At 46.5% G+C, this 72089-nt stretch overlaps 2 protein-coding genes and 1 non-coding gene across 3 annotated transcripts; 1 reads left to right on the top strand and 2 right to left on the bottom strand.

Moving 5' to 3' along the window:
- The first annotated feature begins 20527 nt into the window (after nucleotides 1–20527).
- Nucleotides 20528–21903, top strand: LOC123066980 (uncharacterized). The gene is made up of 2 exons (XM_044489950.1): nucleotides 20528–21549; nucleotides 21709–21903. The coding sequence occupies exons 1-2, from the start codon at nucleotides 20597–20599 to the stop codon at nucleotides 21851–21853; spliced, it is 1098 nt and encodes a 365-aa protein (XP_044345885.1). The 5' UTR covers nucleotides 20528–20596; the 3' UTR covers nucleotides 21854–21903.
- A 29977-nt stretch (nucleotides 21904–51880) lies between these two features.
- Nucleotides 51881–51954, bottom strand: TRNAR-UCG (transfer RNA arginine (anticodon UCG)). The gene has a single exon. It is a non-coding gene; the product is annotated as a tRNA-Arg (tRNA).
- Nucleotides 51955–54066: 2112 nt separating this feature from the next.
- On the bottom strand, nucleotides 54067–56467 carry LOC123066981 (uncharacterized). The gene is made up of 5 exons (XM_044489951.1): nucleotides 56334–56467; nucleotides 56117–56226; nucleotides 55067–55250; nucleotides 54488–54707; nucleotides 54067–54372 (listed from the first exon to the last, which is right to left on the bottom strand). Exons 1-5 carry the CDS (start codon nucleotides 56394–56396, stop codon nucleotides 54227–54229), a joined length of 723 nt encoding a protein of 240 aa, XP_044345886.1. The 5' UTR covers nucleotides 56397–56467; the 3' UTR covers nucleotides 54067–54226.
- Between the last annotated feature and the right edge of the window lie 15622 nt (nucleotides 56468–72089).

Raw genomic sequence — 72089 nt, forward strand, 5'->3', positions numbered from 1 at the left:
GAGAGACCAGCAACGAGTAGAAAGGGAGTGGAGAGTTTGCATCTACATACCCTTGTAGATCGCTAAGCGGAAGCGTTCAAGTGAACGGGGTTGATGGAGTCGTACTCGTCGTGATTCAGATCACCGATGATCAAGTGCCGAACGGACGGCACCTCCGCGTTCAACACACGTACAGCCCGGTGACGTCTCCCACGCCTTGATCCAGCAAGGAGAGAGGGAGAGGTTGAGGAAGACTCCATCCAGCAGCAGCACAACGGCGTGGTGGTGATGGAGGAGCGTGGCAATCCTGCAGGGCTTCGCCAAGCACCTACGGGAGAGGAGGAGGTGTCACGGGAGGGAGGGAGGCGCCAAGGGCTCAGGTATGGATGCCCTCCCTCCCCTCCACTATATATAGGGGCAGGGGAGAGGGGGGAGGCGCAGCCTTGCCCCTTCCTCCAAGAAAGGGGTGCGGCTAAGAGGGGGGAGGAGTCCATCCTCCCCAAGGCACGTCGGAGGTGCCTTCCCCCTTTAGGACTCTCCCATTTTTCCTATATCTTGGCGCATGGGCCTCTAGGGGCTGGTGCCCTTGGCCCATGTAGGCCAAGGCGCACCCCCTACAGCCCATGTGGCCCCCCGGGGCAGGTGGCCCCACCCGGTGGGCCCCCGGGACCCTTCCGGTGGTCCCGGTACAATACCGATGACCCCGAAACTTGTCCCGATGGCCGAAACAGGACTTCCTATATATAAATATTTACCTCCGGACCATTCCGGAACTCCTCGTGACGTCCAAGATCTCATCCGGGACTCCGAACAACATTCGGTAACCACATACAAACTTCCTTTATAACCCTAGCGTCATCGAACCTTAAGTGTGTAGACCCTACGGGTTCGGGAGACATGCAGACATGACCGAGACGTTCTCCGGTCAATAACCAACAGCGGGATCTGGATACCCATGTTGGCTCCCACATGTTCCACGATGATCTCATCGGATGAACCACGATGTCAAGGACTCAATCGATCCCGTATACAATTCCCTTTGTCTATCGGTATGTTACTTGCCCGAGATTCGATCGTCGGTATCCAATACCTTGTTCAATCTCGTTACCGGCAAGTCACTTTACTCGTTCCGTAACACATCATCCCGTGATCAACTCCTTGGTCACATTGCGCATATGATGATGTCCTACCGAGTGGGCCCAGAGATACCTCTCCGTTTACACGGAGTGACAAATCCCAGTCTCGATCCGCATAAAACAATAGATACTTTCGGAGATACCTGTAGTGCACCTTTATAGTCACCCAGTTACGTTGTGACGTTTGATACACCCAAAGCACTCCTACGGTATCCAGGAGTTACACGATCTCATGGTCGAAGGAAGAGATACTTGACATTGGCAAAGCTCTAGCAAACGAACTACACGATCTTTGTGCTAGTCTTAGGATTGGGTCTTGTCCATCACATCATTCTCCTAATGATGTGATCCCGTTATCAACGACATCCAATGTCCATAGCCAGGAAACCATGACTATCTGTTGATCACAACGAGCTAGTCAACTAGAGGCTCACTAGGGACATATTGTGGTCTATGTATTCACACGTGTATTACGATTTCCGGATAATACAGTTATAGCATGAATAAAAGACTATTATCATGAACAGAGAAATATAATAATAACACTTTTATTATTGCCTCTAGGGCATATTTCCAACAGTCTCCCACTTGCACTAGAGTCAATAATCTAGTTCACATCGCCATGTGATTAACACTCACAGGTCACATCGCCATGTGACTAATACCCAAGAGTTTACTAGAATCAGTAGTCTAGTTCACATCACTATGTGATTAATACTCAATGAGTTTTAGGTTTGCTCATGTTGCTTGTGAGAGAGGTTTTAGTCAACGGGTCTGAACCTTTCAGATCCGTGTGTGCTTTACAAATCTCTATGTCATCTCCTAGATGCAGCTACCACGCTCTATTTGGAGCTATTCCAAATAACTGTTCTACTTGGAGCTATTCTAAATTATTGCTCCATTATATGTATCCAGTCTCTCTACTCAGAGCTATCCGGATAGGTGTCAAGCTTGCATCGACATAACCCTTTATGACGAACTCTTTTACCACCTCCATAATCGAGAAAATTCCTTAGTCCACTAGTTACTAAGGATAACTTTGACCGCTGTCCTGTGAGCCATTCATGGATCACTCTTTGTACCCCTTGACTGACTCATGGCAAGGCACACTTCAGGTGCGGTACACAGCATAGCATACTGAAGAGCCTACGTCTTAAGCATAGGGGACGACCTTCGTCCTTTCTCTCTATTCTGCCGTGGTCGAGCTTTAAGTCTTAACTTCGTACCTTACAACTCAGGCAAGAACTCCTTCTTTGACTGGTCCATCTTGAACACCTTCAAGATCATGTCAAGGTATGTGCTCATTTTGAAAGTACCATTAAGCGTTTTGATCTATCCTTATAGATCTTGATGCTTAATGCTCAAGTAGCTTAATCCAGGTTTTCTATTGAAAAACACCTTTCAAATAACCCTATATGCTTTCTAGAAATTCTACATCATTTCTGATCATCAATATGTCAACAACATATACTCATCAGAAATTCTATAGTGCTCCCACTCACTTCTTTGGAAATACAAGTTTCTCATAAACTTTGTACAAACCCAAAATCTTTGATCATCATCAAAGCATACATTCCAACTCCGAGATGCTCACTCCAGTCCTTAGAAGGATTGCTGGAGCTTTGCATACTTATTAGCATCTTTCGGGATTGACAAAACCTTCCGGTTGTATCACATACAACCTTTCCTCAATAAAATCGTCGAGGAAACAATGTTTTGACATCCTATCTACAAGATTTCATAAATAATGCAGTAATCGCTAATATAATTCCAACAGACTCTTAGCATCGCTACGAGTGAGAAAATCTCATCGTAGTCAACTCCTTGAACTTGTCGGAAAACATCTTAACGACAAGTCGAGCTTTCTTAATGGTGACATTTACCATCATTGTCCGTCTTCCTTTTGAAATCCATCTGTACTCATTAGCCTTACGACCATCGAGCCGTTCTGCCAAAGTCTACACTTTGTTTTCATACATGGATCCTCTCTCGGATTTTATGGCCTCAAGCCATTTATCGGAATCCGGGCCCACCATCGCTTCTCCATAGCTCGTAGGTTCATTGTTGTCTAGCAACATGACCTTCAAGACAGGATTACGTACCACTCCGAAGTAGTACGTGTCCTTGTCGTCCTACGAGGTTTGGTAGTGACTTGATCCGAAGTTTCATGATCAATATCATAAGCTTCCACTTCAATTGGTGTAGGTGCCACAGGAACAACTTCCTGTGCCCTGCCACACACTAGTTGAAGAGACGGTTCAATAACCTCATCAAGTCTCCACCATCCTCCCACTCAACTCTTTCGAGAGAAACCTTTCCTCGAGAAAGGACCCGATTCAAGAAACAATCCATATTGCTTTCGGATCTGAATTAGGAGGTATACCCAACTGTTTTGGGTGTCCTATGAAGATGCATTTTATCCGCTTTGGGTTCGAGCTTAATCCTGAAACTTTTTCACATAAGCGTCGCAGCCCCAAACCTTTAAGAAACGACAACTTAGGTTTCTCTAAACCATAATTCATACGGTGTCATCTCAACGGAGTTACGTGGTGCCCTATTTAAAGTGAATGTGGTTGTCTCTAATGCCTAACCCATGAACGATAGTGGTAATTCGATAAGAGACATCATGGTACGCACCATATCCAATAGGGTGCAACTATGATGTTCGGACACACCATCACACTATGGTGTTCCAGGCGGTATTAATTGCGAAACAATTTCCACAATGTCTTAATTGTGTGCCAAAACTCGTAACTCAGATACTCATCTCTATGATCATATCATAGACATTTTATCCTCTTGTCACAATGATCTTCTACTTCACTCTGAATTTATTTGAACCATTCAATAATTCAGACTTGTGTTTCATCAAGTAAATATTCTCAACATCTACTCGAATCATCTGTGAAGTAAGAACATAACGACATTCACTGCATGCCTCAGCATTCATTGGACTGCACACATCAAAATGTGTTACTTCCAACAAGTTGCTATCTTGTTCCATCTTACTGAAACCGAGGCTTTTCAGTCATCTTGCCCATGTGGTATGATTTGCATATCTCAAGTGATTCAAAATCAAGTGACTTCAAACGGTCCATTTGCATGGAGTTTCTTCATGCATATATACCAATAGACATGGTTCGCATGTCTCACACTTTTCAAAAACGAGTGAGTCCAAAGATCCATCAACATGGAGCTTCTTCATGCGTTTTATACCAATATGACTTACATGGCAGTGCCACATGCAAATGGTACTATCATTACTATCTTATATCTTTTGGCATGAAAAATGTGTATCACTACGATCGAGATTCAATAAACCATTCAGGTTTAATACTAATCTTGATGGTAGAGGGAGCGTGCGATGTTTGATTATATCAAACTTGGAAACACTTCCAACACATATCGTCAGCTCTCCTTTAGCTAGTCTCCGTTTATTCCGTAGCTTTTATTTCGAGTTACTAACACTTAGCAACCGAACCGGTATTTTATACCCTGGTGCTACTAGGAGTACTAGTAAAGTACACATCAACACAATGTATATCCAATATACTTCTATCGACTTTGCCAGCCTTCTCATCTACCAAGTATCTAGGGTAATTCTGCTCCAGTGGTTGTTCCCTTTATTACAGAAGCACTTAGTCTCGGGTTTGGGTTCAACCTTGGGTTTCTTCACTAGAGCAGCAGCTGATTTGCCGTTTCATGAAGTATCCCTTCTTTCCCTTGCCCTTCTTGAAACTAGTGGTTTCATCAACCATCAACAATTGATGCTCCTTCTTGATTTCTACTTTCGCGATGTTAAACAACACGAATACCTCAAGGATCATCATCTCTATCCTTGATATGTTATAGTTCATCACGAAGCTCTAGCAGCTTGGTGGCAATGACTTTGGGGAAACATCACTATCTCATCTGGAAGATCAACTCCCACTCGATTCAAGTGATTGTTGTACTCAGACAATCTGAGCACAAGCTCAACAATTGAGCTTTTCTCCCTTAGTTTGCAGGCTAAGAAAATCGTCGGAGGTCTCATACCTCTAGACGTGAGCACGAGCCTGAAATCCCAATTTCAGCCCTCGAAACATCTCATATGTTCCGCGATGTTTCGAAAACGTCTTTGGTGCCTCTACTTAAACCATTTAACTGAACTATCACGTAGTTATCAAAACGTGTATGTTCGATGTTCACAACATCCACAAACGACGTTTGGGGTTCAGCACACTGAGCGGTGCATTAAGGACATAAGCTTTCTACTGATCGCATAATCGCTACTATCAACTTTCAACTATATTTTCTCTAGGAACATATCTAAAACAGTAGAACTATAGCGTGAGCTACGACATAATTTGCAAAAGGTCTTTTGACTATGTTCAAGATAATTAAGTTCATCTTATGAACTCCCACTCAGATAGACATCCCTCTAGTCATCTAAGTGATTACATGATCCGAGTCAACTAGGCCGTGTCCGATCATCACGTGAGACGGACTAGTCATCATCGGTGAACATCTTCATGTTGATCGTATCTGCTATACGACTCATGCTCGACCTTTCGGTCTCCGTGTTCCGAGGCCATGTCTGCACATGCTAGGCTCGTCAAGTTAACCCTAAGTGTTTTCGCTGTGTAAAACTGTCTTACACCCGTTGTATGTGAACGTAAGAATCCCTCACACCCGATCATCACGTGGTGCTTAGAAGCGACGAACTGTAGCAACGGTGCACAGTTAGGGGAGAACACTTCTTGAAATTTTGTAAGGGATCATCTTATTTACTACCGTCGTCCTAAGTAAACAAGATGCATAAACATGATAAACATCACATGCAATCAAATAGTGACATGATATGGCCAATATCATTTTGCTCCTTTTGATCTTCATCTTCGGGGCTCCATGATCATCATCGTCACCGGCATGACACCATGATCTCCATCATCATGATCTCCATCATCGTGTCTTCATGAAGTTGTCACGCCAACGACTACTTCTACTTCTATGACTAACACGTTTAGCAATAAAGTAAAGTAGTTTACATGGCGTTTCTTCAATGACACGCAGGTCATACAAAAAAATAAAGACAACTCCTATGGCTCCTGCCGGTTGTCATACTCATCGACATGCAAGTCATGAATCCTATTACAAGAACATGATCAATCTCATACATCACATATCATTCATCACATTCTTCTTGGCCATATCACATCACATAGCATACCCTGCAAAAACAAGTTAGACGTCCTCTAATTGTTGTTTGCATGTTTTACGTGGCTGCTATGGGTTCTAGCAAGAACGTTTCTTACCTACGCAAAACCACAACGTGATATGCCAATTGCTATTTACCCTTCATAAGGACCCTTTTCATCGAATCCGTTCCGACTAAAGTGGGAGAGACTGGCACCCGCTAGCCACCTTATGCACCAAGTGCATGTCAATCGGTGGAACCTGTCTCACGTAAGAGTACGTGTAAGGTCGGTCCGGGCCGCTTCATCCCACAATACCGTCGAAACAAGATTGGACTAGTAACGGTAAGCATATTGAACAACATCAACGCCCACAACTACTTTGTGTTCTACAAGTGCAAAGAATCTACGCAATAGACCTAGCTCTGATACCACTGTTGGGGAACGTAGCAGAAATTCAAAAATTTTCCTACGTATCACCAAGATCTATCTATGGAGAGACCAGCAACGAGTAGAAAGGGAGTGGAGAGTTTGCATCTACATACCCTTGTAGATCGCTAAGCGGAAGCGTTCAAGTGAACGGGGTTGATGGAGTCGTACTCGTCGTGATTCAGATCACCGATGATCAAGTGCCGAACGGACGGCACCTCCGCGTTCAACACACGTACAGCCCGGTGACGTCTCCCACGCCTTGATCCAGCAAGGAGAGAGGGAGAGGTTGAGGAAGACTCCATCCAGCAGCAGCACAACGGCGTGGTGGTGATGGAGGAGCGTGGCAATCCTGCAGGGCTTCGCCAAGCACCTACGGGAGAGGAGGAGGTGTCACGGGAGGGAGGGAGGCGCCAAGGGCTCAGGTATGGATGCCCTCCCTCCCCTCCACTATATATAGGGGCAGGGGAGAGGGGGAGGCGCAGCCTTGCCCCTTCCTCCAAGAAAGGGGTGCGGCTAAGAGGGGGGAGGAGTCCATCCTCCCCAAGGCACCTCGGAGGTGCCTTCCCCCTTTAGGACTCTCCCCTTTTTCCTATATCTTGGCGCATGGGCCTCTAGGGGCTGGTGCCCTTGGCCCATGTAGGCCAAGGCGCACCCCCTACAGCCCATGTGGCCCCCCGGGGCAGGTGGCCCCACCCGGTGGGCCCCCGGGACCCTTCCGGTGGTCCCGGTACAATACCGATGACCCCGAAACTTGTCCCGATGGCCGAAACAGGACTTCCTATATATAAATCTTTACCTCCGGACCATTCCGGAACTCCTCGTGACGTCCGGGATCTCATCCGGGACTCCGAACAACATTCGGTAACCACATACAAACTTCCTTTATAACCCTAGCGTCATCGAACCTTAAGTGTGTAGACCCTACGGGTTCGGGAGACATGCAGACATGACCGAGACGTTCTCCGGTCAATAACCAACAGCGGGATCTGGATACCCATGTTGGCTCCCACATGTTCCACGATGATCTCATCGGATGAACCACGATGTCAAGGACTCAATCGATCCCGTATACAATTCCCTTTGTCTATCGGTATGTTACTTGCCCGAGATTCAATCGTCGGTATCCAATACCTTGTTCAATCTCGTTACCGGCAAGTCACTTTACTCGTTCCGTAACACATCATCCCGTGATCAACTCCTTGGTCACATTGCGCATATGATGATGTCCTACCGAGTGGGCCCAGAGATACCTCTCCGTTTACACGGAGTGACAAATCCCAGTCTCGATCCGCATAAAACAATAGATACTTTCGGAGATACCTGTAGTGCACCTTTATAGTCACCCAGTTACGTTGTGACGTTTGATACACCCAAAGCACTCCTACGGTATCCAGGAGTTACACGATCTCATGGTCGAAGGAAGAGATACTTGACATTGGCAAAGCTCTAGCAAACGAACTACACGATCTTTGTGCTAGTCTTAGGATTGGGTCTTGTCCATCACATCATTCTCCTAATGATGTGATCCCGTTATCAACGACATCCAATGTCCATAGCCAGGAAACCATGACTATCTGTTGATCACAACGAGCTAGTCAACTAGAGGCTCACTAGGGACATATTGTGGTCTATGTATTCACACGTGTATTACGATTTCCGGATAATACAGTTATAGCATGAATAAAAGACTATTATCATGAACAGAGAAATATAATAATAACACTTTTATTATTGCCTCTAGGGCATATTTCCAACATCATGTTCTTGTACCGGCATTAATGGGCCGAAGCCATCATGAACATAGCCCTCTTCTTCACCCCGTTCTTCCAGCTGACCAACGGTGTCGAGGAGAAATGACGCAACTTCATCCCTTCCATTTGCGATTATGTCCCTCAATATCGCTTCTGTTTCTTCGTCTCGGCAGTGCTCCATAGTTTCTGCAAATATTTACAACATGTTTACATATGGTACAGATGGCAAACGTAGAACTAGCCAGCTAATCACAATAAGGAATCATGTTAGTGGCCTCGACGCTGCTTCTCTAGGGTTTGGGGTCGCCTCGACACAACAACGCTTCGAGAGAGTTAATTTGTCGGGTAGGGGCGCGGCGGGAGGGGGTAGGAGACCAACATCATTTTCTCTCTAGGGTTTGGGTGTCCTCGAGGGTTTTGGTCGAGCGAGAGGGTCGGGGGGGGTATTTATATCGACCGCCCCTCATGTCGAAGTTATCTCGCGGGTATTATATCGACAACGACGCGACAACGACGAGAAAGGAAAATAATTAAGGAAAAGGAAGAAAAGAGGGAGAAGGAAGAAGGAAGAAGAAGAAAAAAGAGAGGAGAAGAAGAAAGGAATAGAGGAGAAGAAGAAAAAAATAGAATAAAAATTCTATTTTTTCTTCTTCTCCTCTATTCCTTTCTTCTTCTCCTCTTCTTTTTCTTCTTTTTTCCTCTTCTTATTTATTTCTCCTCTTCTTCCTCTCCTCTTCTTCATCTTCTTATTTTCCTTTTTCCTCTCATTCTTTTTCTTCTTCTTTCTTCCTTCTTCCTCTTTTCTTCCTTCGACCCTCCCGATCCCTCGACCCTAGAAACCTCGAACCCTCGACCCTGAAACCCTCGACCCTTGACCCCTTAACGACCCTCGACCCTCTACCCTAGTTCCCGACCCTCGACCCCTCGGCGATCCTCGACACCCTCGTTCCCGATAAAAATTAAGAAGAAGAAGAAAAAAAAGAGGAGAAAAAAAGGAGAAGAAGCTCCTCTATTCCTTCTTCTTCTCCTCTTTTTTTTTCTTCTTTCTCTTCTTCCTCTCCTCGTCTTCTCCTTCTTCTTCTCCTTCTTTCTCTACTTATTTTCCTTTTCCTTATTTTACTTTTTCCTCTCCACTAACATAAAATGCACTATTCTAAAATGCAACAAACATAAAATGCACTAAATTGATCAACTAACCTAAAATCAGTGATAAAATGCACTAACCTAAAATCGATATCTACTAACAACTTAAAAAAATAATACATATATGAAAAAATGCATATATGAAAAAAAACATCATCATATCATCAACAGAAAAAATAGTATTTTTTCTAAAAATCTATCTTTTGCATATATACATCAACATATATATACACTAACCTAAAATGCACAAAAATGCTATCGGAGAGGGGGTATATCGACCCCCCTCATGTATCCACATACATACATTTATACATACATATATACTTACATATATGTATAAATTTTTGCAGATATAAACTTTTGCATATATAAATTTTTTCTAAAATCTAACTTTTGCATATATGAACATATATACACAGAGAACATATACATATATACACAGAGAACATATACATAAAATGCACAAAAAATAAGAGGAAAGGGCACCGGCGGCCGGACCGAAGGCGGCGGCGTGTGGTCGGGGCGATGGCGGCGGGGTCGGGGAACGGGTGGCGCGCGCGGCGACGGCGACGGGGTCGGGGCAGGGGCGGCGCGCGCGGCGACGGTGTCGGGGCAGTGGCTCGGCGGCGGCGACGGCGAGGTGGACCAGCCTGATGGCGTCGGGGCAGGGCTAGGCGGCGACGGCGACGAGGAGCAGAAGGCGTCGGGGCGAGAAGAAACAGATGGATTTTGGCGAAAACTGCTAAGTGCTCTATATATAGCAAGAGCATTGGTCCCGGTTTGTGGCACAAACCAGGACTAATGCCCCCTTTAGTCCCGGTTGGTGCCACCAACTGGGACCAAAGGCCTCTTTTTCGGCAGACCAAAGGGCGGGAACCGGCGGCCTTTGGTCCCAGTTGGTGGCACCAACCGGGACTAATGCCCCCCCTTTAGTCCCGGTTGGTGCCACCAACCGGGACCAAAGGCCTCTTTTTCGGCAGCCCAAAGGGCGGGAACCGGCGGCCTTTGGTCCCGGTTGGTGGCACCAACCGGGACTAATGCCCCCCCCTTTAGTCCAGCTTGGTGCCACCAACCGGGACCAAAGGCCCCTGTGCTGCCCGCCTCGGGGCCAAAGTTTAGTCCCACCTCGCTAGTTGAGAGGGGCGCGCAGTGGTTTATAAGCCCCACTGCCGCACCCCTCTCGAGCTCCTCTCTACCGCAGGCTTTCGGGCCTACTTGCTTTGCCTGATGGGCCTTCTGGGCCTACTGCGGGCCTGAATCCTGGCCCATAGTAGTGTTTCTAGTCGTATTTAGGCCGTGGAGGCCCAGTAGGAGGCATTTTTTTGTTTTTTTGTTTTCTTTACTTATTGTTGCTATATTTATTTATTTTTCCAGTTTTTTTTCTTTTTTTTCTGCATTATTTATTTTCTTTTGTTTTTTGCTTTATTTTTTAATTGTTTTTGCTTTTAGTTTTAGGAAAATTATAAATTTTTTGTTAGTGCCATTAGTTTTCAAATTTGAAAACACTTTTTTTGTTTTTTTGTTTTGTTTCTTGCTTTATTTATTTTATTTTGTTTCTACTTACAACAAAATACTTATTGTTGCTATTTTTAATTATTACGAGGGCCGAACCATAAGACACTAAAGCATTTCAAATGAACCCTGAAAAAGTTGAAAGTTGGCATGGTATCATAATTTCACGCACATAGCATGTGCATGTACAAAACGGACAATGGTATCATACTCGTCAGTTACAAAGTTGGCATGGTATCATCATAATAGTTGCGGGAGAAAGTCTTCACTTTTTCTTCGCTTGTGTCATTTGCTTATTGCGCCGTAACCATGGATAATCTTCATCGTTTATGAGGATGTTGGGGTCAGCCTTGACTTTGAAGGGAGGAATTTCATGAAACTTTTCATAATCTTCAGACATGTCTGTCTTGTCCTCCACTCCCACGATGTCCCTTTTTCCTGAAAGAACTATGTGGCGCTTTGGCTCATCGTATGATGTATTCGCTTCCTTATCTTTTCTCTTTCTCGGTCTGGTAGACATGTCCTTCACATAGATAACCTGTGCCACATCATTGGCTAGGACGAACGGTTCGTCAGTGTACCCAAGATTTTTCAGATCCACTGTTGTCATTCCGTACTGTGAGTCTACATGTACCCCGCCTCCTGACAGATTGACCCATTTGCACCTAAACAAAGGGACCTTAAAATCTACTCCGTAGTCAAGTTCCCATATGTCCACTATGTAACCATAATATGTGTCTTTTCCCCTCTCGGTTGTTGCATCAAAGAGGACACCGCTGTTTTGGTTGGTGCTCTTTTGATCTTGGTCAATCGTGTAAAATGTATTCCTATTTATCTCGTATCCTTTCCAAATCAATACAGTCAAAGATGGTCCCCTGGACAACAAGTACAGCTCATCACAAACAGTGTTGTCACCTCTGATACGTGCTTCCAACCAACTGCTGAAAGTCCTGATGTGTTCACATGTAATCCAGTCGTCGCACTGCTCCGGGTGTTTGGAGCGCAGACTGTTCTTGTGTTCATCGACATACGGGGTCACCAAGGTAGAGTTCTATAGAACTGTGTAGTGTGCTTGAGACCAAGAATATCCATCCCTGCATATTATTGAGTCCCTTCCAAGTGTGCCTTTTCCAGTCAGTCTCCCCTCATACTGCGATTTAGGGAGACCTATCTTCTTAAGGCCAGGAATGAAGTCAACACAAAACCCGATGACATCCTCTGTTTGATGGCCCATGGAGATGCTTCCTTCTGGCCTAGCGCGGTTACGGACATATTTCTTTAGGACTCCCATGAACCTCTCAATGGGGTACATATTGTGTAGAAATACGGGGCCCAGAATGACAATCTCGTCAACTAGATGAACTAGGACGTGCGTCATGATATTGAAGAAGGATGGTGGGAACACCAACTCGAAACTGACAAGACATTGCACCACATCACTCCTTAGCCTTGGTATGATTTCTGGATCGATCACCTTCTGAGAGATTGCATTGAGGAATGCACATAGCTTCACAATGGCTAATCGGACGTTTTCCGGTAGAAGCCCCCTCAATGCAACCGGAAGCAGTTGCGTCATAATCACGTGGCAGTCATGAGACTTTAGGTTCTGAAACTTTTTCTTTGCCATATTTATCATTCCTTTTATATTAGACGAGAAGCCAGTCGGGACCTTCATACTAAGCAGGCATTCAAAGAAGATTTCCTTCTCTTCTTTGGTAAGAGCATAGCTGGCAGGACCTTCATACTGCTTTGGAGGCATGCCGTCTTTTTCGTGCAAACGTTGTAGGTCCTCCCGTGCCTCAGCTGTATCTTTTGTCTTCCCATACACACCCAAGAAGCCTAGAAGATTCACGCAAAGGTTCTTCGTCACGTGCATCACGTCGATCGAAGAGCGGACCTCTAGGTCTTTCCAGTAGGGTAGGTCCCAAAATATAGATTTCTTCTTCCACATGGGTGCGTGTCCCCAGCGTCACTCGGAACAGCTAGTGCGTCGGGACCCTTTCCAAAGATTACGTGTAAATCATTGACCATAGCAAGTACGTGATCACCGGTACGCATGGCGGGCTTCTTCCGGTGATCTGCCTCGCCTTTGAAATGCTTGCCTTTCTTTCGACATTGATGGTTGGTCAGAAGAAATCGACGATGGCCCAGGTACACATTCTTCCTGCAGCTTGCCAGGTATATACTATCGGTGTCAAGTAAACAGTGCGTGCATGCGTGGTATCCCTTGTTTGTCTGTCCTGAAAGGTTACTGAGAGCGGGCCAATCGTTGATGGTCACGAACAGTAACGCCTTTAGGTTAAATTCCTCCTGTTTGTGCTCATCCCACGTACGTACACCGTTTCCATTCCACAGCTGTAAAAGTTCTTCAACTAATGGCCTTAGGTACACATCAATGTCGTTGCCGGGTTGCTTAGGGCCTTAGATGAGAACTGGCATCATAATGAACTTCCGCTTCATGCACATCCAAGGAGGAAGGTTATACATACATAGAGTCACGGGCCAGGTGCTGTGATTGCTGCTCTGCTCCCCGAAAGGATTAATGCCATCCGCGCTTAAAGCAAACCATACGTTCCTTGGCTCACTTGCAAACTCATCCCAGTACTTTCTCTCAGTTTTTCTTCACTGCGACCCGTCAGCGGGTGCTCTCAACTTCCCATCTTTCTTACGGTCCTCACTGTGCCATCGCATCAACTTGGCATGATCTCTGTTTCTGAACAGACGTTTCAACCGTGGTATTATAGGAGCATACCACATCACCTTCGCAGGAACCCTCTTCCTGGGGGGGCTCGCCGTCAACATCACCAGGGTCATCTCGTCTGATCTTATACCGTAATGCACCGCATACCGGGCATGCGTTCAGATCCTTGTACGCACCGCGGAAGAGGATGCAGTCATTAGGGCATGCATGTATCTTCTGCACCTCCAATCCTAGAGGGCATACGACCTTCTTTGCTACGTATGTACTGTCGGGCAATTCGTTATCCTTTGGAAGCTTCTTCTTTAATATTTTTAGTAGCTTCTCAAATCCTTTGTCAGGCACAGCGTTCTCTGCCTTCCACTGCAGCAATTTCAGTACGGTACCGAGCTTTGTGTTGCCATCTTCGCAATTGGGGTACAACCCTTTTTTGTCGTCCTCTAACATGCGATCGAACTTCAGCTTCTCCTTTTGACTTTCGCATTGCGTCCTTGCATCGACAATGACTCGGCGAAGATCATCATCATCGGGCACATCGTCTGGTTCCTCTTGATCTTCAGCAGCTTCGCGCGTTGCAGCATCATCGTGCACATCGTCTGGTTCATCTTGATCTTCAGTAGCATCACCGTATTCAGGGGGCACATAGTTGTCATCGTACTCTTCTTCTTCGCCGTCTTCCATCATAACCCCTATTTCTCCGTGCCTCGTCCAAACATTATAGTGTGGCATGAAACCCTTGTAAAGCAGGTGGGTGTGGAGGATTTTCCGGTCAGAGTAAGACTTCGTATTCCCACATATAGGGCATGGACAACACATAAAACCATTCTGCTTGTTTGCCTCAGCCACTTCGAGAAAATCATGCACGCCCTTAATGTACTCGGAGGTGTGTCTTGAACCGTACATTCATTGCCGGTTCATCTGCGTTCATTATATATAATTAAGTGTGTCAAAAATCATTACAGAACATCATGAATAGATAATTAAGTGACCAAATTAATAGAAGTTCATCATCACATTAAAACCAAAGTACATACATAGTTCTCATCTAACAACATAAAGCTCTGCAGAGCATCTAAATTAATTAAACCATACACTGAAATTATGTAAAACATTTCAATGCGAAAACAAATGCGATCATAATCGCAACCAATGTAACAACTGATCCAACGGCATAATGATACCAAGCCTCGGTATGAATGACATATTTTCTAATCTTTCTAATCTTCAAGCGCATTGCATCCATCTTGATCTTGTGATCATCGACGACATCCGCAACATGCAACTCCAATATCATCTTCTCCTCCTCAATTTTTCTAATTTTTTCCTTCAACAAATTGTTTTCTTCTTCAACTAAATTTAACATCTCGACAATAGGGTCGGTTGGAATTTCCGGTTCAACAACCTCCTAGATAAATAAAATCTATGTCACGTTGGTCGGCATAATTGTCATAAACAATAAATAAACCAATAGTTATGAAAAGATAATATATACGACATCTAAATCATAGACAGAACGAGGGCCGACGGGGGCGGATACCAAAACCATCGCACTATATAAGATGCAATAATAAAAGTAAGAAAATTTAGATTTTTTTCCTTTCAGAAAGAAGATAAGAACAAGAGGCTCACCACGGTGGTGCCGGTGACGAGATCGGCGCGGGCGATCGACGGCGGTGAAGACGGAGACGCGACGTGACGGACCGCTAAACCTAGACAAATATTGAGGAAAATGGAGCTTGGAGGTCGAGCTTGGAGAGGAGAAAGCTTAAGTAGTGTGGCTCGGGCATTCCATCGAACACCTCGTATGCATAGGAGGTGAGCTAGAGCACCACAAAGCTCCCTCCTCGCATGCCTCGAAAAACAGATCAGTGAGAGTGCTCTGCTCGCGGGGTATATATAGGCAACTAATTGATCCCGGTTCGTGGCTTGAACCGGGACTAAAGGGAAGCCTTTGGTCCCGGTTCAGACGACCAACCGGGTCCAATGGTGATGGGCCAGGAGCAAGGCACATTGGTCCCGGTTCGTCCCACCAACCGGGACCAAAAGGTCCAGACGAACCGGGACCAATGGCTCACGTGGCCCGGCCGGCCCCCGGAGCTCACGAACCGGGTCCAATGCCCTCATTGGTCCCGGTTCTGGATTGAACCGGAACTAATGGGCTGACCCGGCCTGGACCATTGCCCCCTTTTCTACTAGTGTTACCTAGGGCGAAGTCTCAGGTGAAAACGAGGTTTCAGTGAAAATCTGGAAATTTTCCACATGGGCCGTCAGATCCACATAGAACGGCACATATCTGAGAGGGGATCCCACCAGCTACTTAAACGCGCTTTTATAAATAACCCCTCCTTTTACCCACAAAGTCCTTGACGCTTCGACCACTATCGATTCGTCTTCAATCTCGTGGCCGTGATGGATACTTGCCCCACGCCGGCCACTATGCGTAGTCCGACGGTGATGACGCGCCCTCCGCCGGCTGTGATTTCTCCCCCTCCGCCGTCCATGAACAGCCTCCGTCCGCCATGTTCCTTGTGCCTCCGCTGGTTTTGACTCGCCCTTCGGAAGAGATGTTGGCGCCGCCTCTCCACGATCTCATCGCTCCTCCATCCCCTGCCATGTCTCAACCTCCTCGTAGCCAAGCAACAGAGTACAACATATGATTCAGGTACTAATTGTACTACTCTGACATCATAGTTTTATTGCCTCAACCTTCTCATAGCCCTGGTAGTACAGTCAGCAGGTGAATCATGGTAACCTCTAACTGTTTTTTCCTGCAAAAGAAAAAAACCCTCTAACTGTTTCTTTAATCTCTATCTGTAGGCTGGGAGCTTGAAGTTCATACATTACAGGCTTTGTGCTGATATTTTTGCTTGGACTATTATTTTTCTACGTTTCTGAATTTTGTATTTCTGAAAGTTATCTTGTTATGTAGCCTGAACCTTGTAGTTGATTAAGTTAATGTTGTACCAAGTATTATCATTGTCTTTCCAATACATTGCTTTGCATTCTCAAGTGGTTTGGCTGCTGATTGCTGCTGCATCTGGCTAGATAGCTGGTTGTACTCTCATTTGTTTGTTGTCCCTTTTTTTCTCCAGAGTTTGCATTGAATCACAATGGCAATCTGAACCCAAGTGCAGATTCCTGACCATGTGAAAGCCCACAGCTAAATGCTGAAGTTTCTTGGCTTTTATGGCTATGGAAATAATTATACAGAAATAATTCTGCCAATTCATGAAAACCCATGGTTCGTGTCAAAAATCATGGCAAGATGAACTTCTGCCCATGTGCACATTGCTGTCAGTTATGCAGCATGAACCAAATAATCCTACAACTGATTCATTCCATGAGTCAAATAAACAATACCCAAAATTCACAATGGATCTTGAGTGATATCAATATATAGAAACACGCTTGGACAGATTACATAGAAGGACTATATCAGATCACACTAAATCAGTGTACATCACAACTTTCGGTACAACTTCACATTGAGCAACTACAAAACAAGCTTTGATGAATTACATGTGTGCAACGATTCACAACATCAAACATCAGAAAAGAGAGGCTGCAGAATCGAAGGAGGTCGCCACCGGATGTGTGCAGCCGGATGTGACTCAACTTCAGGTCATGGCCACCGGTTCTTCCATCTTTGTGAATGGTGCCATGCAGAGCGGGGTAGCTGGCTAGCTGGCCGTGGTGTGGAGCACGCACGCTCTGGTGTCGCCGGCCAGACTGCCGTCGCCTGCGTAGCCCTGCTCCACCGCAACACGGTAGTCGTCGCCCGTGACTCTGTGAGGCTACCTGGGTCGACGCCGCAGGTACCCTCGCTTGTTCCAAGGGTGGCTTCCTACGGCACGGCTCCCCGGGAGCCCTCCCAGCCAAGGGGGGTCCAGCGCAGCGCGCGCCGTCCTGGCCGCTGCAGGTTGTGTCCGTGGCGGCGCCGGTTCCGGTGAGATAGGAACGCAAGCAACCTAGATGAGCTGAGAAGGTAAGGGGGTTATCTATAAAATCATGTTTAAGTAGCAGGTGGGATCCCATCTTAGATCTGTGCCCTTCCCTGTGGATCTGATGGCCACGAGGAGAGTTTCCAGATTTTCACTGAAATCTTGTTTTCACCTGATACTTCGCCATTACCTAGAGTGGGATCACCAGCACTGTCGGAAGCTTAGAATCACGAGTCCATATGATTCATCTATGCTTAATGCGGTCTGGGGGGCACTGTGGGACTTAAGGACACCGCAAAGGTGGAAATTCATTGTTGTGGATCACTATATGGGGCGATTCCTTGCTATGGTGTCCTGGCTAATCGGACTTTTTCACTATTCTGACTCTTTCAGCAAACTTTGTCACAAAATAAACTCGGCATGAAAGTATTTCACGATCTGACCCTTTTTAGCAACGCCATAGCCCGCGGCGTTTCTGCCCAACATAGCAACGCCGAGGTAGCTAGCGCTTCTGTCCAACAAAAAAACGCCGAGGTAGCTCGCGTTTTGAACCAGATGAGAAACGCCAAAGGCCTTGGCGTTTCTGACCAAGAAACAAACGCCACAAGTCTTGGCGTTGCGGCCCTGGTTATCGAGTAGTTTCTTACCTTGGCGTTTCTAAGAAGGCCGGAAACGTCGCTAGCCTTGGCGTTTCTGGCCCGGCGTCTCTGGCAGCTGAGGAGGAAGACCCTGACGAGGCAGCGAGTGGGTTGGGTGCTAGCGAAGAAACGCCAAGGCTTTTGGCGTTTCTCATCTGGTCCGAAACGCGAGCTACCTCGGCGTTTCTTTGTTGGATAGAAGCGCTAGCTACCTCGGCGTTGCTATGTTGGGCAGAAACGCCGCGGGCTATGGCGTTTCTAAAAGGGTTAGATCGTGAAATACTTTCATGTCGAGTTCACTTTGTGACAAAGTTTGCTGAAAGGGTCAAAATAGTGATTTCGGCCTAGCTAATCGCCATATCTAGAGTTGGAGCCAATTCCCTATATAATTCATTGATTGTGGAAGTATAAACCATATGTTCTTCTCATGTCCAAGGGTAAAGAAATCTGGTCGCGCCTGAGGATCATAGAAATCATCGACGAGGCTTGCTTTGCGGTGGTCGACGGGATCGGTCCCCTAGAGAGGCTACTGTTAGATAATAACAATGCTCCTTTGTTGGTAGGAGTCCGAAGGTACGACCTGGTGGCTTTCCTGATACACATGGTAAGAACGATGAAAATTTATTCGGGGCGAGTCTTTGCAAGCATCCGTTAGATCTGCTCAAGCAATTTCGGTGTTGGCATTGATTTACTCCAGAGTGAAAAAATCAAAGACGATGCAAGTCATCAGGCATGGTTGGAAGAAGCCACAAGAGGGTTTTGTCAAACTGAACATGGATGCAACATTTGATGTGGACACGGGCTCAGGGAGCACGGGTGCTATTATACATGATGGAGCTCAAATTGCCGGTGGTAGATGGAGCATCCGTACAATTGATACACCGTCAACTGCTGAAGCGTGTGCACTTCGTGATGGTCTGATTATTGTAGGAAACGCCGGATGTAACAAGATTCTAGTCGAATGTGATTGCATGGAAGTGGTGGAAATCATGCAGAATGGCGGAAATTCTCTAGGTGTGGCGGTAGCCATCTATGAGGAATACTTTCCTTTGTCACAATTTACTCGTGTAATCTTTTCGCACTGTCCTAGAGAGGCTAATAGAGCAGCTCATAATGTAGCTCAGTTTAGTGTGAGGAAACATATGTGGCAAGAATCCCTAGATTTTATTCGAGCTTCTGGCAGATGACGTAACTCTTATTCCTGATCAATAAAAACAGCCATGATGGCTTTCCTCAAAAATAAAGTAGGAGAGATGAATAAAATTAGAGATAGAGACTAGATCACCATGAGCGAGAATTCACAATCGTGTCAGCCCTAACATCACTTTCATTGATCACTAAAAAGAACTCACTACTTTTCATTGATGCGAGGACCAAACCTAGACAGTTTTCACCATTGAGGGACAAAATAAATTTCCGGTATGTAGATAGAGTTTAGACACCAAACTTAGACATTCAGTCATTATGGACGAGTCTTGTTGTTGTTTGTTTGTTCATTTCGGAAAAAACAGTCATACTGGAGAGATCAATATTAGACTCACTTTTTCCTTGCTAGCCCTTTTGCACTCCAGAACTAAATTTGTACAGACTAGAACTTCTCTAATTATTTTAGTGAAAATTAGAGACGATTGGCTTCGAACAGGGCATATAACAATTTCAGGAAAAATTAGTGATAACATCAGAAATCGGTAAAAAAACAATGGTGAATACGCTGGATGTGTATCTTTGCATTGATAGAAGGGTAGAAATTTCATAGTTAGGCAACGTACACAAAGAGGCGTCGTCGAGGATGCAAGATGAGCAGGGAGATGGGTGTTCTCAGATGCACAGATCGGTAATTGTCAGTTTGAAAGCGTATTGGATGCAAGATGGCAAGTGGCGAGACTCATATTTTGATCCAAACCAGCAGCAATTATTAACAAAAAATAAAGGTGCAGTACTAATACCATATAGTGCGTACTTGTTTTTTTCGCATGGTCATATATTAGTGCGTACTTACATTGGATACTTGGACGGGAGAGCGAGTCGGCAACCTACCTATAAATACCTAATAAGACCTAATACGTTGGTCGTTGGATACCTGGACTCGAGAGCGAGTAACCGACCCAAAAACCCAAGTTAATCATCCCTTATCTGTCCAACATAGGTTTCACGCAGCCACGCGCTCCCATGATAGAATTGGCGGCGCGGCCATGGCAGCACTCTTGCTCCCGGACGACCTCCTCCTCGAGATCCTCATCCGCGTGAAGGATGCGGCTGCCCTGTTCCGATGTGCCACGACGTGCAAGCAGTGGTGCCATCTCATCGCCGATCTGTCCTTTCTTCGACGCCGCTGGCCACAAGACGCCAACCACTCATCCTCCACCTTCGTCGGCTTCCTCACCATGGGCGACAACGGCTATGCCATTCTAACCGGTGCGGATTGCTGGTCCGACTGTGAGTCATCGCAGCCGGTTGAGCCGCACAACTCGTCTTTCTTCAAAGTCGTAATCGTCGGCTCGGGCTGCCATGATGTCAAGTATAGTGTCTATGTGTTCTCGTCTGACAAAGGAAGCTGGAGTGTCGTGCATACCAATTTCTTGGACATTACTCAAGAATCGGGCCACTACAGGCTGTTTAGCGATGCCATTGTGTGCCGTGGCATGGCACAATGGGTATTTATTTATACCGCAGAACAATATTTTCGTGTCATAAGTCTGAATGCCCGGACGGGCAACATCTCTACCACAAAGCACCGTTTCAAAATTAATTACGACTTCCTCCAGACTAACCCGTGCCTTGCTCTAGCCATGGATGAGAGACTATCACTGGTAAGTACTCAATGGAAAATTCCCCAACTGGGTATCTGGCAACAAAAAGAAAACCAACAAAATATTAAAGCTACATCCGAATGGCTATGCACCCGGACCATCGAGCTAAAACTACTTGAGAAGATGACTCGAGGAAGAGAGCTACGTGTCTTGGGGGAGAAGTGCGGCACACTGCTCATTTGCGACGACGACCGCAAGCTCATTTACACCATCGCCCTCGAAACTGGGACGATTGAGGAGGTGGAGGATTGGCCACGTGGTGTCCACATATCCCCGTCGGATGCCATAGCCATGGAGATTGAGTGGCCTGCAATCTTCGTTTCTCGGCTTACAAGGTAGTAATGCTTACCATTTTGGCATGTATGCATTCATCATTTTTGTTTTCCTTTCACAAAGTATTATTGATAATTTATCGTGTTGTGGTTCAGGGTTACTACTCAGCTTGCTCACTCATCTAATGCAAGTGTATTAATAGTATTTTCTGTTTTGAATAGGGAGTTCAAGTGTGCCCTGCCACCTCCAAATGACGAGACAACACCAACGATTAAAAGGTGGCATCGAAAAAGAAGCAGCAATATGAAGGGTATGGTCCACAGCAGCATACCAAAGAAGGTGAAGCAGCATGGCGCGGCGGCATAAGGAACTGGATTCATTCTTTATTATTACTAGAAGAACGCCCGTGCGTTGCAACGGGGCCACATTAACTTTAAAAGTTCAATATCTATTATGTTAATATTACATTGAATATTCTCATACATATTAAGTGACATCGACGACCTTTTTTACCATCAAATTCTCTCTCTCACACACACACACCCTCTCCCTCCCTCTTCCTCACTCTCTCTCCCCCTCTCCCTCACTCGGGAGGTGGGACGAAAATAAACCCGAAACGGAGACTACCAACTGAGACATTAGGAGTAGAGATCATTTAGTTGATAAGAATAAATAGAAAACGGTGTTAAAAAGGAGAAACAGATTAGAATACATTGAAAAACCAAAAGGACGATGTAAAAGGGGATTCGCCCTGCCCCCCGGGCCTTGCCACCGAATCGGCTCAGCGGTCCAGTCCCCGCGCGGTCGTCTTCTCCTGTTCCCCGAGCCGCGTCGCTACAGAGACGGGCTCCCGCCCGACCACCTCGCTGGCATCGAAGGGGAATGGATAAGGGTGACGCCCTGCCTTCCCTACCCCATGGCCTCACTCCTCCTTGACGCCCCCTCCCAAATCCACTTCTCCTCCTCGCTCGCTCGACCCCGTCGATCTAGAGGAAGTCAGACGCCACGGCCACCATGACTGACTCCGTCCACATGGCCACTGCCCTCCCTGCGGGCTAGGAGCTTGTCGAGGAGCTCCGAATGCCTTCGCTACTTCGTCTGCGCCAACAAGATCAAGTCCAGCACCCCCGCATCGATGTCGCTGCCGTCTTCCTCAACCTTGGGCCACCGCGACATTGCCGTTCGATCCGCGCCGCCCCGAGCTCCCATGTCTTCGCCTAGGGTGCCATTGACACCGGCATGATCTCCTCTTGCCTTTTCCTTGTCTCCCCTCTCGTTTGCTCTCGTTAGGTATTTCACCGTGGCCGAGAACCGCCGTCCGCCATGGCCATTGCAGGGGTAGCCACCGAGCTCCTCGGATTGACCCCGTGGCACATGCCCGCTCCTATGCATGCCCATGCCCGAGCCTGCTGCTCTTCTTCCGCGCCCGCGGGGCCACTCCCTCTCCATGCCCACGCCCGTGCTACGCCACGTCGGTCGCGCCCGTCGCTGTCGTCGCGCTCGCCGCAGCCACCGCACCACTGTGCCCCGCGCGACACACACCCTGGTCGCGCGCCACACTCTCGCTGGCTGCGCTCGCCCCGTCTGCTGCCCCCCTGCCTCGCACCGCCTCCAGTCATGGCCATCTTCTGTCGGCCGCCCCCTCAGCCTCGCCTACTGCGTGTTGCTTCCTGCTGCTATGCGCTGCTCTACCGCTGGTACGCTGCTGCACCGTGCCCTCGACACCGCCGTGGAAAAATGTGGCGGAGGGATTGTTAATGAAGTACGAGAAGGAGGTGGCGGAGAAGTTGTGGAGAGGCAGGAGGTCTGGGGCGGTGTCACCTGGCTGTGGTGGAGGTGTTTATCCGACAAGGAGCCGGAGTGGAAGGAGAGGTCACAATTGGAAAGAATCACAAAAAAATCATAACCAGGAGATCTCAGTTCAAAAAAATGCTAATATCAATGGAAAACATAGAAAATGTTTGTTGTTATCAAGGAAAGGTAAAAATTTAGGAAAGTTAGGATTTTTGAACTGATTTCTATGCAAATGGGGTTTTATTGTTGGATAACGTGATATCAGTACCTGCCCGTTTGTGACGTGTCTGATTAGGAAAGTTTGCAAATGTTAAGAAACTATTTATTGGGAGGAAAGTTGTGACGTGTCTGTTATTTGTTTCCTAAAACAAATTTCACTAATAAGTTAGGAAAGTTAGATTAAAATGTATTATTTGTTTCCTAAAAATCTGTTATTTGTTTCCTAAGACAAATTGAACCAATAAAAGGAATCAAATGATTTGCATAATTTAAGGAAGTTAGATTAAAATGTATTATTTGTTTTCTGAAAATCTGTTATTTGTTTCCTAAGACAAATTGAACCAATAAAAGGAATCAATTGATTTGCATAATTTAAGGAAGTTAGATTAAAATGTATTATTTGTTTTCTGAAAATCTGTTATTTGTTTCTTAAGACAAATTGAACCAATAAAAGGAATCGATTGATTTAGATAACTTAGGAAAGTTAGATTAAAATGTATTATTTGTTTCCTGAAAATCTGTTATTTATTTCCTAAGACAAATTGAACCAATAAAAGAAATCGATTGATTTGCATAATTTAAGGAAGTTAGATTAAAATGTATTATTTGTTTCCTGAAAATCTGTTATTTGTTTCTAAGACAAATTGAACCAATAAAAGGAATCGATTGATTTGCATAAGTTAGGAAAGTTAGATTAAAATGTATTATTTGTTTCCTAAAAATCTGTTATTTGTTTCCTAAGACAAATTGAAGCAATAAAAGGAATCGATTGATTTGCATAATTTAAGGAAGTTAGGTTAAAATGTATTATTTGTTTTCTGAAAATCTGTTATCTTCCCGGCCCAGAACGACGGAGATGCCACATGTAGTATGGCACCAACCCATCGTGTGTGCGCTGACGAGTGACGACAGAGACGACAGAAATCGAGATGGTAGAGGTTGAGGAATTTGTAGGACGTGAGGGTTTAGGGTGGGCATCACAAGAACTCACCCATATCTTGGGAGACGGCAGACCCGAGGTGCAGTCGTGTTCGTGCTTCAGGGGCTGCCACGTGCTGTCCTCGCCGCCATCGCCTGTCGATGCCACTTCAGCGCCACGAGCATGGGATTGAGGGACGAAGGGAAGGAAGCGAGCACTGGTGGAAAAAGGGCCTTTGGTCGCGGTTCGCAACTGCCATTAGTCGCGGTTGCGCAACCGCGACCAAACAGGCGCGACTAAAGGCCCCCCCCCCCCTTTAGTCGCGGTTGCTTAAGAACCGCGACTAAAGGCCCGTCCACGTGGGCGCCAGGCGGCCGTCGGGGCGGAGGACCTTTAGTCGCGGTTCTTCTGGCCAACCGCGACTAAAGGCCGCCGCAGGTTTAGGGTTTTAGCCCCCCCCTAAACCTGTTTTCTGTTTAATTTGTATTGTTTTATTTCTTTTGTGCTTTATTTTAATTTTGAAGGAGTTTCACATATTCTACGGTACTACATACATGCATATGAATGTACAATATCAAACAAATTTGAAATTAGAACCAAAAAGAATTCAAGAGGAATATACAATATATATTCAATATCATCGGATGACTATATACAATTTTGAACAAGTTTCCATACATAATTTAATGCATATAAAGTTCTACGTCCTCGTAATGGTGTTCTCCTTTAGGATGGAGGGCTTCCCTCCTGAACCATCCAGCTAGTTCCTCTTGAAGTGGTCGGAAGCGAGCTTCTGGACTAAGCATCATCCGGAGGTTATTCCTCTGAGCATTGGTATCACTCGGAACCCGCCGCTCAGAGGTGTATCTCCGGATCATCTCACAGACATAGTATGCACATAGATTGGTCCCCGCTGGCTGAATATCCTCACCATTCTTAGCCTTTGACCTTTTGAATTCTAGCTCTTTTTTGAATTCACCGACCTTTGTATCTACGAACCGTCTCCAAACCCTACGAGGCAAAGAAAATTAAATGAACAAGAGAGTTATTAGTTACTTGATATTAGGAAATGAACAAAATAGGCCGATCGATATAGAGCGCAAATGAATGAAAATAATTACTTCTGCAGCATTCTTCTCATGCCGCCCCAAAGCTTTGGATCCTTATTCAGAGAGTCGTGGACGAGACATTCTGAGGTGTCAACTTTAATTACTAGCAGAATCCAGTGGAACCTGCGGACACGATACATGCACAGTACGTCATGCATAACTCATCGATTAGCCGGCCACATACCATGCATGGAGTAAACAAAAGAGAATGTGCTCAAGACAGAAACACTCACCCAAAATGGTAAGGAAATAGAATATCACTTTTGAGTTCCTGCTTTGCAAGAAACTGCCACAGGTCTGCCTCCATGTCGGCGGGGTGATGCTCCAACACATATCCATTAACGATGTGTGGGTCAATGAACCCAACATCATGGATGTTCCTTACTCTGCATTCCTTAATCTTCATTCTGCATGTATAATAGCGGACACAACAATATAGTTAGGACATGTATAATGGGGTAACCTTTAGTCGCGGTTGGCCAGACCAACCGCGACTAAAGGGGTTTTTGGCAGGTTTTTGCGTTCCCGCGCGCAACGACCTTTAGTCGCGGTTGGGCAGGCCAACCGCGACTAAAGGTATTTTTCAAAATACTTTTTCTTTTTCAAAATCAACACAAAACTCAATTACCTCCTCATTTCCATAGCCCTTGGTGATGCTTCCTTCTGGCCTAGCACGGTTACGAACATATTTCTTTAATACTCCCATGAACCTCTCGACGGGGAACATATTGTGTAGAAATACAGGACCGAGAATGAAAATCTCTTCGACTAGGTGAACCAAGAGGTGCGTCATAATATTGAAGAAGGATGGCGGGAACACCAACTCGAAAATGACAAGACATTGGATCACATCGTTCTGTAACCGTGGTAGATCTTCTGGATTGATTACCTTCTGAGAGATTGCATTGAGGAATGCACATAGCTTCACAATGGCTACTCGAACATTTTCCGGCAGGATCCCCCTCAAAGCAATCGGAAGCAATTGCGTCATAATCACGTGGCAGTCGTGAGACTTCAGATTTTGGAACTTTTTCTCCGCCATGTTTATTATTCCCTTTATATTGGACGAGAATCTAGACGGGACCTTCATACTGCTCAGGCATTCAAAAAAGATGACCTTCTCTTCTTTGGTTAGAGCGTAGCTGGCACGACCTTGAAACCATTCCGGATGCCGGTCATCAGGGTCTTTCAAACGTTGCTGGTCCTGCCGTGCTTCCTTTGTATCATTTGTCTTCCCATATACGCCCAAGAAGCTTAGGAGGTTCACGCAAATATTCTTCGTAACGTGCATCACGTCGATTGCAGAGCGGACTTCTAGGACTTTCCAATATTCTAGCTCCCAGAATATAGATTTCTTCTTCCACATGGCTGCGTGCCCGTCAGCTCCCTTAGGAACTGATTGTCCGCCAGGACCCTTTCCAAAGATGACTTTCAAATCCTTGACCATATCAAATACCTCAGCACCAGTGCGTTCCGCAGGCTTTGGCCGGTGATCTGCCTTGCCGTTGTAATGCTTGCCTTTCTTTCTTACTGGATGAATTTTCGGAAGAAATCGACGATGCCCAAGGTACACGTTCTTCTTACAATTTGGCAAATGTACACTTTCAGTCTCATGTAAGCAGTGCGTGCATGCATTGTATCCCTTATTTGACAGTCCCGAAAGGTTACTAAGAGCAGGCCAATTGTTGATGGTTACGAAAAGCAACGCTCATAGGTTAAATTCCTCTTTTTTGTGCTCATCCCACACACGGACACCAGGTCTGCCCCACAGCTGTAAAAGTTCATCAACTAATGGCCTTAGGTACACATCGATGTCGTTGCCGGGTTGCTTCGGACCTTGGATGAGCACTGGCATCATAATGAACTTCCGCTTCATGCACAACCAAGGAGGAAGGTTGTAGATGCATAGAGTCACGGGCCAGGTGCTATGGCTGGAGCTCTGCTCGCCAAAAGGATTCATGCCATCTGTACTTAGACCAAATCTTATGTTCCTTGCGTCAGCTGCAAAATCTTTGAACTCTCTGTCGATCTTTCTCCATTGCGTTCCATCTGCGGTGTGTCTCAACTCCCCGTCCGACTTACGGTCCTCTTTGTGCCATCGCAACAACTTGGCATGCTCTTTGTTCCTGAACAGACGTTTCAACCGTGGTATTATAGGAGCATACCACATCACCTTGGCGGGAACCCTCTTCCTGGGTTTCTCGCCCTCAACATCGTCACCAGGGTCATCGCCTCTGATCTTATAACGCAATGCAGTGCATACCGGGCATTCATTCAAATTCTCGTATTCACCGCGGTAGAGGATGCAGTCGTTGATGCATGCATGTATCTTCAGAACCTCTAAACCTAGAGGGCAGACAACCTTCTTTGCTTCGTACGTACTGGCGGGCAACTCGTTATTCTTTGGAAACATATTCTTCAACATTTTCAGCAAGTTTTCAAATGCCGAGTCAGCTACACCTGCCTGTGCCTTCCATTTCAGCAAATCCAGTGTGCAGCCCAGCTTTTTCAGACCATCATCGCATCCGGGGTACAACGACTTTCTGTGATCCTCTAACATGCGATCCAAATTCTCCCTCTCCTTTTCAGTTTCGCAGCGTCTCCGTGCATCAGCAATGGTCCGACCAAGATCATCAACGGTCTCATCACGTGCCTCTTCTTCACCTTCACCTTCCCCTTCACCTTCCCCTTCACCTTCAGCATCCTCCATGAAAGTATCACCGAAATGAGCAAGATAGCTTTCATCGATGAAATCATCCCCTTCTTCATCTTCTTCCATTATAACCCCTCTTTCTCCATGCTTGGTCCAACAATTATAGCTTGGCATGAAACCGTGCCGAAGCAGGTGCAGGTGAACTTCTCTTGAGGAAGAGTAACCCTTCTGATTCTTACATTCAACACATGGACAGATAACAAAACCCTTCTGCTTGTTCGCATTAGCCACTACGAGGAAATCTTTCAAACCCGTAGTGAACTCGCGGGAGAGTCGGTTATCGTACATTCATTGCCGATTCATCTGCATTATTATAATATAAAATATATAATTAACCATCATGCATTTGTTAAACTAACTAGCTATAAACAATAGAAATTAAACAATGAACAACACACATGCATATTTTATCAATGACACACATGCATGAAAGGTTCAAGTTGCTAACCGCGATCGAGGAGGAAAAAATAAATGAGGAACCTCAAGTGTGGCTCCAACACTTCATATCATGTTTGTTTCACCCTCTTGGGGCATTTCATCAAACACCTTGTGTGCATAAGAGGAACCAAAAGCAAACCTACACCCCCTTGTGAAGCTTGTGAAGAGAAGTGGCACCAAATGGCTAAGTGAGCGTGCTGAACTGGTATATATAGGGGAGGAGCTTTAGTCGCGGTTGGCCTGGCCAACCGCGACTAAAGGCCTTTGGGCACCTTTAGTCGCGGTTGGCCTGGCCAACCGCGACTAAAGCCCATCACGTGCACCAGCTGGCCACCGAGCGCCCTGGGCCCAGGCCTTTGGTCGCGGTTCGTCTGCCGAACCGCGACTAAAGACTTCATTAGTCGCGGTTCCTACAGTTTCGCGACTAATGGGGCTGGACGGAAGCCTCTTTGTCTACCAGTGGAGCTAATGACGTACCTATGTTTGGTATGTAATACCCTCCATTAAGAGTAGATATTTTCTTAAAATCGGTTATTTTTTTTCCTAATTAATGTGATTGAGCAATTTAAGGTAAGGTTAATTAATTTAGATTTGATATTTAGAGATTGATCGTGATTGATTCTTTCACATAAAGACATTACTAAAAATAACTTGCACCAGCATGGAAAGTTATGATCCGTTAAGATTTTTTTCGTTGTGTGAGAGGGTGACGCGAAACTAAACCGGTGGGGTGGGGGAGGGACGAAAAAAAACCAGCGAAATAAAATGGTTGAAAGTGGTGGGACAAAAATAAACCGTACAAGGCTACCAACTGCTCCATTAGGAGTAGAGATAACGACGGGAGTTTGGGCGTGTGCGGGACTCGATCGCGGGGTTTTTCTTGTTTTTTCACGGCTGAGGGGGAGGTGGGAGGAAGTACCAAAGAAGTACCAAAAAAGACCGGATGAGGTGGGACAAAAATAAAACCTGGAACGCGACCTACCAACTGAGACATTAGGAGTAGAGATAACTTGCACCAGCATGGAAAGTTATGATCCGTTAAGATTTTTTTCGTTGTGTGAGAGGGTGACGCGAAACTAAACCGGTGGGGTGGGGGAGGGACGAAAAAAAACCAGCGAAATAAAACGGTTGAAAGTGGTGGGACGAAAATAAACCGTACAAGGCTACCAACTGCTCCATTAGGAGTAGAGATAACGACGGGAGTTTGGGCGTGTGCGGGACTCGATCGCGGGGTTTTTCTTGGTTTTTCACGGCTGAGGGGGAGGTGGGAGGAAGTACCAAAAAAGACCAGATGAGGTGGGACGAAAATAAAACCCGGAGCGCGACCTACCAACTGAGACATTAGGAGTAGAGATACCCTCCATTAAGAGTAGATATTTTCTTAAAATCGGTTATTTTGTTTCCTCATTAATGTGATTGAGCAATTTAAGGTAAGGTTAATTAATTTAGATTTGATATTTAGAGATTGATCGTGATTGATTCTTTCACATAAAGACATTACTAAAAATAACTTGCACCAGCATGGAAAGTTATGATCCGTTAAGATTTTTTTCGTTGTGTGAGAGGGTGACGCGAAACTAAACCGGTGGGGTGGGGGAGGGACGAAAAAAAACCATCGAAATAAAACGGTTGAAAGTGGTGGGATGAAAATAAACCGTACAAGGCTACCAACTGCTCCATTAGGAGTAGAGATAACGACGGGAGTTTGGGCGTGTGCGGGACTCGATCGCGGGGTTTTTCTTGGTTTTTCACGGCTAAAGGGGAGGTGGGAGGAAGTACCAAAGAAGTACCAAAAAAGATCGGATGAGGTGGGACGAAAATAAAACCCGGAACGCGACCTACCAACTGAGACATTAGGAGTAGAGATTCAGAGCTCACTCCTTAAAAGAGGTATTCCCTCCGTCCGCGAGTAGGTTTTATCCTAAATCAAAGTTTTAAAACTTTGATCAACTTTATAGAAAAATGTAACAACATTTATGACACTAAATTAGTACCACTCAATTTCGTTTTGAAATATAGTTTCATAATATATCAGTTTGATGTTATACATGCTATTATTTTTTTATATAAAGTTGGTCAAAAAGCTTTGAGTCTCACGCCACATTTAATGAGATAAAGGGAATAGTGAACATGCATGCATCTTATTCTACATGCATCATGCAAGTCCGATGTGAGAAAGGGTTCTGCACTTATTGCTTCGAGAGTAGAATAAGTGGTGGATATTTCGTTGGGCAGTTTTGTATTCCTAAAACTCATACCATCCAGTCACAATTTACCTTGATTCATGAGATTTCAAATTTGAAACCAAAAGAGATGGCATAGTAAGTACGCCCGCTATAAAAAAATATAAGAGCGTTCACGTCACTAAAGGGGATTAGCTAGCTAGTGTATTGGTAGCTAGCTCGGCGAGGCTGCAGCAGCCACTAAAGGTAGCAGGGATGGGTGGTCACACAAAAGTTTCATTTTTATTTTCAAAATCTTCCTTGTTTAAAAAAAGGGAATCCCTCAACTTTATCGATAGTTTAGAGATGGCCCCCCAACTTTAAAAGGTGAAAACCTAGTCTCTCAATTGTTGAAACCAGATATTTTTCGTCCCTCAAACTGCTTCAAGTGGTTTTGTGCTAACCTGGCATTGTTTTGACCGCTGACTTCACCACGTCATCGTCCACCTCACCTTTGTCTTCTTTCTCTCTCTTCTCTCAGTCACGCTCTTTTCCACTGTTATGGCGCTCCTAGAAGGAGGGCGCGAGAGGGCCGGCCGGGGGCTTTTTGCCCACGGCCGGGCAAGAGGGAAGGGATTTCCTTCTTAATTCTTGCTTCATTAGATTGATACATCTCCTCTTTTTATATAGAGAGGTTTACTTGACTCCCAAGCAAGGCTTACTTGACCCTTAAGCAAGCGACCCTTATCTCTAATTAACCCTAAGATTAATGGCCCATTAGGCCCATTACGTACTCTAACACTACACCCCACCTGGACATGCAGCTTGTCCTCGAGCTGCAGCCTAACCAACTTATAACCATGACTCGCCGCAACACAAACCTAACACCTAAAAACAAGCCCTTTACATCTCGACTTGTTTTATTATTCTCAACCTGAAATGGACTGAGACGCTTTATTTTGGACCCCTTAACAAAAAGTGGACATCATCCGCACGTCGGACGTGCACGTGTACAACCACCTAGATCCCACGACACCACCTGGACAAAAATAATGCATGTGTATGACCACCTGGAAGTGGTCGCAAGAGTGACCAGCAGAGGCGCCCTCGTGGCGGCCGGTGGCGGAATGCAGTGGTGCTACGCGGTGCGCTGCTGTCGGTGACACCATGCCTTCTCCCTGCTGGACGGCTGTTGGTTTGCACCACACAGGGAAGAGTGGAGGGCTTGCGGTGGATAATGACGAGGAGGGGTGCGCCCCCCAACCGCCGATGTTGCAGACTTTGAGGTCGCTGCCCGCGGGGAAAACAGCATACCCGCCGCCCGTGGGGGAAACCGCATGCCCAAGATCCCCGACGCAGCGGATGAGATCGAGGTCCTTTGCGCAGCGAATGGCAACTTGGAGGAGCGGCAGCTGCAGACCACGCATCTCCCGCACACGCCGACGCGCTAGGAGGCCGCGCGCAGCAGCCTGCAGCCTCACCACCGCCGACACGTGGCGGGTAGTGATCCAAGACGAAAACGGCGACGGTGACGGCAGGCACTGGACTTGGTGAAGCGGGACTCCCACCGGTGCGGTCGATGCGGGACCGGAGCTGACCGGCGGTGGCTGCTGCAGCTGCAGCGTCTGCTGCGGCGGAGCGCCGGGCGCGGCGGAGGCCGCCAGAAGTGGCGGCTGCCACTGCAGCCAGGGCTGGGCGGTGGTGGTGATGGATGGCAGCTGCAGTGGCCCGGCGAGTGCGACTAAGGCCGCCTGGTGCTGCAGCTGCCACGGCAGCCACAACGGCGCGAGGGCGGCGATGGGTGCTGGAGGCGCGGCGGAAGCCGGCGCCGGCCACTGCGGCCACTGTGGGGCGACAATGGGCGCTGGAGGCGCGGCGGAAGCCGGCGCCGGCCACTGCGGCCACTGTGGGGCAGCGGCGGTAGCTGCAGCTGGGGCTGCAGCGTCCCAGCACGGAGGCCCCTGGATGCGGCGAGTACCACGCAGGGCCGGCGGCGGCCCGTAGGGGCTGGCCAGGTACAGCCGGATCCCCTAGACGGCTGTGACGAGGTCGTTGAAGACCCCGGTGATCTCCTCCGGGGTGTAGGCGGCGGCCGGTGGTGCGGTGGAGGGCGCCGACATCTGGGCGGTGGCCGCGCCGGAGGATGCGACCAACGGCGAGGACGGGGAGGGCAGTGTCGTGGTGTAGATGGCCAGCGGCGCGGTGGTGACGGTCGGCAGCGGAAGCGATGGGGTGGGCGGCAGCGAAGACATGATCGGAACTGAGCTGCCTGATACCAAATTGTTATGGCGCTCCTAGAAGGAGGACGCGAGAGGGCCGGCCGGAGGCCTTTTGCCCACGGCCGGGCAAGAGGGAAGGAATTTCCTTCTTAATTCTTGATTAATTAGATTGATACATCTCCTCTCTTTATATAGAGAGGTTTACTTGACTCCCAAGCAAGGCTTACTTGACTGTTAAGCAAGCGACCCTTATCTCTAATTAACCCTAAGACTAATGGACCCATTAGGCCCATTACGTACTGATGCCAAATTGTTATGGCGCTCCTAGAAGGAGGGCGCGAGAGGGCCGGCCAGGGGCCTTTTGCCCACGGCCGGGTAAGAGGGAAGGGATTTCTTTCTTAATTCTTGCTTCATTAGGTTGATACATCTCCTCTCTTTATATAGAGAGGTTTATTTAACTCCCAAGCAAAGCTTACTTGACCCTTAAGCAAGCGACCCTTATCTTTAATTAACTCTAAGACTAATGGGTCCATTAGGCCTATTACGTATTCTAACATCCACCATCTGAGCTCGTGCAGCCGGCCAAGATAAAAATCTGATGGCACGTAGTTGCCATGGGCTCGTGGCCTCAAGGCGCTCCACACAGGAGCAGTGGCCACTACTGCTCGCACACTCCATTGACGACATGTTCAGCTGCGCAGAGGATAAAGTAGTCCACGGTGGCCACACCCTCGGACGCTAGCATTTGTGCATCCACATCATGCACAATCCATGGCATGCACATCCCGAAGGGCACCATCGCGCATGACACTCCCGGCTGCAGCGTGTGCGGCATCAGTAGGCTAAGCATGACTGGACGGCTCGCTCGACCCATCGCCACTGCCGGCGGCACGGCAAGGCAAGAGCGGGAGCCTAGCATCCGGGTCGGAACAAGCAAGGGAGCGAGCTAGGGAGCTTCTGTAAATAACAACCGTGAAGAACCAATAGACCAACAAGAATCATAGCCAGCCTACGTGTGCATGCGTGTGTTGTGTTTCCAGCCGGTTGGCTTCAACGAACGTGCGCGAGAGTTCCGCGTTTTTTGAGCGGTGGCAAATCAATTAGCTTGGCTAGCTTCACACAGCAGGATCGATCAAGTTACTTGCTGCTTTGAATGCGTATGGCTGTCAATCAGAACTACTTATCATTGTGCAAAATCGTCAAGAGCGAAGGAAGAGGCAGAGCAGCACGGAGGTGAGGTGGATGATGATGTGGCAAGGTCAGCGGTCACAACCATGCCACGTCAGCCCAAAACCACCTGAGGCGGTTTGAGGGACTAAAAGTATCCGGTCAAAAAGTTTATCTGGTCTGCAGGTAATGAATCAACCTTGATTGTATTTAAGCTTAGAAATCAAGTCTGGAGGTAAAGTATCCACATCGATTGTATTTATGCTAAGAAAATCAAGCATGCACGTTATCCAGAATTGAGGGACAGTGATAAAACTTTTCGATGTAGTAAGATAAGTTTAGCGTGGCAGATATACTAGGCATATATTTAGCTGACACCAATGGCTATGTGACAATTCCATGCCATGCCAAGAAGCAGTTCATAAGACTTGTATATATTCCACAAATAAATAACACCAGATGCCCTAAAATAACAATACTAGACAATCTGAACCATGGTTCCCCACTTCATAAAGGTCATATGTTCATGGCATCGCTTATAGACTCTTCAATGTGCTAGACTAATACCCGGAGGGAGAATCCACATGCCATCTTCAGGATCACCCCTTGTAAAGTATCCAACACACCTAAATGTTTCCATGTTATCGCCATCAAAATCATCTTTTCTATAATACCTCCTGTCATCCTCTATATAGTAGTAGTTCTTCTTGTCGCTATGATTTGAGATCCTTAGAAATACAACACCACTGGGGTCTCGATAACTTAGTTTTGAGCAAGATTGAGTGAAGAAATAGATGAAGTTCCTCTCTACGCTGCCACCCCCATCCGCTGGCACGCATACCGCCTTGGAGAATGGCCGTCCCAAGAACAAGGCGTGGTCACCCAAGGTTGTAAGCTCCGTCCACTTTTTGTTGCAACGTGTCATCTGCCCGTCAGCATGGATGTCAACAAGCTCGAACACCTTGAAGAAAGGCTCGAGGTCCATAGACCACCGAGTCCTCAATGCCATCGCAAGCTTGCCATTAGATCAAATATATAACTCTTATAATCACTGTGTTTAGTGTAGTCACCTAGGATGGAATGGTTGGTCGCTAGCTGGCGACGTGCCCTAACCGTGGGCACACCATCCACGTTCATACCAATATCAAACTTGACGAGGTTCCCCTCTGGAGCATAGGCCATAGAGATCGCCGTCGTAGAAAGTGATGTCGGTGAGGTCTTGACTGGGATATAAATGTATCATGTACCTGCCATTGTGACAAGCAACTTTGCAGAGCACCACGCTGCAGTTGTATGCAAGACCCTGGTTTTATGTCATGGCGGCGAGGATGCAATCAAGAGAGGTGGGCGCCTGGGAGAATACAACTTTGGTGACATGATTTCCGTGGAGGAATCTGCTCAGCTGCTCGGCCAGCATCACCTCGGCGTCAGAGAAGAGGTTCAGGATCCTGGCAGAGATCCTCCAACGATCCAGACAGAAGACCCAGCCACCGGCATAACCGCCAAGGATCGTCCAACCCACGATCTTCCCCTGGAGCTGCACGACAGTGCCATCCTCGGGGCAGTACGCGGGATTGGTACATAATCATGAGGATGTTTAGTTATTTCGATACTTGTTACATAATCGTGTGTGTGCTGCGTGAGGATGTTTAGTTATTTCGATACTTGTTATTGGTACATAATCGTGTGTGTGCTGCGTGTGTCGGATTTCTCCAGATCGGCTTTGGAAGAGGGCTACCTCACCATCATGTATCGTTCGGTCTATAATTCTTCGGTTGTTGCTTTATCTATAAAGTGGGGTGAAAGCCTGTTTTGAGACAGATGCGGGAGGGGGCGGAGCAATCGGATCTAGGTATGGGGAGGAGAGGTACGAATGGGGGAGAAACATTCCTATGTCGCCGCCGTCTTGGTAGATATGCCACCCTAAGATCTCCTCTCGTCTCCTTTCATTCTTTCTTTCTTTTCCTGGGCACTAGGGGTCAAAGGGGTAAGTTTTGCGGGAGATGGACAATTAGGAGGAAAACAAAGTGGGATCCGTCTGAATGGTGGGAACAGCTCTGCGTTGGAGCCAAAGCGACATGGAATTGGCCAGGTGTTTGCAATACGAATTCAGTATAGAGCCAAACATCCGTATTGAGGTCAAATGATTATCAATTCAATTTCTTGGGCTTCAATGAAGACATTTAAATGGAACGTTATATGTATTGTAGCCGTAGCAACGCACGGGCAATCTACTAGTCAAGACTTGAGGGACAGTGATAAAACTTTTCGATGCAGTAGAATAAGTTTAGCGTGGCAGATATACTACACGTATATTTAGCTGACACCAATGACTATGTGATAATTCCGTTGATGTCCACGAGCACTTTATAAGACTATACATAGTCCAAAATAAATAACACCAGGTGCCCTAAGAAACAATAGACAATCTCAACCTTGGATGCCCACTTCATAAAGGTCATATGTTCAAGGCATCACTTATAGACTCTTCAATGTGCTAGACTAATACCTGGAGGGAGAATCCACATGCCATCATCAGGATCACCCCTTGTAAAGTATCCAACGCACCTAAACGTTTCCATGTTATTGCCATCAAAATCGTCTATTCTATAATACCTCCTGTCATCCTCTATATAGTAGAAGTTCTGCTTGTCGTTATGATCTGACATCCTTAAGAATAGAACACCATTGGGGTCTCGATAAGTTAGACTTGAGCAACAACGAGTGAAGTAGATGGAGTTCCTCTCTACGCCGCCACTCCTGTCCGCTGGCACGCATACCGCCCTGGAGAATGCCCATCCCAAGAACAAGGCGTGGTCACCCAAGCCTGTAACCTTCCTCCATCTTTTATTGCAATGTGTCATCTGGCTGTCTGCATGGATGTCAACAAGCTCGAACACCTTGAAGAAAGGCTCGAGGTCTATAGACCGTTGGGTCCTCAAGGCCATGGCAAGCTTGCCATTTAGATCAAATATGTAACTCATATAATCAATGTGGTTAGTGTAGTCACCTAGGATGGAATGGTTGGTCGCTAGCTGGAGACGTGCCCTAACCATGGGCACACCATCCACGTTCATACCAATATCAAACTTGACGAGTTCCCCTCTGGAGCATAGGCCATAGAGATCGCCGCGGTAGAAAGTGATGTCGGCGAGATCTTGACTGGGATATAAATGTATCGTGTACCTGCCATTGCGACAAGCAACTTTGCAGAGCACCACGCTGCAGTTGTATGCAAGACCCTGGTTGTATGTCATGGCGGCGAGGATGCAGTCAAGCGAGGTGGGCGCCTGGGAGAAAACAACTTTGGTGACATGATTTCCGTGGAGGAATCTGCTCAGCGGCTCGGCCATCGTCACCTCGGCGCCAGAGAAGAGGTTCATGATCCTGGCAGAGATCCTCCAACGATCCAGACAGAAGACCCAGCCGCCGGCATAACCGCCAAGGATCCTCGTGACAGGAGCAGCCACGGTAGCACCGATATGGGCGGTGCCGCGCGTGCGGCTGCTCGCCATGACCGGCAGACGACGGCAAAGCGCGCTCGCCCGCGCGGGGAGGCCAGCATGCGGTAGATCGTAGCGAGGAGATCATCGGGAAACATGGAAGACCAGCACTGCTGCCGCATCGTAGCGCCGGCGCCCACGCGCTTCGATTCGTCTTCATTGGCGGCGGCGGCCATCTGCGGCAGGGTCAAGTAACGATCGAACGAACAGCGATCAGATCCATCCATCGGCATTACTATATATTTATACTCTTCGTCGTTCGCGTAATGGGCTTTATTTATTCTGATTTTTCGGTCATGTTCTTCTTAAAACATATTTTAGGCTCATGGGCTTGCCCCCCCTAAGTAATGAGACGAAATACCGCTCAAAAGGAAGTATGAGAAGAAAAAATTCTCAAAGAAAAAATTCTCAAAAAGAAAAGTAATGAGAAGAAATTTCCCATAAAAAAAGTAATGAGAAGAAATACATGTAAATAAAGAAAAGTAATGAGAAGTAATACGGGTTATCTCAAGATTGTCTGCTAAGGCGTGAAATTAGGAACGCCAACCAATCCATATCCAATGGCACCACCTCGGCGTGGTTAGCATGTTGCCGAGACCAGTCAACCAGCTCCTCAGGCATCCCGGTTTCAATGTCAGCGACGTACATACAGCCGCTGATCTCGTGGACAATCATGGTGCCATACGTCACTCCTAACAAGCATATATTTGGTACTCCCTCCGTGCGAAAATACTTGTCATCAAAATGGATAAAAGGGGGTGTATCTAGTTGTATTTTAAATATAGATACATCTCTTTTTATCCATTTTGATGACAAGTATTTTCGGACGGAGGGAGTATTCCTTTAGTGAGCTTCTTACCAGACTCTTTAAGCTCCAGTACCTTCATGCGGAACCACTCTATTGTCCCGTTGACACTTTTCCACATAGTTACTTCAGAACCTCTCCAACGCGTAAGGAGAAGTAAAAACGTCTCATCGTTAGCCAGCATAAGGGATGAGCGCCACCCCATGTAGTCCATTGTCGGCATGGAGGTCCTCGTCAAGAAGATGTGACCAGTCCGGACGTCCATGTGAACGGTACATAAACATGAGAGGATCATATCATAAAAGAGCCAGTGCGCCAGGCCACAGCATGACCATGAAAAACCGGTTCATAGGCTTGGGTACCGGCATCGCCAAAGCACTTGGTAACCTTGGTTGGCACGCTCCAGCTTGCTTTGCCAGAGCAGAACGTATGAAGATCGTAGTCCATGTCGATGATTACCACTTTAAAAGATGGTGCGTCGTCCGGCGATGGCGGCTGGCAGCTATCGGAGCGAAAATTTACATCGCTCAAAACAGTGTATCCGCACCAATAGCGATGCATGGGCTCAACATGGCCGAGCTTTAGCGGTGGGAGCACATGGCACTTGCCGATGAGCAGGTTGCACACTACCAGGTGGATGACTTCTGCGGCTCACAGAGAAAGATTCACGAGGAGGAGCCCAAGGCGCGAGACGAGCGGCTCCGCGTAGTTCAAGAGCCCAGTGGACTCAGCGGACACGAAGGCCGATAAGGTGTTGCCCACGAGGTCGTGCCACCGCCTGCACGCCGTGGTGCATCGAAAGAGCGTCGTCGCATCATCCTTGAGTATCTTGGAATCGGCGGCGGCTAGGGTTTTGAATTGGGGGTTAGGATGATACCAAGTGGAAGGATCAAGGTTTTTGATTACGAATGGAACATTTTTCTCGAGGGGGGTGGTAAACTCGGTTACCACGGTAACCACGAAATACCGAAAAGAATTCAAGCGAAATTTAAAATCAAAATTTGAATTCAGTTTTTTAAGAAAAAAATAGTCTGAACTAGTACTAGTGCAACGGTAACAAGTCTGCTCCACTGCCATGTGGAGGACTTCTGTGGCCTACGGAGAAAGATTTCACGAGGAGTAGCCCATGGGGCGAGACAAGCGGTTCCACGTAATTCAAGAGCACAGACGACTCAACAGACACAAAGGTGCTAAGGGCACAACAACCACGTCCCAAAACATACCGGGGAGCTGGGACGAAGCACGGACGGGCCATCCGGCCATCCCTGAAAAAGAAGTCGATAAGGACGCCGACGTCCGCAGCGCCACCAGGCAAAGCCTGGCCAGCAGGGCGGCGGCGGGACTTCTTCCCCTTCAAGCATCTCCACCAACGCGGGACAGCTGGATTACGAGGAGCCGCTGGGTTTGCCTGGGGTCCGGCGGTGTGGCGGCTGGGCTTCCCTTGTCGATGTTGTGCTTGGTGCGGTGGCGGCGGCGAGATCCCATCGCGCAGTGTGGTGATGGCTACGCGGCCGGAGGTTGCGGGTGCCGCCGGGTTCAGATCGGATCTTGATCTGATGCTGGACACGGTCGCCCGACGCGGGGTTGTGGTCTTTGCCGCTGGCTACGTCGGATCGTCTGATTCGACGCCTGGATATCTACCACGAATGTCTTCTCTACACCATGGCAATCTCATCTATGTAAGTATCGATTCTTGGCTCGCTGCCGGATCCGGAGCAGACGAAGGTTGGTGGTATAGGATGGGGATTGGAGGAAACTTTGGCCGGCTGGACCGGCCCGGCATCAGCGATGTCCCTCAAACGTTGTTACTCTTCATGGAGGCAAAGCCGAGGTCCCTCCTATCCACATCCGAATACCTCCCGGAGAAAGTCCTAAATTTAGATTGGATTGGGCGGCGACAGCGTCTTGCACGTCATAACCTCCATGGAGGCGTCGTCTGGGTACCATCGATCGCACGCATCGACCGAGGCCGCAGGTGGTTGGGGCCCGCGGCGCTCTGCACTTGCCCTTTGGCTTCACCTCGAAGCCAAATTCGAGCGCGCCTTGGGCCCGGGGGCTACTGTCGGCGTTCTGGGAACGGAGGTACCCAGACTTGCCTGTCTGTGGCCCACGGCGTGGCTCCACCAACGGCCCGGTACGGCCCAGCTTTGGCAGCAACAAATCAAGACCCTCGCGAGGGGCCAAGCCTCGCGAGGCGGACGACGCCAAGACCTCCCTGGGGGCGGCGTCGCTAGGCTGGCTCCCGAGGAGCAAAGATATCTATGCAAGGTGCACCTCAATAGGTTCACATGACGTGAGCCGTGACGACCAAGGCCATGCGGGTGCCAGCGGGTGCAGTGCGCCAGTTTTCTCTTTGGTGCTAAAGAGGCAGGCGCAAGCGAGGAGTCCCGAGGCATCAGGCAAATGTTTCCATATCGATGCAACAAGACCAAGACCAGCAGGAGGGAGGTCACCACGGAGCCCACAACAGCGTCACCTCGAGAACCTTTGGCAGGCGAAGACCGCCTTTTGTCAGGATAGCTTGTACTAGTTGTTCTCCTTCAAACTTGGTCGTTGTGGGATCCCTTCCCGCCTAACATTTGGGAAGAGGACCGGGGCCTCTATAAATAGGACTAGCCACCACCGTAGGAGGGGAGCTCATCTTGGAGAGGGTCCATTCCACCAAGGCCATCTCACGAGCTCATCGAGCTCAAGAACACCTCTCCTCCTGAGGCTGTTCATCCACTGTACTAGTTCATCCTTAGCCCTCGGGGCAATCCACCACTACCACACTGGAGTAGGGTATTACACCACATGGTGGCCCGAACCAGTATAAACCTCTGTGTCTTGTGTTCTTTGGGTTCGTCGAGCTAGGCCGTGAGATCGTTGAGCGAGCGAAGTAGGGAGAGAGAGAGTTCTTCGTGTACACCCCAGAGTTCGAACCTCATAAGGGTTTGCCGGAACTCCGAATCTGGCAGCCTTGCGTTGACAAAGCGGCATGAACCCGGTGACGCCCTCCGAATTACCGGTTCACATATTCCATCTAGGTCAGCCGGCCGATGAGAACGTGCGGAGACGGTACCATCGCGTGATCTCAATGACTAGCACCTTGAAGGAAGGCACCGGTTGCGTCGTCGTTTGAGCCCAAACGGGTCTATGTCGGTCAATATGGCATAGCTGATCATGTCTACGGCGTGGAGAGCGAACTCATGCGCCAGATGGGGGAGTACATCGAACGTGCCCGTGAGCAGGTTGCACGCGGCTAGGTGGCCATGTGCACAGTACACATTGAGGTCCAAGAGGAGGAGGCCATGACGCAAGATAAGGGGCACTGCATGGTCGAAGAAGTGGGGATCCTCTAGGTTGGGATTGAGGAGCGGAGAGAATGGCTACGATGGCCGAACGCCGGTAGTAGCACCGGGGCGAGGCACAGTAGTGCGTGGGGCTGCCGCTGAGCAAGGAAGCTGGGAAACGGGGCCGAGCTGCAGGAGTCCTCTGGCAAGCAGCAACGGAGGAAGGAGGGGTCCGTGACCAGGAGGCAGCGCCACCCCTTGAAGCCCATGGCGACATTGGAAGAGGGTGGCCACGTGCTTGACACGTTTAAGGATCTCGAGCACCATGTCGTTCCGCAGCGACACGGGCGCCGCCTCCTGCTTCTTTCTTCTATTCTACTAGCAAAAGAGCCCGTGCGTTGCACCGGGAGAAAAAAATAACACACACTCTTAACCCAATAACCATAATATGTTCATGCACTTTATTTTAGCGAGGCATCATTTTTATGTTGCCGCTTATCCTCCTTCTCACCCTCAGTGGCCTCAGTGTTCACACAAATCGAAGTGTGTTTGAATGTTGTTTTTCCCCTGCCAGTTTTTTCAGAGGTGCTCATCTGTGGTTATCGATGTTCTCTTTCGTCTCTTTATGATTTTAGTGGTTGTTTATTTGCAATCCAGATCGTCGTGGTACGAAAGAAAAACGGACGTGACCTATAGGTTACAAGTTCGCTTTTAAAATAATATTTTAAAATATTTAATAGGTAAAATAACATCATATTCAAATTCTACATATTTTTCTATTCAAATTTCATATATAACATGTTAAAATCAGAGTTACGGTTTAATAGATATGGATAATTAAGAAAAATATTTTTTCGACTTAAATATCTTTCAAAATAATATTTAAAAAATATTTAACAAACAAAATAACATCATATTCAGATTCTACACATTTTTCTAATCAATTTTCATATATAACATGTTAAAATCGGAGTTACGGTTTAAAAGATATGAATAATTTAGAAAAACATTTGTTTGACTTATATATGATCGGCGGGTGAATTATCTAATACGTCAGGGGGGTTTCCGTAAAAGTGTAAAATAACGGTTCGGTTATGACTTAAGTGTGTACTGCGGGTTAATTCATGAAAAATGCTGGGGGTTTTCTGCAAAAGTGCATGACGGACGACAGAAATCCAATTTGCTTTATTGTTACTAGCAAAAGGGCCCGTGCGTTGCAACGGGAGAAAAAAATTCATAATTTCAAATGGTCATGATCACAATTCGTTGCATCACCGAGATACAATATCTCTCTCAATTTCTCGAAATCATGAACATTTTGAAATTATGAACAATTTGTTAAACTCATGCACATATTTGAAATCGCAAACAACATACTATTACAAATTTCTGAACATTTTCTACAATCAAGAACATTTTTTCAATTTATGAATATTTTTTGCTATTTACAAACATTTTTTAGAAATTGTGAACATTTTTAAGCAATTTTCCTGAACTGGCAAACATTCTATAATCGATGAAAATATTTAGAAATTGGGTGGAATAGTTATTGAATTTGACGAACTTTTTTTGATTTAGCGAACATTTTTGGAAATGCCCGTGCCTTGCAACGGAAAAAAACTATCAAGTTATACATGTGTGGTAGATATAAAAAAGTATGAATCAAATTCACAAAGTATATACAAATCATGTCATGATGCGATAAGACACTTTTAAAATGTAATTTCAAAAACGAACAATATGATGCTCATCAAGACTTGATTTTTTAAGGCGTCACAACAAAATATTTTGTGGCTGAGCAAACTGCATTGACGGACCCTGCCAGAGCTATACTGATAAATAAAGTGTCTCGTCTGGACTTAGCGTAGCGGTGTTTACCATAACCACTATTGTGATATGAAAATAAGCATAACTGTGTATGGAAGCAAAATAGACATTTAGTCATTTTAAATAGCTTACAAAAACAAACCCTTAGAAAGTTATGTCAATTTTGTTGGGTTCAGCGTTGTACAAAACACGGAAACCCTTTTTTACCCAACGCGAAGGACTAAATAAAATCATAAAACGAGCTATATAGATCTCCTAATAAAACCTTTATGGAACCTACAATTAGTTTTGTTCATTATTTACGGATGTGTTTTAATTTTTGTGAACATTTTCTAAAAGCTGATGGACATGATTTTTAAATTCCTGAATATGCTTTGAATATTGGCTCATTTAAAAAAATCATGAACATTTTTTATTTCATGAAATCATTAGAAATCGTGATTTGTTTATAATTTGTGAGCAATTTTTTAAGTCATGAACATTTTTTGATTTTTAGAATATTTTTTAAATTCACAAACAGTTTACCATTTTCCTACTTTTTTTCAGAACTCGCAATTGTTTGATATTTTGGAAATCCGAAATTAATTTTGAGATAAAAAACCAAAACAGAATAAAAAAGTAAAAAGAAATAAAAAATAGGGGGCGCCATCAATCCGAAATTTATTTTTAGGGAAAAAACAAAATAGAAATAAAAAAAGATATAGAAAACAGGGGGCGCCACGACCCGCAGATGGGCTGGCCCATTACTGCGCTTGGTAAAAAGAAAGAGAAAAAGCGTGAGAACCAGGGATCAAACCCTGGTCTCCTGTGTGGAGCATCGTTGCCTCAGCCATCGCGCTGCTCATGCATTGGTGCTATTATATCGTATCCACCTTTAATAACAGAACCCTGGAGCGATATTAGAAATTAAAAACGAATCGTTTTTGCCACTTACGGGTGGCATTGGTGGGTAATTATTGCCAACTTCAAGGGCATTTTTAATGACGGACGGGCAGAAGCACTATTTGCTTTATTAATAGGTAAAGATTAAGATAGAGATAGAGATATGTGGATCGACGTGCGTTGGTGTTAAACACGACGGTTGTATTCCATACGTGTACGTTTGAGTTGCATGCATGTCAGCATGTGCACGTTTGCGTCCATGTATAGGACCAGTGTTAGACACCGAATAGGACTCGTACTGGTTGGTTAGGCACATCGCACCGTGGACTTTGGACTTTATAATGAATCAAATAAACCAAACAAGCTCGATATGAGCCTTTGGCAATAATCGAGCCAGCTTTCGTGTGCGTGAGTACTAGGGTATCTCAATCGACAGAAAAGAAGAGGCGGCCATGGCAGCCTCGCTCCCGGACGACCTCCTGCTGGAGGTCCTTGTCCGGGTCAAGGATGCCGCGGCTCTCTTCCGTTGTGCCACGGCGTGCAAAGGGTGGCACCGTCTCATCGTCAATCCATCCTTCCTCCGGCGACGCTGGCCCGACGGCGGGTGGGACTCGTCCTCTTTTGTCGGCTTCTTCATCCTAGGAGGAGGTAAGATGAACTTGGTGCCTGTTCGGCAAGCGTCCGCTCCGCAGCTCAGCTCCTGGAGCTGCTGGAGTAGCTGCGGAGTGCGCCGAACGCGTTGGCTTCGTGCCTCTCCCACAGCGGAGCGGAGTGGCTTGTAGGCCATTTTTTTGGAGTTGGAAAAGTGCCGCTCCGTGCGCTCCGTTTCTGGATAGAGCTGGGAGTTGGAAAGCGGGGAGTGGACGTCTGCCGAACAGGGCCTTGGGCTCACGGCCTTTTCCCACACCAGAGCCTTGGTTCGTCCCCGCGCCGCGATCTGCTCTGAGCCTTAGCCGCTGCGGTCTAACCTCCATGGTGACTGCTTCTCATGCTGGCCTCTTTGACCGTGCGGTGCCGCTCGCCTCGCGCCATCACCTCCTCCTCCTGCGAATTCAAGACAAAAGGCACCTCCTTCTACGAGGACCGGACCATCCTCCGGTTCACGGTATGCAACCTGTTCGCTGGCACATGTGATACGCTCCCTCCTCTAAACTTCAGCTCGGAGTTCAAGAGTGATTATTCCAACGGATATGCCATCCTAACCGATGCGGATTGTCGATCCAAAGATGGGCCATCATCAGCGTCGCTACCGAGCAAATCACCTTTTTTCCGAGTGATCATCATCGGCTCCGCACAGCAAGACCTGCAATACAATCTCTATGTGATCTCGTCTGACAAAAGAAGCTGGAGCGTCCAAGCCAATTGTTTTAATAATGATTTCTCATTGGAGAGCTTCAGGTTGTTTAGCGATGCCGTTGTGTGCCGTGGCATCGCACACTGGGTATTTCGCTATCATGGAGGTTTCCACGTACTTCACATGAACGGACTACTTCCACACGGGTTACCCCTGCCTTACTCTAGCAAGCAATGGGACGCTATCCCTGCTCCTGATGCGAAGGAACCTTCCTCAAGTAGAGATCTGGAAGCATTACGAGGACCACGAAAATGCATCAAGTATTAATAATTGGTTATGTACTGGGACGATCAAGCTAAAACAACATTGGAAAGTGGCTGAACGACGACAACGGCAAGATTTGAGAGAGAAGTGCGGTACACTGATCATCAGCGATAACTGCGACAGCGTTTACACTGCCAACTTTGAAACTGGGATGATGAAGGAGGTGGTGGATTGGCCTGAAAGGCGCTGCATCTTCCCTGGGGATGCCATGCCCTTGGAGATTGATTGGCCCACGATCTTTGTTTATTGCCTTTCGAAGTATGGCTAGCCATTCTAAAATATATTACTTACACTATTTTGGGTTTTTTTGCGAATTGTGTTGGATGCTACCGAATTGATGAATCCATTAGGATTCTTGTTCGAATTATTTGCAAATTTAATGTCCTGGTGTTAATTCTGTTTTATGCATTAGGTGGGGTTGCACGTCGTCGCATCTCATCTGTTTAGCGGCAAGAGAACTCCTAATAGGAAGAGGCGGCGTAAAGAAAGAGGAAGCACACACTACTAGAATTGACGAGTTCGCCATGTGTCGAGTAGTTTTTTTTTTGAGGGGTATGTGTCGAGTAGTTTGTCGAGTTTATTTTAATGGGCACCCGGCAAGCACGTCATTTTCCTAGTGTTCAGGAAAGGCCACGGTTATTCGCAAATTTAATTTTCTGGTGTCAATTGTGTTTTATGCATTTAGTGGGGGACTTTGCACATCCCCTCTCATCCGTTAGTGGCAAGAGAACACCAAAGAGGAACAGGCTACTAGAATTGACGAGTTCGCCATTGCTGTGGGGAGGGGGCGAATATCCATCTGGATTTGTGTACAACCAGTCTTTGTCAACAAGTCTTAGTTAGCTAGTCGCTTAGGTCGTTTTAGCAGGCGGTGATGGGGGCGGTGATGTTTGTGAATAATGTGGGCCGAGACCTACCCCATCTATGACCTCTTGTGGTGGCTGGTAGCGGATTAGGGAGCGTGCTGCTCAGATCGAGGTTGGCGCGATGGTGACGGCGGACTCAAGGAGAGCCTTTGTGCTCTTGCTCCGCCATCGTGGTGAGTGCTCCGGGGTTGTCACGGGGCCGAGCAACATGTAGAGGACCTTGTATGTTGCAGATCTACGCCAGGCCTTTCTCCTTCTCTGTCATCGGCGAGGGTGCTTGAGGATTCAGACATGATGTTTCTTGTGGTCTGAGGGTCAGTCCGGTGATTACGACGATTTTGTTTATCGAGTTAAAGAATGTTGTTAAGAAAATCATTTTATTGAGCTAAAGAAATAAATCTATTGTATTGTGATATAGTTAAGAAATTCTCGAAATCCACTTTGTATGACAAGAAAGTCCCACATAAAATTGAAGTAAAACAAATATATATATTTCTCCCATGCCCTTCCCAGGATATGAGAATCAAATTATTTCTTTAGCTCAACAATATGAAATTTGGGTTATAGGCATTTCCATCAATCTCTTATAATACACTAAAAGAAATCCTACGTGAGCCTTACCAAAAGCCCGAAAAATATACTTGATGAAGATAGGCGCGATTCATTATACACAAACAGAAATTGCAAAAGAAAATATCTCATGAAATTAACAAAGGCGTAAAAAATATTGGGCATTCCTGTACACGACGTAGAAAATCCATCATATGCAAGAATTTTTCATTCCAGGGAAACTAAATATCCTTTGGGGCAGTGAGGTTAGGATTTCTCATCATGTGCCGGGATTTGGTGTCAGGCGCTATAGATCTATGCAAGAGTTCAATTGTGACCACCGTGGCTCTATGGGGCTGGTCCTTAGGGGCGCGTGTACGAAGACTTCCTGACTGTTATCGACAAGGTCAAGCTGACTCCGGTAGTGGAGCGGCTACAGCGGCATGTCAGCGGCTTCGTTCCGGCGCCAGTAGTGGTATAGGAATCTTGATGTAATTTCTGTGATGTTTGAGATGATTTGTATTTCCGACAAACTTTGATAATATATATCCTTTCCGCTAAAAAATATATAAATAAATAAATAAATATCATTACAGAAATAGTTCGTTGCTGATTACACGATATTGTGGTTTTTTTTTAGAACTTGATATTGTGCTCTTTGACGTGGCCAAAATCTCCTCAAGACTGGGCCGTTCGAGAGGGACACCACATCACGGGACGCGCGAATATTAGGGCATTGGGCCTACGTAGATAAACCCGATTGGTGACTGATCGTTAAGCAGCCTAATTAACGACGCGCGAATATTAGGCCATTGGTGGCATCATGAGCTATGCCGAAGACATATAGTTTCTCCATAGATGAACATATTGTAGTCCTTAAAGGATTCCTGCCGGCGAAGGAAGAGTTATGCCGAAGACATATAGGGGAAGATTATACTTGCCCAATGTGCGGCAATAAGGAGGAATCGCTGTTTCACTCTCTGGTTACATGCAATCATGCCAAACTGTTTTGGATAGAGGCAGAAGATTTCTTCGAGTTCAAGATACCAAAACTACATCCAGCGACGTGGTCGCGGGATTTGCTTGATCCCAGTTTCATTGGGAGAGACCGGGCGGCTGTCATTATATCAGTCATGTGGGCAATCTGGTCAAGCAGGAACAAATACACCCATGAGGAAGTCAAATATCAGCCCGGGAGATCGATGGTCCTAGTGAAGGAACTCATCCAAGCTGTGTACATCCCGCCCAATACAGAGGGGAGGTGTATTACGAAGGAGAGATGGAAGCCACCGGGAGCTGGTTGGTTGAAGATCAATACGGACGCTGCGCTGGATGGAAACGGGGTTTCCTCAGCGATCGGACTAGTGGCACGGGGCCATGATGGAGAATTGAAGCTCGCGAGAGGCCGCAAGCTGCCCGGGGTTACGGACCCGTATTGTGCAGAGCTGCTAGCTGTGAGGGAGGCTGTGCGTCTGGCTATGGAGAAGGGCTGGACGCGGGTGATCGTCGAGACGGACTGCAAGACTGTTATAAACGAGTATATGGCAATGGAGTGCAGGTCGACGGGTAGCCCAATCATCAGCGAGATCAAATCCTATCTCCAACACTTTCAGGGGTTGCAACTAAAATTTGCTAGTAGAGATGCCAATGAGGTTGCTCACTGGTGCGCCAGAGAGAGTCTGGATAGTGCTTCGATTGTAAACTTTTTTGATGTTTTCCCTGTTTCATTGATTGCCCTAGCGCAATTGGATGTAAACCGTCTTATTAATGAATAAAGGCCTTGAGGGCGGTTCTCAAAAAAAATATTAGGCCATTGGGACTACGTACATTAGATCGACGGAAGACCCCTCAAAAACAAAACCAGATCGATGGAAGAAGTGGCGGCGGCGGCGGCCATGGCAGTTCCCCTCCCGGACGACCTGCTCCTCGAGATCCTCGTCCGCATGAAGGACGACGCTGCACTCTTCCACTGTGCCACGACGTGCAAACAGTGGCGCCGTCTCGTCGCTGATCCCGGCTTCCTCCGGCGCTGCTGGCCAGGAGACCACCCGTCCTCTTTCGTCGGTTTCTTCACCCGCATCCGGGGACGTGGCCGCAGAGATGGGGACGCCGATCCTACGCCCATCATGGCGCCGTGCTTTATCCCAGGACCGCAATCGACTCTGGGTCCTGATGGCCGCTACCTCATCTCCTTCTTGTCCACTGCCACCGCCGGCCTCTTCAACGACGCGGTGCCACTTCTTTCGCACCGTGGCCTTGTACTCGTGCGCCTCTTCAAAGCTCGTGATACACCAGGCTGTGCCGACCCGACCATCCTCCAACTAGCGGTATGTAACCTGCTGGCCGGCACGTGCGACATGCTCCCTCCGTTGAAGTTTAGCTCGGCCTTCAACGACTACATGTGGAATGGCTATGCCATTCTAACAAGCACCGACTGTCCCTCCGAAGATGGGCCGTTGCTACATGTGCCGCTGATCAACCCTTCATTCTTCAAAGTGGTAATCATCGGCTCCGGTCGCGACGACCTGATGTACACTCTCCATGTTTTCTCGTCTGACAAGGCAAGCTGGAGCGTGCGGAGCAACTGCTTCAACACTAATGCGCAATCGCATCGGTATGGGTCATTTAGCGATGCCATTGTGTGCCATGGCATGGCACATTGGGTGTTTTATTATTACGAATGCTTTCACCTCATTAATATGAACGGAAGGACTCTGGCACATCTCCTGCACGAAGCTCCCTTTTAGCACAAACTTCCACTACAAGAGTCAACCATGCCTTACTCTAGCAGTCAACGGAATGCTATCACTGCTCTGGATGGGAATGAATGATTCCCAACTAGAGATATGGGAACAACAAGAGGACCATGAAAACACAGGTAGTACTTCAAAGTGGCTACCTAGTCGGACAATCAAGCTAAAACGACCTAGGAAGAGGATTCAAGGACAAGAATTGTGCATCTTGAGAGAAAAGTGCGGCACACTGCTAATCAGCGATAGCAACGGGTGCATCTACACTGCAGACCTCGAAACCGGGATGATGGCGCAATTGGTGGATTGGCCTCACAAGCGCTCCATCTTGCCATGGGATGCCATGCCCTTGGACATGGATTGGCCCATGATCTTCGTTTCTCGGCTTATCAGGTATATATAGCTAGCAATTCTGAAATATATGCATTACACCGTTTTGGTTTTCTTTGCAAAGTACTCCCTCCATTTACAAATATAAGATGTTCTATTTTTTTTAAATCGGATAAGTATGTTTGTTCACTCATTTTAGTACAGTATGTTTTAGTATATTTGTTCACTCATTTCAGTCTATACCTAGTCCATATTGAAATATCAAAAACATCTTATACTTGTGAATGGAGAAAGTGTGTTGCAATTTGTAAATATTTTTTGGAGATGAATATGACTGACTAATGGTCATTATTTTGCTCACCTTGTTTGCACATTTAGTGTTTGGGTGTTAATAAAGATGTTCTCTTTATTCGATAGGGACTCCAGACGCCTCCCCCCATCTCCTGGCGGTGAGACAGCTACAACGAGGAAGAGACATCACAAAAAACAAGACAAAAAGGGTAAGGGCCGCGAGTGCATATCCAAGAAGCTGAAGTACAGCGCGGCAGCATAAGGAACTTAATTCGTCAAAGGAAAAACATAAGAAACTCAGGAGCATATACATATAATACATATTTTTATAGCTTATTATTTTCCTCACCGTCAAGGCATAAACCTATGTCACCTCATCAATCGCACATTTTTTATGTACAAATTGTGGCATTGAAAATTTATTGTTTTAGCGGACCGATAATTTTTACTACAGTATGTAAGCTGTATACCATGCGATTATGATGAAGATGAGGACTGCTCAATGATGATGATGAAGAAAGCTATTTAGTCAAGGGATTGGAGGATTAGTCATGCAGAAGTGTAGCTCAGACACATATAAGAATTAGATTGTGCGAGTAGGGAAATAGATAATGAATTGCCTGGATGCACGCTTACATACATGCCCTTACTGTCAGGCTCTCACCCGCTTGCCAAAGCTGTATACCATACGAATTGCCTGGATGCTTTTGTCGGTCTAGCTGCTGCAGGGGTTGTAACCGTCTACAGTCTGAACCTGATAGCCGGCGATTTGGCAGAGCCTCCCTCGAATTCAAATGGAATGATGTTCGAAGAATTGCGGAGCTGTCAAGAAGATCCATCAGTGGTGCGGCAGTTTTGCTCTTTGTGTATTGTTGCCTTGACGTTTCTGCCTGAGTGTAAAGAGAAGTGTCAAGAAGTGTAAGAAGAGTAACAAAAAAAGAGAGTAGAAAATACGAACGACGACCACAGTGGGAGTCGAACCCACGACCTTCTGATCCGAAGTCAGACGCGCTAATCCACTGCGCTATGCGGTCATGATGTCAGTCCTACGTCCCGGAGCTATAACCACACCGGAATATTCGAAAATCTAATGAGTTCAACGATGCCAAAAAGAGATGTTGTTTTCGTTTGAAACAAGAACGTACTACTGCGGATCACAATCGCCCAAATACAGATACACAAGTCGAGATACAAATTCAGAACGCAAAAAGGGAACGAAAAGTACATTTCGAGGTCCATGCACAACCTGCAAGAGCAAGAGTCCGTAGCATATATTTTGCTTGAGATGCAGCACTCCTTGGCAAGCTAAGAGCATCTACAGCCGCGGTAGGCAAATCTGGCCTCTGAAACGCCTCAGACGTGACCGGGGGGCACGTCTTATATTTTTGCTCCTTGCATGGCGGGCCGCCTCCGCCTGTTGTTCGCTTGACGCTCCGACAGCTTGATGGCGAGCCGGAGCGCCTTGGAACTCTATCGGCCGAGGCGGCGCGCATCCTTTGCTGTCATCGTGAGAGAGTGACTGCGACCGACATGAGGAGCGCAACCTCGCGATCCACCAGCGCGCGGCCAGCTCCCCCCCCCCCCCCCCCCCGTCGCCGCGAGTGGCGGGCTACCCATGCCTTTGATTCGGGCGTCCTCGTAGGTGGAGGTGAACCGGTACCAGTTCCTCCGCATAGGTGGAGGTCAACGGCGTACCTTCACGGGTGCAGGCGCGGAGCTGCGCAATTGGCGTGATGGGCCAGCGACGCCGCTGCTGCTGCGTCAACGGAGTAGGAGCTGCCGATGCTGCTGCCGCCATTGTCGAGATGTGAACACCTCAATACGTTCGTGTCGCGCAGCAGACTCGACCAGTCATCGAAGCTCCAGGATTCACCACCGAAGCCAGCGCTGCTCCCTCCGTCCCAAAATAAGTGTCTCTCAACTTTGCACTAATTTAATACAACGCCAGGGGACCCAAACCCTAGCGCCGCCTAGGCCCCTCTCGTCTCCTCTCCTGCCGTCGCTACCGCCGGCCAAGTCCGTGGTGGCGGCGGCCCGATGCCAAAGTGGTGTGCTGCGGGATGTCCCAGAGGAGGCAGGGCGACTCCGGCGTTGGATCCGCGAGCAGCAGTTGGGGCGGCACCTCTTGCCTGTGCAGCGGCGGCCAGATCCATGGGCAGCATGATGCTCTTCACCTCAGTGGAGTCTGTGCCTAGAGATGGGTGGCGACAGAAGCCGCAGATCTGGCATCCCGTCCAGGTCTGCCCCGGCGTGGTTTTTTTCCAACCGGCGGCGCTTGGAGGGACCGGTGAGAGTCGGCTACAGGCTCCCTGCCGGTGTGCCGACAGCTCCCTTCCAGATGTATACATGTCTAGCTATTGTTGCAGCCCAAGGAGGTAGAAGTTATCCAAATTGAAGCAGCCGGGGCAGCCAAAAAAAAAAGTATAACTGTTTCGTTTGTGACATATAAGAGGCCTCAAATAAAACGTTGTGGACATGCATGGATGGTTTAATTCACCGGCTCCCTTAGTTGGTGAGTTGGACCAACTAACTCATTAGTTATTGCATATTAATCAAGAGATGGCTGGCCATGCTGACGCACACTGAAAATTCCTAAGTCCTTTGTTTTTCCTAGAGACTAGCAAGAAGTTACTCGTCAAGTGTATATCGAAAGTCTGGTCTCATTTTCTACAGAATAACGCCTACAAACATTTTAAAAGTAATCAAATCCCTGCAAACATTTTTTGAGAAGAAATCGAGTCCTTGTAAGTTTTTTTAAGAAATCGGTCCGTGTAAGCTTTTCAATAAGGTCCCTATATATTTTATTTTTTGCAAAAAGCAATCGGCTCCATACCCAAAACGAGAGGAGCCGCTCCAGCGGCCTGCCTCACCTAAGGCTGCACCCACACCCTGTCTCCCCTGCGGCCGTCCCTCCCTCCACTATCGTGACGACAGAGAGAGGCGGCTCAAATATAGGCCCATGTAAGTCAACGGTCAAATTAAACAGTGAAATAAACGGGTTGTCTAGGAGAGGGCCATCAATTTTAAATCATGTGGTCATTTGAGATTTTTGAAAGAGCAAATCATTGATGTTGTGGGTAACGGCGACAAACAAAAATTCGGTAGATTTTTTGAACCATAAACCGAAAAGTGGTAGTTTTATGCTATTCACTCTGAAATTTTACACACATGTACATTACATAACAATGCATATGTGGTTCTTTTTCAGAATTTTCTAAAACTTGGAAGTATGATTTTTTAATTTTCAAACTTCAGGCTCCATGGATGGTGAGATCTAAAGTGGATTTATGATAATTAAACATCTCACTACATGTAATCATCATCAGGCTCTTCATCATGTCCAACTAAATGGCTACCACAACTGGGATGTATTTCATCATGTCCAACTAAATGGCTACCACAACTGGGATGTATGAGACCTTTAGCCCGATCTTCGCACCCTTTACAACAGGCTTAAAAAGAAAGACATTGCATTAGTAAATGGCCGACGCAAATATAAAAAATAGATGAAAATGGCTTTCATAGTTAGAAGTAGCATAAAAAGTTAAAGGAAAAATATGAAGATACCTTGCTCATTCTCTTTTGATAGCTTGAAGTCATCCTCCCCCAAAGGCGTGCAGAGAAGAACATCCTTCTCATCAGTGATCTTAAGACACAATTCAGCAAAAAACATCGTCTGTTTACCATCGAGTCCTTTCACTAAAAAGTTGAAATGCAAATAACTTTTTGCGTCCTCATCAAGTAAAATGTTTCTTTCTTTCACTTGCACAAATTCAAGATCAGTAGGCTGCAATATAATAGAAATTCATGTCAATATTACAGGCCCACTTCAGATAAATAGTAATTACATTTCAGTTCTGCAGGTAGCTTGACTAATGGGCTAAATAAGTGGTCTCACTTGCAAAAGAATTAAAAAAAAACTCACTATTGTGGCTAGATTCACTTTAGTAAACCGCATGTCCATTCTGAAAACTGAACAAGACTGGTAATACCGCACGATAACAAACTAATTAAACGTGAGTTGGTTAAGATAAATAGTAAACTACACATGCATTCTTGAAAACAATAGAAGTAGCATTAACATATAGTAATATAATCATGGAAGAATAACTAGAATACTAATTATTGACTGATATGTGTGGTGACCTGCATGTTATTTTGCTTGGTATAGACTTCAAGTGCCATCATCAAGCTCTTGCGATCATCCTCTTCAATTTCCCTAACATACTCCTCACAAGCCTTAGCAATAGCCGCGTCAAAATCCTTGACAGTAATAGATTCTAATTCCCTAGGAGTGGTATCGTCCCAAGTCTCCAACCTTGTGTCATAACTGTATGAGATAAAAAAAAGAAACAAATAACCAATTAATCATGAATTGAATTGTTTCGGTTCTGAAAAACTGGTGCGGATGAAAATAAAGCCGTCTCAAAAAAAATTAAAATTAGAGGACATGTTGATTAGATTTTCTTATGAAATTAAGTAGTAGCAGCCAAAAATGATAAGAGACATGATCACGTGAGTGTATATATAATATGTTGGCAGTCCAACTTGAGATTCATCATGCAAAGGATATTGTTGTGATTAGAAGATGTTTACATGTCTAATGCTATTGTTGCAGCCCAAGGAGGTAGAAGTTATCCAAATTGAAGCAGCCCGGGCAGCCAAAAAAAAGAAGAAGCAAAACATGTAAACGTGTGTGCACAAGCTATGGAGGCATCTAACTTACAGGTAGAGGAATTAAACTTTCTGGGTTATGTCAATCTAGCTAGGCCATAATAATTTCTGAGTTTTACACATAAGTACATAACAGGCCTAGAACGGTTTCATTTGTGCTATATAAGAGGCCTCAAATAAAACCTTACGGACATGCATGGATGGTTTAATTCACCGGCTCCCTTAGTTGGTGAGTTGGACCTCGCAGACGGGGCAGTTATTGCAAATTAATCAAGAGATGGCAGGCCATGCTGACGCACACTGAAAATTCCTAAGTCCTTCCTTCTTTTTCCTATACTAGAAAGAAGTTACACGTCAACAAGGAGTATATATCGGAAGTCTCGTCTTCTGTTTTATGATTCGATTCAGTTCGATTGGATGTGCGATCGGCTAAGTTTACTACATGGATCCAAGAAAAGGAACAGGAAAAAAAAAACAGTTGCAGTATAAGATAAGATGGTGGATATATGCATGCATACGTACTAGTCGAAACGCTGACCATCCCAAAGTTTGACGAAATAAGACGGTAGATTGTCTTGATCGAACGGCAGATCGTCTTCGTCTAGGGAGCTCCTCCGCTGCTTATCCATATCCTTCACTCATTCACAAATCAATCGTAAACACACGCACGCGGGCGGAGGGTTTAATCCCGATCGGCCGATGACAAGAAAAACAACGGGGCAAATAAAGCGAGACTCGCCTGAGACGGTGGAGAGGTTTGAATAGAGGGGTGGGGGTTGTCGATCGTCCTCGGGGTGAGCATGCTTGAGGGAGAGCCGACGGCTGTGCCGGAAGGGGAAGAGAAAGAGGTCGGAGTTAGGGCATACGGACAACTATGCCGTCATATGCGAGGACATGTTTAGCTCTTCAACGTGGCCCATATCGGCCCAATAGTCTGCCCGCGGCCCGCCTACTGCTTTTCTTTTTCTTTACTAAAACAATGCTCGTGCGTTGCAACGGGATAAATTTTTTCTAGTAGTACATTAGCTAGTGATTTATATCCCCATAATATGCGATTGTGTAAATAAATGTTTATCAAATTCTGCTGTGATTTACCTTATACTTTGATCAGAAGTGATTTGCCTGTCAATAATAATGTGATTGTGTAAATAAATGTTCATCAGATTCTGCCCGTGAATTACCTTATTTTGATTAGAAGTTTGGTAAGTAATTTAAAATGAAATTGGTTAAGAATGTAAGTAAATTAAGGTGATTGATTATCACATACATGCAAAATTGGCCGAGTGGGTGGTGAAAATAAAAGTGAAATGGGAGCCTTACGTTCCTTTTAAGTAGCAGAGATATCTCTTCTCGACTACCCAAAAGAAACGTAATGTTCCCTCTCCCCTCTTACGTCGTCCCACCTTTCGTCCACCTCTACATGTACGAGAACCCCCACCCCACCGATTTTCCTTCCCCTTCCACCGATTTTCCTCCCCCTTCCACCGGTTTTTCTCTCTTACTGGTTTTTTTTGTCTGGCGTAAAAACAAACCGTATCTCAAATATGGTAATAGTGGTAATCAATCAATTCACGTATGGTAAGGCCATAAACTCATAAAACTTAAATATGGCAATTATGGTAATCAATCAATTCACGTATGGTAAGGTTATAAACTTGCGGAAACCAAATAAGCAATCAATCTCTGTCATAAACTCACTGAATCTCTTATCTATCTCTACTCCTAATGTCTCAGTTGGTAGGTCGCGTTCCGGGTTTTATTTTCGTCCCACCTCACCCGGTCGTTTTTGGTACTTCTTTGGTACTTCCTCCCACCTGCCCCTCAGCCGTGAAAAACCAAGAAAAACCCCGCGATCGAGTCCCGGACACGCCCAAACTCCCGTCGTTATCTCTACTCCTAATGGAGCAGTTGGTAGCCTCGTACGGTTTATTTCGTCCCACCACTTTCAACCGTTTTATTTTGCTGGTTTTTTTCGTCCCTCCCCCACCCCACCGGTTTAGTTTCGCGTCACCCTCTCACACAATGAAAAAAATCTGAACGGATCATAACTTTCCATGCTGGTGCAAGTTATTTTTAGTAATGTCTTTATGTGAAAGAATCAATCACGATCAATCTCTAAATATCAAATCTCCCGCGTTCCGGGTTTTATTTTCGTCCCACCTCACCTGGCCTTTTTTGGTACTTCTTTGTTACTTCCTCCCACCTGCCCCTCGGCCGTGAAAAACCAAGAAAAACCCCGCGATCGAGTCCCGCACACGCCCAAACTCCCGTCGTTATCTCTACTCCTAATGGAGCAGTTGGTAGCCTCGTACGATTTATTTTCGTCCCACCACTTTCAACCGTTTTATTTCGCTGGTTTTTTTCGTCCCTCCCCCACCCCACCGGTTTAGTTTCGCGTCACCCTCTCACACAACGAAAAAAATCTTAACGGATCATAACTTTCCATGCTGGTGCAAGTTATTTTTAGTAATGTCTTTATGTGAAAGAATCAATCACGATCAATCTCTAAATATCAAATCTAAATTAATTAACCTTATCTTAAATTGCTCAATCACATTAATTAGGAAACAAAATAACCGATTTTAAGAAAATATCTACTCTTAATGGAGGGTATTACATACCAAACATAGGTACGTCATTAGCTCGCTCCCTTCCCTTCTCTTCCCTTCGTCCCTCAGTCCCATGCTTGTGGCGCTGAAGTGGCATCGACAGGCGATGGCGGCGAGGACAGCACGTGGCAGCCCCTGAAGCACGAACACGACTGCACCTCGGGTCTGCCGTCTCCCAAGATATGGGTGAGTTCTCGTGATGCCCACCCTAAACCCTCACGTCCTACAAATTCCTCAACCTCTACCATCTCGATTTCGTCCATGCTCTGATCCAAATGACGATGCAGCTCCGGCCGATTGACAATGGAGGTTCGCCATCCTTCCTCTCAGCACCCACTCCTGGAGGAACGACACGCCATGCCGATCGAACCCGGTCGAGATCACTCACCAAGATTGCTATTCGGAAGTTTTTTGTCAAAAAGTGAAGAGCGAGCCACTTGTGCAGGTGCAGGTTTTGTTTTAAAAATCCAATTTGTTTATCCTTTTGTCGCTGAAATTGTTTACTAATTATGTTATTCGTCCCACCTCCTATGATTTTTTTGGTACCTCCTCCCACCTTTGCTGGTTTTTTTTGTAGATTTTTTTCGTCCCCTCCTCCCACTTCATCGGTTTATTTTCGCGTCACCCTCTCACACAATGAAAGAAATCTGAAAAGATCAGAACTTTTCTTTTCATACTGGCGCAAGTTATTTGGTAATGTAGAATCAATCACGAACAATCTCTAAAGATCAATCTAAATTAATTAACCTTACCTTAAATCACTCAATCACATTAATTAGAAAACAAATAATTGATTTTCAGAAAAGTCGTTCAATCACATTAACCTTACCTTAACTCACGGATGGTAATCAATCTCCAAACAAAGGAAAAAATACATTGAGGGAGCAGTAAATAAACTCCCTTTCTTATGACATGTATATGATCTTCCCTTCCCTCTCCGTTGTCAAGCGTTCTTAATTCTCGAGGCCGATGCTTGGGCTGCGTCACTGGGTCGCGACGGTGCCGGGGGACGAGGACGGCGAGGCCGGGTGCCGCGGCACCGCGTTGGCCGCGGCCGTGAAGGGGGCGAAGAAGGGCGGCTTCCCTGGCCCTGGGAGTTGGTGCGGTGGAAGCGGCACTTGAAGGATCCGGCGTGGGTGGCCGGCGCGCAGACGTACTTGGAAGCGGGCCCGTGGCGTGCGCCGGACGGCGTCGATGCCGACCCGTGCCACCTCCTCCACGTATTCTTGGAGCTGTGGCTGACCCATTTACATGAAATTAATTTCCTCAGTTGTGGTGGCAAATATAATACACATAATCCATATTGTTATGCACTAACGCATGTGTGTGAAATAGATGGATTATGGTCGCGTATCCAATAAGATGGATATGTGTGTGTGTTAGAGAGAGAGGGGAGAGGGGGAGAGAGAGTGAGGAAGAGGGAGGGAGAGAGAGTGTGTGTGAGAATTTGATGGTAAAAAAGGTCGCCAATGTCACTTGATATGTATGAGTATATTAATATTGAACTCTTAAAGTTAATGTGACCCCGTTGCAACGCACGGGCGTTCTTCTAGTAAGGCCATAAACTCTCTCTTCAATGGTAAAAAGGCAGCACGCCATCAGCATTGCACCTTCCTCACGAGCACAAGATCGCGGAGGCGCCACAACCACCGCTATGGACCAGGACGAGAAGCAGACCGGCAGCCACGCCGTGGTGCTCGTGCACTGCTTCATCGGCGAAGGCATGATGATATGGGGGCAGGCTCAGGAAAAAATTCCCAGTAGAACTATATGCAAGTGACACCACAGATCCACGTGACGCCCACAATCAGTAAGAGAACAGGGCATCGCAGCTTGAAGACGATTAATTTTCTCCCGTGCCAATGTGTGCTTCCACCATGGCTTGCATTAACCCGGATGCCTACAGCTAGTAACACCTGCATGCTTTAACTGCTACCAATTCCCCCTGTAAATACGTTTTAATTTTGCATTTGCTGGTGCATTGCTTCGAGTTGTTTTGTGCCTGGTGTGCGAAGGCGTGAAGCGTCGTACCCTGATCGGGGTCGCGCCTGCATGTTATATAGGCAGGGGCTTATCCCTGGATATGCATACAAGTAGTTGGGAGAGATTACATCTTGAGTAGCAAGGAAGAAATAAGAGATAGAGATAAGCACATGCGGTTTAGAGAGAATCTCAACTATCTCCTAGCTACCTCCTACCGAAGTCTACGTGACACAAGTCCATCGTGACATAATGCAGAACGTGATGTTTAACACCCTCCCTTAATCACAACTTGGACAAGTTGAGATTATGTTTAAACTCTTCAAAACTCCGTGTAGGTAATGCCTTGGTAAACCCATCTGCAAGCTGGTCTCTAGAATGAGCAAACCGGATTTCCAATTGTTTGTTAGCAACACGTTCTCTGACGGGCGTCCTCTAATCTTTCTCCCTATACCCATCTCACATGGGTCATCATGATGGATCGACTCTGGATCTAGACTTCTCCAAAGGAATGGCTTTTGCGGAGGAAGTTTTTAGATCTTGTGGGAAATGCATTCATCCCGTGGATGACACGGGCCATTTCATTATGGTCGTGTCTTTTAGCAGGCACATCTTTCGTCTTGATGATGATTCGGTGGCGGCGGCTTTGGAATCTGCAATTGGAGGATTTGCAATTGATTTGTCTGTTCAACGCATTAAAGACAAGGTATTCTCATTTATTGTCTCTTGCAAACGTGTTGGCATTCTTATTCTTCAATTGCGATCTTTTGCGTGTCCGTAATTCAAGTGTTTCTTCCATCTTTGGGGTAATGGTGGCCCTAATTGGAAACGTGAATTTCTTATTTGGAAAAAGGAATGTCATGCTGAATGGATCTTAATCAGTCCCTCTAAGAAGCGTGCTTCCCTTGGTTTGATTGCCATGCATAAACCACCCTCTAAGTCTGCTTTGTGTTCGGGTTCTGGATCTTCAAAGAAAATTTCGTTTGCTACTTTCCAACAGTATGATGTTTGCAAGGGATATAGATATCCTACCTCGCCAGGTATGGTTGATACTGTTGCTGAAGCTGGGTATTCAGTTCTTCCTCGTGAACGGGTAATTTTGCCTACGCTGTCGGTGACTAATCTCCAATGGACGGTGGCCGAGCCACCCATCACTTTTGGAACAGTTAGCATTCGTGAGATTTCTTTGGCCGGGTTTTCAGTGGCCACGTCAACCACTCTCGACGTCAATTTGCATGTACATGAAGATGAGCTGGTTGGATCAGCTCCGCTTTCGGCCCAGGTTGTTTCCCCTGCCCAATCTGTTTCTTCCGACCCGGCCGAGGCTGATTCCACACCACCGGTTGCTTCCCCGGCCCTATCAAATCTGGTCTCTCCTGATATTTCTCCATCTAATTTTGGCAACGAGGCGAATATATTGCAACGACCGGACTTATCTGGAGTTTCTGCTGATTTAAATGATCTTATTGATGACATGGTTTTTAATGTGTGAAAATGTCAGAATTATTTATCCATGGCTCATTTAACCAAAATGTGCACCAGCAAGGTTCGGTGTCTTAGATGCTTTCGGTTGGGGCACCGGGCAAAGGGCTGTTCGGATTCTACTCGTTCGCCCGCTTATAAGTGGGTCCCACGGATTAAATCGGGTGAGTCCAGCCGGTCAGCGGGTTTTTCTACGCTGGACGCCTCGATTCCCTCCATAGCTATTCCCGCTGGGTCTCTGCCCAGTCCCGTCAAGCCTGCCACCCCATCTATTCCACCTCTGCCCGCTGAGCCACCGCCCATAACGCCTCCTCCGCCTTCCTCATCACCGTCTGCATCTCCTTCCTACTGCGCCACTGCTGATCGGGGCTGCTCTCTTTCTTCGGCACCGGCAATGGCGACCTTTGCGTTGGACCCCATGGAGTTTGTCCCGCAATGCTTCGACATCATCGATGGCGGTGAGCTGCGGCTGCACCGCACCTTCTTTGCGCCTGCGGTGGCTCCAGATCGGCAGCATGAGGACTATGCCATCGCCATCGTCGAGCCAGCTCCTCTGCCTGAAGAAGTCGCCATCTTTCGGAACATGGTCAGTAATTTTGTTGTCAATGATCTGGGAAGAGCTGTTCTGGATGCACAACCTTGGATCCAAGGAGTTGGGTTATTTCATTTTCGTAGTGCTCTGTCTCGTCAAGCATTAGTTGATCATCCACCCTTCAATCTGGGCAATGATAGATTTGTTAGGTTTATTCCGCATGATGAGGGCATAAATTACAGAGCAACGCAGGGTTTTCGACGTGGATGGGTTATGTTGCTTGGTGTTCCTCTGGATTATAGGCGCACACAGTACCTCGCGGATGTGATTGGCACGTTTGGTAGATTTCACCATTGGCACCAAGATGATCCGATGCTTGTCCGCTCGCTGGTTTATGTGTCTTTCCCTGCGCCGACTTTAGTTCCTCGCTCTGTGACTTATAGAGAATATGCAGACTTTGGTGGTGCTAGGATCTCTTAGTATGCGCCTGTCTATATCCTCTCAGCAGATTTTGCTGACATCTTGCCAGCAGATGAGGACCCCATGCCCGTCAATGGCAACCCGCACCCCCTCCCTGGCTATTTGCAGTTTGTTAATCACAATTGGGTTATGCCAGAATTTCCTGAGCTGGGCTGGAATGATGTGCCACATCCTGTCAATGAGCAACAACATAATGAAGTGCATCCGGTTCAGGAAGCTGTGCAGCATGAGGAAGTTCAGGAGATTCAGTCGCAGGAGTCCATTGTCCTGCAACATTCTGATGATTCAGTTAACAATGTTGACAATCCTGCTGAGGTGGCTGTCTTCCAGCCCCCAATGGGACCACAGCAACCTCCTCTTCTGATTGGGCGCATTCTCACTATCTATGGACCGATTTTGCCACATGAGATGCAGTGGCAGCGTTCTTTTGAGCAGATGTTTCCGTTTATTTGGTCTTCGGACATTCCCCAGTTTGTTTTCAAGTATAACATTGGTGCTCTGCTTAACAAACATTCCTGGGAAGTTCTCTGCAATGCCCCAGCTTCCACTCTTAAGCTCCTGCCTGCACCTGACTCCTCGATCAGCTCTGCTCTGGATGTGCCAACAGCTCCTGTTAAAAGGCCAATTGCTCGGGCTCTCTGTTTCGATGACCTTGATGACCCAGTTTCTGAAGCGTTTGAATTCTCAGCTGTGCCTGAAGTTTCTTTGAAGCGAGCAAGAAAGCCTAAAGTCTCAAGAATTATTGTTGACACTGAGGTTCGGCGCAGTGCATGTCTGAGCTCTCTCCGTGATGGCTATCGCAAAGTAACAGGTGGAATTTCATCCAAGAAGTCTCACACTTTTAAGAAGCGCAAGACTAGCAGTTCTCAGTCTGAAGATCGTCCTTCTGTACCTCCACCAACTGCTATTGCTAAACTTCAACGCATTGGCGCTCGTCTTCGCATTGCACCAGAGAAGATCTCCACGGATAAGCTTGTTGCTGATCCTGCCAAGTCCAACAACAGTGTGGGTTCTGATGATTAGTTACTTCATGCAGGGTACTGGTCTATGGCGTACCGTAATCGCCACTTATCTTTCTTTCTTTGTTTGGAACTATGTGGTGCTTGTCTGCTTTGTGGGTCAGTGTAGGTCATTGTGCGGCCTACTTTTTATGCTTTTAATATTCGTTTGTAATGAATCAGACAAGGTTTAACGAGTGGAAAGTGCTATGTTGGAACGTTCGGGGTCTCAATTCTAAAGCGCGTCAGCTTGCGGTTAGGCAAAAGATCGATGAAAGTGGTTGTTCTGTTGTTTGTCTTCAGAAACTAAATGCATGCATATGGATCAACATTTCATTAGGAAGTTCTGCCCGAGGCGTTTTGATAATTTTGATTATGTTCCCTCGGCTGGTGCGTCTTCTGGGATGGTGGTTATTTGGAATTCATCCTTTTTCATAGGTTCTTTAATTGAGACAAAATCATACGGGATAGTTGTGGAGTTTAAATCCAAACATACTTCTGATACATGGTCTTTAGTATCCGTTTATGGCCCGTGTCAAGGCCCTGCCCGTGATGAATTCGTTCAGTGGTTATATAATCTTGATATTCAGTTTGGTGAGAATTGGTTGCTTTTGGGTGACTTCAACTTCATGCAATCGCTTGAGAACCGCAATCTTCCGGGTGGTGATGTTAACGATATCTTCTTGTTTAATGAAATAATTGGTCATTTGGGTCTGGTTGAACTGCCAATCAAGGGTCGTCAATATACTTGGTCGAATATGCAAAGTTCGCCGCTTCTGGAGCAGATTGATTGGTTTTTCACGTCGGTTTCTTGGACATCGGACCACCCCAACACGATGGTTTTTCCTCTTGCACGCACTGCCTCCGACCATGTTCCGTGTGTGGTCTCGATTGCCACATGTATTCCCAAGGCAAAGGTTTTCCGTTTTGAGAATTATTGGGTTGATTTGCCTGGTTTTGCTGACTGTGTTTCTGAGGTTTGGAATAGGCCAGTGGCTAAATCGTCAATTGCATTAACAATTTCGGCAAAGTTTAAGGCCCTCCGATATGCTCTCAAGAAATGGCATTTAAACCTATCCACAGTCAAAGCTCTAATTGCTGATTGTAATAAAGTGATTTTTTTTCTGGATAATCTAGAGGAATTTAGGCCGTTGAGTTGGTCGGAGTTCAATTTTCGTAGAATTGTTAAATTGCAGCTTGAGGATATCTTACATTGGCAATTTATCTACTGGAAGCAGCGTTGCACGATCAAAAACATCAAAGTTGGTGAGGAGAATTCAAAAAAAATTCATGCCATGGCTACGGAAAGATATCGAAGGAACACTATCTCCTCGATCAAGTCTGTGGAGGGTGATGTGGTCAACGATCACCAACAGTTGGCAGGGATGTTCTGGGCTGATTTCAATCAGCGAATGGGCCAATCAAAAGGCATTCAAATGGGATTTGATCTAGACACATTAATTACCCGGATTGATGGTCTAGAAGAGTTGTCTTTACCGTTTACGGACTCTAAGGTTGATGCGGTAATTAATAATATGCCTACTGATCGTGCTCCGGGACCAGACGGATTTACTGGACTTTTTTTAAAGAAATGTTGGTCTATTTTGAAGGAGGACTTTATGAAGCTTGTGAAAGAATTCTATGAAGGGAAATGTAACTTGGAGTGTCTCAACACATCTCTTATCACCCTCATCCCGAAGAAGCTAAGCCCTGAATATGTTGGTGATTTCCGGCCCATATCACTGACTAATACATGTTTGAAGTTTTTAACCAAGCTTTTGGCAAATCATCTTCAGGGTGTGATCTTGAAATGTATTCACCGCAACCAATATGGTTTTCTTCGGTGTTGATCCATTCAGGACTGTCTGGCGTGGTGTTTTGAGTACATACACCAATGCAAAGCTTCCAAGAGGCCTATCATTATTCTTAAGCTTGACTTCACAAAGGCTTTCGACACCATTGAGCATGAACTAATTCTTATGATTCTGAAATGTAAGGGATTTGATGATCGTTGGACAAGTTGGGTTGAGAGCATTTTGTCCACGGGCTCCTCTTCGGTTCTCTTGAATGGAGTGCCTGGTAATCATTTTGTCTGTCGTTCGGGGTGTTCGTCAAGGAGATCCGCTATCTCCTTTGCTATTTGTGATCGCGGTGGACTTACTCCAATCGGTTGTAAATGAAATGTGCTCAAGGAATATTCTCACCTTGCCAATCCCAACCTCCTCGATGGACTATCCGATCGTGCAGTATGCAGACGATACCCTCATCGTTCTTCCAGCTATTGACAGCTAGCTCATTGCTTTCAAAGAAATGCTTGAAGTCTTTGCTAAATCAACCGGTCTGAGGGTAAATTTTAGTAAGTCCTCTTTGATACCCATCAATATGAGTGATGATGAGGGAAAGTGTGTTGCTTGCTTGCTTGGGTGTGATGTTGGTTCCATGCCATTCACTTATCTGGGCTTACCAATGGGTACTTCCCGGCCAACAATTTATGATCTGTTGCCCTTGGTAGATCGTATCGAGCGACGATTATCTGCGTCTTCTTGCCTGTTGAACCAAGGAAGCCGGCTTCAACTCTTACAATCTATTCTTAGTTCTATGCCAATATATTTCTTGTGCACTCTTTTACTACCACAGGGCATCTTGAAGCAGATTGAGCGCATCATGCGGCAATGCTTGTGGAGAGGGAACACGGATACGCCCCGGCAATCATTGGCGTCTTGGGAATTGATATGTCGTCCTAAATCTTTTGGAGGTTTGGGTGTTCTGGACTAGAGCATTCAGAACGATGCCTTGCTGATCAAGCATCTTTTCAAGTTCTTTAATAAGATGGACGTGCCATGGGTATCTCTTATTTGGGACACTTATTATGCTACTGCGCCTCCCCAAGTCACTCAAAGCTGCGGATCTTTCTGGTGGAGGGATGTATTCAAGTTATATGATAAGTTTTGCAAGTTGGCAGTTCCACACGTTCGTAAGGGAGATACGGTGATCTTCTGGCTAGACCATTGGCAACTTGGCAACGATACGGTTATCATGCAACATCAGTTTCCGAGGCTTCACTCTTTTGTGATTGATGACTCTCTCACAATCAAGGATATGATGGAGCTATCGGACCTAACTGACAATCTCCACCTGCCACTGTCTGCTGAGGCCTTTGAGGAATTTAATCAACTTCAGGCGTTGCTTCCTTTGGTCAACCTTCACGACGGGGAGAAGGATATCTGGAAATGGCCTTCAAAGTCTGGTGACTATCTGTCCAGGATTTATTACTTGTCATGCTTTTCGGACACAGTGGTTGATCCCATATTCAGGTGGATCTGGAAATGTTCTTGTACTATGAAGTTTAAGGTTTTTGGTTGGCTCCTTTTGATGGATCCCCTCAACACTAGAGACATGATGCCGTGGAGGCATTGGATTATCCAGGATGACACTTGTGTTTTGTGTCACTTGGCCTCTCATGAGGACAGAGCGCATCTCTTCTTTGCTTGCAATTTTAGCCAGCGTGTCTGGAATTACCTGGGTATTTCATGGAGTCCTAAACCTAACCAAACCACTTATGAGATGGCTTCTAATGCTAGGAGGGATTTTGGCCATCCTTGTTTTCTCAGAGGTAGTCTTCACTGCCACTTGGAATATTTGGACGCAAAGAAATGGGAAGATTTTCAAAAATGAATCACCATCTTTCAGATCATGGAGGAGAATTTTTTTGCATGATATCTCTCTTTTAGCTCATAGAATCAAATGTAAATATAGGAATAGATTAACCTCTTGGATAGCTGCCTTACCCTAACCACTTCTTTTGTAAGTATTACTCTCTCCTCCTTTGTCTTAACTTTGTGACTTCGTAATACTTTGGTCTTGTGGTTTAATAAAAGACTGTGAGGCTGTTGCCTTGCAGTATATAGTCAAAAAAACACGTTCTCTCACAAAGTGGAAATCAATCTCTATATGTTTTGTTCTGGCATGAAAAACTGGATTCGCGGAGAGATATGTAGCACCAAGATTATCACACCACAAGCATGGTGGAGGGATTCGTCTTATGCCAAGCTCTCTAAGTAAAGACTGAACCCATATAATTTCTGCTGTTGCATTTGCTAAGGCTTTATACTCTGCTTCTGTAATGGATCTGGATACTGTAGCTTGTTTCTTGGCACACCAAGATATAAGATTTGGTCCAAAGAAGATTGCAAATCCACCTGTAGACCGTCTATCATCCAGACATCCTGCCCAGTCAGAGTCAGAAAAAGCACTAACCAGAGTTGACGGAGACTTGCTGAAAGTAAGACCAGTGTTCAGAGTATTTTTGATATATCTGACTATGTGTTTGGCTGCAGTCCAATGAACTATTGTAGGAGCATGAATAAACTGGCATACTTTATTAACAGCAAATAAAATATCTAGCCTTGTAAGCGTCAAATATTGGAGTGCACCTACCAGACTTCTGTAGTTTGTGCTATCCTCTTGTTCAAGGGATCTCCTTCTATAAGTGACAACTTTTCTGAACTAGATAAAGGAGTGGGTGATGGTTTGCAACCTTGCAACCCTACTCGTTTGACTAGGTCAGTAGCATACTTTTCTTGAGAGAGATGAAGATCATTACCATGTTTCTTGACTTCAATCCCTAAGAAGAAATGCAAGTCTCCAAGATCCTTCAAAGCAAACTCAGCACTCAAATCCTTTAGTAGTCCTGCCACTGCCTCATCAGATGAACTTGTAACAATTATATCATCCACATAAATAAGTACAAATATAGATGTATTTGACTTATTGTATATAAACAGGGAAGTGTCAGACTTAGAAGGAATGAAACCAAGAGCTTGCAGCTTATGACTAAGGCTAGAATACCATGCTCTAGGAGCTTGCTTCAACCCATAGATGGCCTTATCAAGCCTGCAGACATGAGAGGGAAACTTTCTGTTTTCAAACCCAGGAGGCTGTTTCATGTAAACCTCTTCTTCCAGAACACCATGGAGGAACGCGTTCTGTACGTCTAGTTGCCTGAGACTCCATCCTCTTGAAACAGCAATAGACAGAACAAGACGAATGGTAGCAATTTTCACGACTGGACTAAAGGTATCTTCATAGTCTATGCCATAGCTTTGTTTAAAACCTTTTGCAACCAGTCTAGCTTTATAGCGATCTTGTTCCATCAGATTTTCTCTTGATTCTGAATACCCATTTGCAATCTATCAAATTTTTACCTTTCTTTGGGGGAACCAGATGCCATGTTTTGTTCTTCTGAAGAGCCATGTATTCTTCTTCCATAGCCCTTTTCCACTTCAAATCATCAAATGCTTCTTGCAACGAAGTCGGTTCACCTGTGGTACATGCCATGCCAAACTTGGTAATATGCTTGTAATTGACAGGTTTAATTACCCCTTTTTGAAGACGTGTACGTGTTTGTGAAGCAGGTACAGCCGCTGGATGCACAGAAGATCCATCAGCCGCCTCGGATCCTGCACCAGATCTGTCCACGGGATCTTCTGCGGATTCAGCTGATGAAGAAGGGTTGTGATCCGGCGTAGAAGATCCGTACCGGGGCCCTGCCAGCAGCTCGTCAGGAGGCAATGATGTCATCGGCCGACAAGGATCTGCGCTGGATCCCGAGCCGATGAGGGAATCAGGCCGACCGGTGGAACGACGCGCATAGCAGTGGTCAACTCCCATGGGACACCGGCTCAGAGGAGGCCCAGTGGCCGGTGCTGATTGGCGCGGCCCAATGTCCGCTGCTTGGCGAATGGGAGAGGCCCGCGTGGCAGAGGCGGGGCCGCCGCTGCTGACGCGGTCGCAGTTGTCGCCTGGTGCGCCCGCGCCCGAGGAAGGGCCGCTGCTGCTGACGCGGCTGTCGCCTGGTGCGCCCGCAAGGTCGCTGTCGGCTGGCACTGAACCCGAGGCGCAGGTTCCCTGCTGCGGCACGGATCCCGCAGAAGATTGCGCTGCAGTCTGCGGCGGTGACGATCCCGAGGGGAATATGCTCCCTGGAGCTGGACACATCCAATATTGCCTGTTTAGGGTGATTTCTTCACCGTTTTGCATGATTTCTTCGCCATTTTCTTGCCCTGTTTCACCACAAAACTCAGCCAAACTGGTGTTATGAGGGTTAGTCAATATTGCATTATCACAATTATTTCCCCATGGATCAGCACTGGTTAGGTGAGATGGGAGAAGAAGAATTTCTTGACGTAGAAGGGCACCGGCATTAGGATGTAGATCAGTAAACAGGAATTTTGTTTCATCAAAAACTACATCACGAGAGATATAAACTCGGCCAGTAGAGACATCAAGGCATTTGACACCGTTGTGTTGAGCACTATACCCTATGAAGAGTTCTCAAAAAAAACTATACCCTATGAAGACACACTGCTTTGACCGAAACATGAGCTTACGCTTATTGTATGGGCGCAGATTTGGCCAACAGGCGCACCCAAACACGCGGAGAGTGGTATAGTCAGGTTTGGCGTGAAGAAGACGTTCCATAGGCGTGTCATTATCAATGACACGACTAGGTAACATGTTTATGATGTGCACGGTGGTGAGCAAAGCCTCATCCCAGAATTTCAAGGGCATGGATGCGTCGGCTAAGAGCGAGAGACCAACCTCTACGATATGACGGTGTTTGCGTTCAGCAGACCCGTTCTGTTGGTGAGCATGTGGGCATGACACGTGTTGAGAGATACCAAGTTTTTGGAAGAAGGAATTTAACTTTTCGTACTCCCCTCCCCAGTCAGATTGGACAACAATGATCTTGTTATCGAATTTTCTTTCAACGAGTGCTCGAAAATTTTGAAAGACTTGAAAAACATCGGATCGCTTTTTAAGTAGGTAGATCCAAGAGAATTTACTATAGTCATCAATGAAACTTACGTAGTAAGTATTTCTACCGATTGAAGATGGAGCAGGACCCCAAACATCAGAGAAAATAAGTTGCAATGGTTTAGTAGAAATACTCGTAGAAATAGATATGGCATCTGATGACATTTAGCTCTTTGGCAAGAATCACAAACTGTTTTGACATTACGCTCTCCAACATATGAGAGCTTATTTTTCCTAAGCACTCGTTCTACTAAAGAAAAAGATGCATGCCCTAGACGATCATGCCACCGGGTTGAAGATAACTTGGTGACCGCACATGCTATTTTATTGAATCTCCTAAGCTCGGGAATCAACGGATATAGCCCTCGAACGCATCTACCTCAATAGAGGGTTTTCTTCGTGACCTGATCTCGGATTAAAAAGAAATAGGGGTGAAACTCAAGAAAGACATGGTTATCAATGGCAATGCGATGAACTGAAAGGAGATTCATGGAAGCTCTAGGGACATGCAATATTTTTCTACGATGGATTTTTTGGTGAGGGGTTTTAATAATTGAATGACCAATATGACTAATTCTCATACCTTGTCCATTGGCGGCGTAGACTTGCTCCGGGCCGCGGTATTTCTCCCTCATGGTGACCTTCTCCAAGTCACAGGTGATGTGGTTTGTAGCACCACTGTCAACATACCAGTTGGTGTCGACTCCATACGAGGCCTCTGCCCCGCCAGCAACTTTCTCATCTTGGGATGAGTCTTCATCTTCTTCGAAGCGATACCAGCAATCTTTTGCTGAGTGCCCGGGCTTTCCACAGGTTTGACAACGGATGGTGTCGGGACGTGACTTGGGGGAGTTACGACGGCCCTTGGAGTTGGTGTAGGAGGGCCGCCCACTGCCGGTGTTGTTGTCGGGGCCACGGGAGTTGCTGTTGAAGTTGAAGTTGCCGCCGTTGCTGGTTTTTCCCTTCCGCGGTGGGCCGCAGTAGCTTGATCCACCGCCGCCGCCGCCACAGCCGCGAGTGGCAGCATTCGCCGACGACTTGAAGCCGTCGTTCCCCTGGAAGAGCACAACACGCTGGTCGAAGTTGCTCATCTGAGAGAAGAGCTCGTCGATGGTGACCGGCTGTGTGCGCGCGTCGAGGGCGGAGACGAGGGGCTGGTACTCCATGTCGAGGCCGGCGAGGATGTAGGAGACTAGCTCGTCATATTGAAGTGGCTTGCCCGCAGCTGCAAGTCCGTCCGCCAGCGACCGCATATATGCGAAGTACGTCGCCACGGACTGCGTTCCCTTCTGTGCATGAGAGAGCGTGATGCGGATGTTGTTCACCCTGGACAGCGACTGCGAGGAAAACATCCCTGCTAGTGCGGTCCAGAGCTCATGTGCATGATCGATGGAGGTGACCTGCACTAGTACTTCTTTTGTCAGATTGTTCAACAGATAGCCCAATACCTGTTGATCTTCTCGGATCCAAACCGAATGGAGAGGATTGGGAATCGTCTCTTCTTTCCCATCCTTATCCTTGGTGACGACGTGCTTGGCCGGCTCCGGTGTGGTTCCATCCACGTATCCGAAGAAGCCGGCTCCTCTGATCTGCGGGGT

The sequence above is a fragment of the Triticum aestivum genome, chromosome 3B (assembly GCF_018294505.1).
Source record: "Triticum aestivum cultivar Chinese Spring chromosome 3B, IWGSC CS RefSeq v2.1, whole genome shotgun sequence".
Taxonomy (NCBI): domain Eukaryota; kingdom Viridiplantae; phylum Streptophyta; class Magnoliopsida; order Poales; family Poaceae; genus Triticum; species Triticum aestivum.

Coding starts and splice junctions, on each gene's coding strand:
- LOC123066980 (XM_044489950.1), top strand. CDS start 20,597: ATGGCAGCACTCTTGCTCCCGGACGACCTCCTCCTCGAGATCCTCATC. Junction 21,550..21,708: donor TTCGTTTCTCGGCTTACAAG/GTAGTAATGCTT, acceptor TGTTTTGAATAG/GGAGTTCAAGTGTGCCCTGC.
- LOC123066981 (XM_044489951.1), bottom strand. CDS start 56,396: ATGCTCACCCCGAGGACGATCGACAACCCCCACCCCTCTATTCAAACC. Junction 56,227..56,333: donor AAACCTCTCCACCGTCTCAG/GCGAGTCTCGCT, acceptor GAATGAGTGAAG/GATATGGATAAGCAGCGGAG. Junction 54,708..55,066: donor CCAAGCAAAATAACATGCAG/GTCACCACACAT, acceptor ATTATATTGCAG/CCTACTGATCTTGAATTTGT.